The sequence below is a fragment of the Nomascus leucogenys genome, chromosome 16, assembly GCF_006542625.1.
Source record: "Nomascus leucogenys isolate Asia chromosome 16, Asia_NLE_v1, whole genome shotgun sequence".
In the NCBI taxonomy this organism is placed as follows: domain Eukaryota; kingdom Metazoa; phylum Chordata; class Mammalia; order Primates; family Hylobatidae; genus Nomascus; species Nomascus leucogenys.
The window spans coordinates 95,663,366-95,731,777 of record NC_044396.1 but is presented as its reverse complement, the minus strand read 5'-3'; the positions used below and the strand labels follow the sequence as shown (position 1 = coordinate 95,731,777).

General features: G+C 55.2%; 5 protein-coding genes across 10 annotated transcripts in view; 2 read left to right on the top strand and 3 right to left on the bottom strand.

Annotated features, from left to right (window-relative positions):
- Positions 1-3,606, top strand: part of LOC100606421 (protein FAM83H) — a 12,454-nt gene extending 8,848 nt beyond the window's left edge. The window contains exons 4-5 of the mRNA XM_030795148.1: positions 3-127; positions 370-3,606. Of these exons, the coding sequence (XP_030651008.1) occupies positions 3-127; positions 370-3,205 (2,961 nt within the window). The 3' untranslated portion in view covers positions 3,206-3,606. The remainder of the gene's footprint in view (positions 1-2; positions 128-369) is intronic.
- A 2,958-nt stretch (positions 3,607-6,564) lies between these two features.
- MAPK15 (mitogen-activated protein kinase 15) lies at positions 6,565-12,636 on the bottom strand. The gene is made up of 14 exons (XM_030795145.1): positions 12,538-12,636; positions 11,189-11,287; positions 10,906-10,935; positions 10,682-10,772; positions 10,090-10,220; positions 9,839-10,002; positions 9,512-9,651; positions 8,711-8,768; positions 8,160-8,297; positions 7,895-8,000; positions 7,591-7,771; positions 7,348-7,472; positions 7,142-7,270; positions 6,565-6,954 (listed from the first exon to the last, which is right to left on the bottom strand). Exons 1-14 carry the CDS (start codon positions 12,601-12,603, stop codon positions 6,778-6,780), a joined length of 1,635 nt encoding a protein of 544 aa, XP_030651005.1. The 5' UTR covers positions 12,604-12,636; the 3' UTR covers positions 6,565-6,777.
- Positions 12,637-20,814: 8,178 nt separating this feature from the next.
- CCDC166 (coiled-coil domain containing 166) lies at positions 20,815-22,230 on the top strand. The gene is made up of 2 exons (XM_003280770.4): positions 20,815-21,258; positions 21,355-22,230. The coding sequence occupies exons 1-2, from the start codon at positions 20,815-20,817 to the stop codon at positions 22,228-22,230; spliced, it is 1,320 nt and encodes a 439-aa protein (XP_003280818.1).
- Positions 22,231-33,337: 11,107 nt separating this feature from the next.
- ZNF707 (zinc finger protein 707) lies at positions 33,338-43,800 on the bottom strand. Of its 3 annotated transcripts, none has more exons than XM_030795147.1 (6): positions 43,711-43,784; positions 43,135-43,497; positions 37,844-37,910; positions 36,758-36,884; positions 36,193-36,306; positions 33,338-35,048 (listed from the first exon to the last, which is right to left on the bottom strand). In XM_030795147.1, the coding sequence occupies exons 3-6, from the start codon at positions 37,856-37,858 to the stop codon at positions 34,189-34,191; spliced, it is 1,116 nt and encodes a 371-aa protein (XP_030651007.1). In that variant the 5' UTR covers positions 37,859-37,910; positions 43,135-43,497; positions 43,711-43,784; the 3' UTR covers positions 33,338-34,188. The 3 variants fall into 3 exon arrangements, with proteins under 3 accessions (XP_030651007.1, XP_030651006.1, XP_003280814.1); XM_030795146.1 differs by having other exon boundaries at positions 43,303-43,497; XM_003280766.2 differs by lacking the exon at positions 43,135-43,497 and having other exon boundaries at positions 43,711-43,800.
- An 18,669-nt stretch (positions 43,801-62,469) lies between these two features.
- Positions 62,470-68,412, bottom strand: part of ZNF623 (zinc finger protein 623) — a 15,600-nt gene continuing 9,657 nt past the window's right edge. For all 4 annotated transcript variants that reach the window (XM_030795285.1, XM_030795286.1, XM_030795287.1 and 1 more), the window contains exon 2: positions 62,470-64,954. In XM_030795285.1, the coding sequence (XP_030651145.1) occupies positions 63,369-64,859 (1,491 nt within the window). In that variant the 5' untranslated portion in view covers positions 64,860-64,954 and the 3' untranslated portion in view covers positions 62,470-63,368. The remainder of the gene's footprint in view (positions 64,955-68,412) is intronic.

The window sequence follows — 68,412 nt, the reverse complement described above, 5'->3', positions numbered from 1 at the left end:
AGTTCCTGCGCGTACGGACTGTGGCGGGCCCCACCTACTACTGCCGCACTGGGAAGTCCTTCAAGGGCCATGTCAAGGAGAAGTTCCTGCTGGTGGACTGTGCCGTGGTGATGAGTGGGAGCTACAGGTGCGCCCGCGGGGTTCCCTCACCCCCTTCTCTGGGGCCTCCTCCTGTAGCCCCAGCACCCCCTTTCCACACCAGGGCCCTCCTCGCCAGGAGCCCTTGTCCTGTAGACCCCTGCACAGCCTAGCCGGGCCCAGGTCCTTGCAGACCTCACAACCCTGCATCCTCCCCGCCCCACCCGCTGCCCACGGGGCTGCAGTGCCCTCGCTCCAGCTCGGTTTGACTCTGGCCCTGACCCCCCACAGCTTCATGTGGTCCTTTGAGAAGATCCACCGCAGCCTGGCGCACGTGTTCCAAGGAGAGCTGGTCTCCAGCTTCGACGAGGAGTTCCGCATCCTCTTCGCGCAGTCCGAGCCGCTTGTGCCCTCGGCCGCGGCCCTGGCCCGCATGGACGCCTATGCCCTGGCTCCGTCTGCCGGGGCCGGGCCCCTCGTGGGCGTCCCTGGGGTCGGGGCGCCAACCCCCTTCTCCTTCCCTAAACGAGCGCACCTGCTGTTCCCGCCACCCCGGGAAGAGGGCCTGGGCTTCCCCTCCTTCCTCGACCCGGACCGCCACTTCCTGTCGGCCTTCCGCCGGGAGGAGCCGCCGAGGATGCCGGGGGGCGCGCTGGAACCGCACGCGGGGCTGCGGCCGCTCTCGCGGCGCCTGGAGGCCGAGGCCGGGCCGGCTGGGGAGCTCGCGGGCGCGCGGGGCTTCTTCCAGGCGCGGCACCTAGAGATGGACGCCTTCAAGCGGCACAGCTTCGCGACCGAGGGCGCGGGCGCCGTGGAGAACTTCGCGGCCGCGCGGCAGGTGTCGCGGCAGACGTTCCTCAGCCACGGCGACGACTTCCGCTTCCAGACCAGCCACTTCCACCGCGACCAGCTCTACCAGCAGCAGTACCAGTGGGACCCGCAGCTCGCGCCGGCGCGTCCGCAGGGCCTGTTCGAGAAGCTTCGCGGGGGCCGCGCGGGTTTCGCGGACCCGGATGACTTCACCCTGGGAGCCGGGCCGCGCTTCCCGGAGCTCGGACCCGACGGGCACCAGCGGCTGGACTACGTGCCGTCCAGCGCGTCCCGCGAGGTACGCCACGGCTCGGACCCCGCCTTCGGGCCCGGACCCCGCGGCCTGGAGCCCAGCGGAGCCCCGCGCCCCAACCTGACCCAGCGCTTCCCATGCCAGGCCGCGGCGAGGCCCGGCCCAGACCCCGCTCCCGAGGCGGAGCCGGAGCGCAGGGGCGGGCCCGAGGGGCGGGCCGGGCTGCGGCGCTGGCGCTTGGCCTCCTACTTGAGTGGCTGCCACGGCGAGGATGGGGGCGACGACGGCCTGCCGGCTCCCATGGAAGCGGAGGCTTACGAAGACGACGTGCTGGCCCCCGGGGGCCGGCCACCTGCCGGCGACCTGTTCCCCTCGGCCTTCCGCGTCCCTGCAGCCTTCCCCACCAAGGTCCCGGTGCCAGGCTCAGGCAGCGGCGGCAACGGCCCAGAGCGCGAGGGCCCGGAGGAGCCTGGCCTGGCCAAGCAGGACTCATTCCGCTCGCGCCTGAACCCTCTGGTCCAGCGCAGCTCCAGGCTGCGCTCCTCGCTCATCTTCAGCACGTCACAGGCCGAGGGCGCGGCCGGGGCTGCGGCGGCCACTGAGAAGGTACAGCTGCTGCACAAGGAGCAGACGGTCAGCGAGACGCTGGGGCCCGGCGGAGAGGCCGTACGCTCCGCGGCTTCCACCAAGGTGGCGGAGCTGCTGGAGAAGTACAAGGGCCCAGCCCGTGATCCCGGCGGCGGCGCGGGCGCCATCACCGTTGCCAGCCACAGCAAGGCCGTCGTGTCCCAGGCGTGGTGGGAAGAGGTGGCGGCCCCAGGTGGCGTGGGGGGCGAGCGCCGCAGCCTCGAGAGCTGCCTGCTGGACCTGCGCGACTCCTTTGCGCAGCAGCTGCACCAGGAGGCGGAGCGGCAGCCGGGAGCCGCGTCACTCACCGCGGCGCAGCTGCTCGACACGCTGGGCCGGAGCGGCTCTGACCGCCTGCCCTCCCGCTTCCTCTCTGCCCAGGGCCACTCAACCTCCCCGCAAGGGCTGGACAGTCCTCTGCCGCTGGAAGGGCCCGGGGCGCACCAGGTGCTCCATAATGAGCCAAAAGGGAGCCCCACCTCGGCTTACCCTGAGCGGAAGGGGAGCCCCACGCCTGGGTTTTCCACTCGAAGAGGAAGTCCAACTACAGGATTTATCGAGCAGAAGGGGAGCCCCACCTCAGCCTACCCCGAGCGCAGGGGCAGTCCGGTGCCCCCCGTGCCGGAGCGCAGGGGCAGTCCGGTGCCCCCTGTGCCAGAGCGCAAGAGCAGTCCGGTGCCCCCCGTGCCGGAGCGCAGGGGCAGCCTCACCCTTACCTTCTCCGGGGAGTCCCCGAAGGCCGGGCCCGCGGAGGAGGGGCCGAGCGGCCCCATGGAAGTCCTGCGCAAAAGCTCCCTGCGTCTTAGGCAGCTGCTGAGCCCCAAGGGCGAGCGGCGTATGGAGGATGAGGGTGGCTTCCCAGTGCCACAGGAGAACGGCCAACCCGAGAGCCCGCGGCGGCTGTCATTGGGCCGGGGTGACAGCACGGAGGCTGCCACAGAAGAGCGGAGTCAGCGGGCGCGCCTGTCCTCAGCCACGGCCAACGCCTTGTACAGCAGCAACCTTCGGGATGACACGAAGGCCATTCTGGAGCAGATCAGCGCCCACGGCCAGAAGCACCGCGCGGTCCCTGCCCCGAGCCCCGGTCCGACCCACAGCAGCCCCGAGCTAGGCCGTCCACCGGCTGCTGGCGTCCTGGCCCCAGATATGTCCGACAAGGACAAGTGTTCAGCCATCTTCCGCTCGGACAGCCTGGGGACCCAGGGCCGGCTGAGCCGCACGCTGCCAGCCAGCGCGGAGGAGCGTGATCGGCTGCTGCGCCGCATGGAGAGCATGCGCAAGGAGAAGCGCGTGTACAGCCGCTTCGAGGTCTTCTGCAAGAAAGAGGAGGCCAGCGGCCCTGGGGCAGGGGAAGGCCCCGCGGAGGAGGGCACCAGGGACAGCAAGGTGGGCAAGTTCGTGCCCAAGATCCTGGGCACATTCAAAGGCAAGAAGTGAGTCTTCTGGCCTAGCAGCCCAGCCCAGGCCAGGGTGTCCGCTTCACTGTCCCGGTCACCCGGAACCCCCACGGAACAGAGAGCCCTGCTCATGTGCTTGAGCGGCGGCTGTCAGGCCACGGCCGCTTGGGGCTTGGCTGAGTGCGCCAGACCTCGGCTCCACTGGACGCTCACCTGGCAGCTGCCGTCTCTGCCCCCTGGCCTCCCCAACGCTGGGGCTGCAGCCCCTCACCACCAGTGCCTTTCTCCCCTCAGCACCTTCATTTCTGCACCATCAGCCTTGCGTGGCGCAGCGTCTGGCTCCGCCATCTCTTTGTGCCTCAGTCCTCCCCCCCCCACTTTTTTTTTTTTTGAGACCTAGGGGTGGAGTGCAGTTGAGCTGTCTGGGCTCATGCAACCTCTGCCTCCCGGGTTCCAGCGATTCTCCTGCCTCAGCCTCCTGAGTAGCTGGGGTTACAGGTGTGTGCTACCACGCCCAGGTAGTTTTTGTATTTTTAGTAGAGACAGGGTTTCACTATGTTGGCCAGGCTGGTCTCCAACTCCTGGCCTCAAATGATCCGCCCGCTTCAGCCTCCCAAAGTGGGGGGGATTACAGGCGTGAGCCGTGCACCCCACTAAGTCCACTGTCCTCTTGCAAGGCTCTCGCCTCTGTGCCTCAACTCCCCATTCTCTGGGCCCTTTTCCTCCTCAGGGCCTCCTGTTCTCAGGGCCTCCCCGCTCCCTCCCTCCCTTCTCCCTCTCTCAGGGTCTCCTCCCTCCCTCTCCCCTCCCCGTCCAGGGTCTCCCCCGTCCTCAGGGCTTCACTTCCTTTCCTACTTGGATTCTCCGGCTCGCTGCCTCCCAGCATCTTTCTCGGAGGCCCGTCTCTTCTGTGGGGGAAGACTGGGCTGGCCACGGGCAGTTTGCAAGGGGTTGGGGGTGAAGCTGGACCAGAAGATGCCCCTTGGAGTGGCAAGGAAGCCGGACAGAGCAGGCCTCTGGGAACGGGACGCAGGGAAGCCCGAAGGGGCGCCTTGGTCAGGTCTGCCATCTCCTCCAGCGAGGCTCTGGCCGGCACTGGGTAAGAGTGGGGAGGAGGCACTGGGCTTTGCAGCACAATAAAACATGGTCCAGACAACCTGTGGCCCCAGCCTCATGAGCACCCCCTGCACAGGCCCAGCCCAAGCCAGGCGCTAGAAGGGCTGGTTGTGGAGTGCTTATCCTTGCCAGGTATGGGGCCAGGTGAGGGCAGGGGACAAGGTGCAGCTGAGGCCGAGCCCAGCTAGGTCCTGGGCACCCCTGCAGGTGGGAGTGGTCCTTGTCCTGGTATCCAGCAGACACCCCCTGCTCCCCACCAGCCCCGTTCTCAGGTCCTTTCCTCTTTAACACCAAGAATCTGTCCAGGGTTCCTGGCTTATCTTGTATCTCTTTTCACCCCTAGAGAGGAATTGCAGTTGACTCAGAATGACACATTTTGGCACCACGTGTGTAGAAAGCCCCCACTGTTAGACGCTAGCCTCTTGAAATTCATGTTTCTGTATTCTCCTATTTCTTTTCAAAAACTAACTTTTTTTTAGTGTAATAAATCTTAAGAGGGAACTGAGTTAAGAAACAAGGCAGCAGTTCTGCCTCCAGAGACTGGGAAAGGAAGGGAAGTGACCCCACTTTCACTGCTGGACAGCCCACGGGTCACTAAAGCCACCGCCCAAGTAGGGATGACAGCAGGGACTTCTGGCCAGGTGGAAAAGGTGCCTGGAAGCGGGATGCGCCTGAGCATCTCTTGGCCATGATGTTCTTGTGGGCACGTTTGTCTTGGTGCTGCCTGGGGTGTCGCTGAGCGGACAGGCTCTCCAGCTGGAGCCCATGGAGAGGCCAGAGGCTGGCAGCCCTGCCTGGGCCTTCGAAGCCTCCTGCCTGCACCCTCCACCTCTTCTAAACTATGATGTGGCACATTTCGGTGTTAATAAAACAACACACAAAATATTCTAGCACGTTCCCCAGTGTGTATAATCGCTCAGTTATATCCTGCAGCCTTTAACCATGTGGCCTCCCGGATTTCCCCTGTGGACCCACCACCCATCCCTGTGGGGGGCACTAAAGATCCCCCAGCTCCACTTCCAAGGCCCACCTGGCCCCTCCACCTTCACGCTGCTCTCCTGTCCCTGTCCCCGATGCCCCCTGTGCAGGCACACTCCTGGGTGCCCACCTGTGATTCCCCACTCAGCAGCCCCACCACACACTGCCCAGCCTGAGGCCAAGCCTCCAACCCCACAGCCCCCTGGCCTCTGCAGTGTCCTCTCCCACAGCCTCTCTGTCCTGCTTGTTCAGCACCCTGGGCCTGCGCCTTGGGCTGTTGAAGCTCAACAAGCAGCTCCCTGGGCAGCCCCCTCAGGAAACAAGCCCCAGGGCTGGGTCTCTGACTGGCTCACCACTTCTTCGGGCCCTCCTGCTCTCTCCTTCGCCTCCTCCAACCGTCTCCCAAGCCCAGCCTCCCTGTCTGAGTCTCTTGCAGGTGCCTGGCCCAGCACCAGGGCAGCGCCAGCTCCCACCTTCTGCTCAGCTCCCCCACCCACATCTTGTCCTTCCCCGCCCTCCCCCCTGGTGGCAATGGCTTCCACAACGCAGCAGCGCCCCTCTCCTGGCAGCCCAACCCCCCCACCGACAGCACAGGCCGCGCCCTTCAGACTGTGAGCTCCTCCAGCCTGTGAGCTTTCCAGCTGCCTCCCTGTGTTCCAACCGCAACCCATGGGCAGGTGCAGCTGAGGACACCTGGCACCCTAGGACACAGCTCTGTGCCCACAGGGCCCCTTTGATCTCTGCAGCCCTGCACAGCCCTGGCCTGAACTCACACCAGGGACTTTGCCTGGGGGTGACAAGAGGAGGTAACCCTGACCTCACAAGATGTCTGTCTTCCACCCTCACCTACGGAGACCCGAAGACAGATCAGGCGCAGTGGCTGTACTAGGGGGCGCAAGCTGCAGCCCTGACAGCAGGAGGAGGGGTGGGGCTTCCCCCTTTTCTCTCCCCTTCTCTCTCCCCTTCTCTCCTCTGGCTCAGAGTCACAAACATGGCCATGGGGTGACCCTAGGTCCCTAACCCACAGGACCAGCCTGGGGGGCAGCCTGGACCCTGAAGCCACAGCAGGTAGGGAAATGATGGACAAAGGACAAGAAGCTGCCCCGGGCAAACCTAGAGGGAAAAGCCCAGCGCTGGGTGTGCAGTGGGTGGGGGCCTCTAGGCGGGCGGCACTGGGCTCTGAGGTGGAGGTTTCAGGACGGGGGTGGTGGGGTCCTTAGAGAAGTGGAGGCTCCAGGAAAGGGGTTGGAGCCCCCAGCTAGTGGATGCTGTGACCTCAGAGGGGAGGTGAGGAACGATGGCTGCTTAGGTTTGGGGCAGACATGACTTTATTGGAGGAAGTCAGTGGGGCTGGGGCAGGGCCCTCATCTGCTCCCCCGAGGAGACCCAGGCAAGCTCCCTGGAACTTCAATGTGGCCAGGCAAAGCAGGGAGGGCTAAGGGGTGCAGGAGACTGGGGAGGGGTCTGGGGAAGGGGCTGGGGCAGGAACAGGGGTCCAAGTGAAGGGAGTAGGGCAGCTCACACGTGGTGCCTCTCCAGCAGGGGCAGGTGACCCAGTGCCGAGTGGCAGACAGTCCCGTAGGCTTGGGAGTAGCCTCCAAGCAAAGCCCTGGCGGCCCCCTGGGCACCCTGCAAGGCAGAGGTGCTGAACATCCTCCGGCCGGGCCGGGCCTCCGGAGGAAGCCGGGGAGGGACCTGTGTACAGTTGAGGGTTCCATAAAGGGGGTGTCAGAGGAGGTGCAGTGGAGGGGAGGCCTTGAGGTCCTTGAGAGATTTGAACTGGACATTGGAGGGACAATGGGAAGGATGGGGAAGGGAGGGAAAAGGAGAGGGAAAGGGGAAAGGAGGATGAGGGGAGGGGGGCAGACTGGGCCGGGCTCACCTGTTTTGCGCTGGCCACCCTCACCGCACCGCCCCCGTTCCAGTCACCCCGGATCAGGGCCTGGTTGGCCACCTGAGCCGCAGCCTGGGAGGTCAGGGAGGGCGCAGCTCCCCTCCCGCTTGGCTTCACCTGGGAAGGGCCATGTCACAGGGTCACTGAAAGGTGCAAGGAAGGGTCCCTCCTGTGCCCACTCCACCATGACTTACCAGCGAGAGTGTCAAGGGGGGCGCTTCCTTCGCCCCAGGGGGCCTTTCCCCATTCCCTAGGAGTGCAGTTTGGAGCAGGGGAGTGGAGTTCTGCCTGGGAATGTTCTTGGCTGCACGGGGGGACTCTGTGGGGTCAGAAGGTCAACCCCAGGGTCAGGAACCCAGTGCTGTGCATGGCTGGCAGCCACAGGCAGAAGGGGCCCGGGCCGTGCCCCGCGTGGGCAGCCAGCAAAGATCACACACCGTGCTCGGGGGGCTCATGGCCCAGGCTACTCTGCAGCCTGGGTCTGGGACCCTGCACAGGTGTCCCAGAAGGCAGCTGAGGGTCGGCTCTGGGTTTGTGCAGGTGTGCCTGGCACGGGGAGACACCCTCCGGGCCCAACTCTCTCGAGGTGCCGCTGCTGCCTCCACGCTCCAGGATCATCTGCGGGAGGGGAAGGGTGCTCAGAGGTCACAGCCTGGGCATGGGGCGTCTGGGGGTCTCTGACATAGGAGGCAGCCTCCAGGGTGCGGTAGACGGGATGATGGGGGTGGAGAGCCGGAGCACCTGATAGATGCGGCTGCGGTACTCAGGCGCAGAGAGCTGGACCCCTTCGCGTGCCCGGAGCCGCGCATCTCCCTTTCGTGCCCACTCATCGCTGGGGCAGTGGAACCTGCAGGGAGCCAGAGAGGTGGGGCCCAGGCTGCGGCCAAGGGAGCCCCTCAAGCTGTCATAGCAGGGTCCCTGCTGCGGGGGCTCTCCCTCGTGGGCTGGCTCTCTCCTGCCCCCACCTCGGTCCCTCAGCACTTGGGGGACTCTCTCCCACCCTCACCTCTGCACGTAGGGGTGCTGCAGTGCCTGGGTCGCGCTTAACCGCTTGTCCGGGGCGAACACCAGGAGTCTCCTAAGGAGGTCCAAGGCCTCTGGGGAGGTGTCTGGCGGTAGGAGGGCATCCAGCATCTGTCGTGGCCTGTGGGCTGCCGTGTGACATCTCCAGGGCCCGACCCAAGGGCCTCTCCTCAGATCCATGTTCATGGCTGGGGGCTCAGCTTCCAAACTGGGGCCCACCCTGCTGTCCTGTCTAGGTAGACGCCCCTGTGCCTGACCTGCAGGCAGTCTGGGCCCCTGCAGAGTGGAGAGACCCCTGCGGCCCCCTGGTGCCCTCCTCCCCACGCCCTGGCACAGCTCCTCTGGGCCACCCTCTAGGAGCACCAAGGGCTCCTGCTTTCAGAGTGGCCAACAGTTGTTGGGTTTGGGACTGCCATCTTGAAAACAGGCGGAATCTGAACTGGTACAAACTGGCCCCAGTAACCTTGCAGGAAGGTGGCCTGGCTCCCTTGAGACAGGCCACCCTCTCACCCTCACCGAAGTGCCCCTACTCACCGGGACCCCAGGTGGTGCAGCACAGAGGTACGGCAGCCTGAGCCGAGAGCCAGGAGGTCTGGGGCAGCAGAAGGTGGTGTGACCCAGGCAGGCCTGGTCGGCTGGGGCGGCTCAGGGCATCTGGGGCCAGCCATCTCTTCCAGCCCCAGGGAGCACAGCCTCTCTACAGGGTTTCTGCTGTCTGTCAGGGCTCAGACACCCCATCACCAGGGCGTGCCACCCAGCCTGTGCACGGGAGCACCCGCACACGACCCCTGCCCCACACTCTGGCACCTGGCCCTGGGGCGTGCTCACACAGGTGGATGCTGGCGCCCACCTCCACGGACCAGGAGGCTCCACCCAGACAATTAGGTGTGCCTGGCGGTGCAGCTCCCTCTTGCCCCCACCCTCAAGAGTGACCCCCATGGCCCCTCTACCACTGCCTTCCTCCACCGCTTCCCTCAGCACCTGAATCTCTCCTGCGCAGCTGTCTCTGCACACCCCAGCTCCCGGCACAGTGACAGTCCCTGCCCCTGCTACCCGAATCCCTTGGGGACCTTGTCCAGCCTGCTGGCCCCTTCATGGTCACTGCTTGGCTCTCATGGTGACTGTGCCAGGGGCTGCCTGACCACACCCGCCCCCAGCAGCTCCTCCTGGGCCTCCATCACCAGTTGGTCTTCCTGGGCTCCTGCCCCATCCTCATGATCCTCCTTCCCTGTCCCTCCTCTCAGCACAGTCCTAGCCTGTGAGCTGCTGTCTCCCCACAGCTGTGCTGTCTGACCCGCAGCATTCCCGGTGCCCAGCCCCAGCAGCTTGCCTCACCCTCCTCGGATGGTGGCGGGATGGTGTCCAGGATCAGCTCCAGCTGGTGGAGGGTGGACGTGCCTGGGAACAGGGGCCTCCCCCGCAGCATCTCCCCCAGGATACAGCCCAGACTCCACATGTCCACCCCAAGGGTGTATCTGGGGCAGGAAGGGGTGTAGGCATGGCGAGCCCCAGCGGCAGAGGTGGGGGTGGGGTTGCTAGGGGGGTGAATGGGGGAACACTTGTGGACCAAGGCAGGGTAGGAGTACAGGAGGCCTGGGAGCCCTGGCTGGGCGGGAGGGCAGCAGGGAGGTAGAGGGCAGGTTGGGGGTGTCTCGCTGTTACCGGTGCGAAGAGAGCAGCACCTCCGGAGCTCGGTACCAGCGTGTGGCCACGTACTCTGTCAAGGGCTGGTCCTCGGGCCCCTCGGGGAGGTCGCCCAGGGAGCGGGCCAGGCCAAAGTCACACAGCTTCACTATGCAGTTGGCATCCAGGAGCACATTGGACGGCTGCAGAGAGGAGGCAGGCTGAGGCCCCGGGGCTGGGTGGGGCCGGGAGCCGGACCACATGGCATAGCGGGGGCAGGGGAACCTCACCTTCTGGTCCCGGTGCACGACGTGCCCCGAGTGGAGGAACCGGGTGGCCCGCAGGAGCTGGTAAAAGATGGAGCGCACGTGGACGTCCTGCAGCAGCCCGCCCTTCCGGATGACTGCATTCAGGTCAGTGTCTGTGGAGAGGGTGGGCACTGCAGTCGGGGGTGTGGGGGTCGGGGGGACAACCTGGGGGGAGTGGGAGAGGGGCACCTGGCAGGTCTGTCCCAGTTTGAACCAGCCCATGACCTGGCCGCCCCGCTCCTCCATCCCGCGCACTGTCTGTGGGCACAGCCGTGGGGCCTGCGGGAGTTTTAACACTGTATTTCATGTTGCCTTTGTTTCATAAAATGAGAGGAAAAAGGAGAACGCAACTGCAAGCTGTGGTGGGAGCCGGAGCCTGGGGCAGGTGGGGCGAAGGGGGTTGCTGCTGGCTCTGGAGGCTGACACTGGTCAGCTGTCTGTCCCTGAGTCCAGGGTACACGGTGAGGGAGCAAGCCACGGTGGGCCGGCCGCAGAGGGACATGTAGAGGGACACGCAAAGGGCGTCAGGACAGGACAGAGGTGGGGCTGGGGCGCAGGCCGGGGCCTCACTCACCCATAAACTCAAACACCAGGTAAATGTCCCTGTCGTTCTCTGCCCAGATCACGTCAAAGAGGCTGATGATGTTGGGATGGACCCCAAACTCCTGGGGAGAGAGTCGGAGGCAGCTGGAAGGCCAGGAGGGGCTGTGCTCTGGGGGCCACGAAGCGGTTTCTCCCCTGTCTGGAGAGATCTGTACCTGGGGAAGGGGGTTGGGCTGGAGGGCCCAGGTCACTCACCTGGAGAAGCGTGATTTCCCGGAATGTTCTCTGAAGAGACAGAAACACAGGTGTGTGGGCGGGTGGAGCAAGAAGGAAGCCTGTGTCCTGAGAGGACCCAAAGGAGCTGATGTCTGTCACCCAGTGCCCACCAGACCAGGCGTGGCAAGGGGGCAGTGTTCCGAGACAGGCCAGAACATCTGCTGTGACTGGGCTCCAGCTCCCACCTGAGCTTCCAGGCACCAGGGCAAGGGGCTGCCCTCGCAGCCCCCATCCTCTCCCATGCTTCTCCCCACACACTCACCTGGGCATCTGTCTTATCCCTAAAAGCATCAAAGATTTTCTTGATGGCCACGACCTCACCAGTCCTCCGGTCCACTGCCTTCCACACAACGCCATAGGCCTGGGAAGGAGTGCCGTCACACAGGGCCAGCCCCTTTCCCCCCATCCCCTGCCCACCCAGATTGTCCCTACAGACATGAGGCTCCTCCTTCCCATCCTGGGTCCCGAGAGGGGATGGGAGTGTGGGCTCCTGCAACTGCAGGCTGCCCTAGACTCCGACATCTTTGGAGGAGGGGAGGTAGAGGGAAGGGAGGGTGAGAGCTGGCGAGGCCCTGGAGGAAAGGAGGCCACAGAGGGGAGCGTCTGGGCAGGAAATGAAGCTCGGGGATGCCCTACCATCCTTCCAGCTGCCCAGGCGCTCTCCCTCCCTTTCTCTCACACCCCATCCACCCCCAATCCCGTTGGCCCCACCTTCAGATTCCTCCAGAATCTAGCTCCTGCCACCGTCTCTTCTGCCCCCACCCTGGTCCCAGCCTCTGGCATCTCTTGTTGGGTGGCTACGCTAATCCCTTAACTCATCTCCCTCTGCCACTCCCGTGCACACCCACGGTGGGTCCTCAGCACACGGGTGGGCCTTGTAAAGTGACACCAGCAGCTGCTACGGCTACCAGCCTCAGCAACAGTAAAAGCCGAAGTCTTGGAAGTTCCCCAAAGCCCCCACACGACCGGACCCTCAGGACTCCCCTGTCTCTCTCCATCTCCTATCCAGTCGCACATACACCACCCTGCTGGGCCTACGCACTTACCGTCTGCACTGCCTGGAAGGCTCTTCCCCCCCTCCCCCATGGCACCCTCGAACACCCCCCCCGCCCACGCACACACATACACACACAGGCTCACATGCTCACACACGCACACAGATACACAAGCCTCTGGCCTTCACTCTGCGCCCACCCCATAACCGCTCAGGCTCTTCTCGGGCCTCGCCCCTGTGCTCCTCAGCCTGGGGTCCACCCTTCCTTTCAGTGACCCAGGCGCGGGCCCAGCCTCCCCAGAGCGTCGTGTGCACCCGGGCAGCGGGCGACTGTGGGCGCGTGGGGAGTGGGGCGCCAGGATCTCTCTGCCTGAGGCCGCTGGGGGCCCTGGCCGTCACCTGCCTCCAGGAGCCAGGTTTCTGGGAGTCAGGATCGTGTTACCCCATGAGGAAACTGAGGCACGAAGGGGCTCCCGACCACCCCTCCCGCCTACGGAGCAGGCAGGACGCCAGTGTGTGACGGAACAGGCCTCCGAGGGGACGGCCACGCCCGGCAGGTCCACTCTCCGCAGATCTGCGGCGCCCTTCGGAGGGCGGACGCACCCCCAGGCACTCACCCCCTGCCCGAGCTGCCGCCTGAGTACGTATCTCCGGAGGATGCGGGGGTCCACTGCGGTGCACATGGCGGCCAGGACGCCCGCGGGGCCTTACTGTTGAGTCGGTTGCCGTGGGAACCGACGGCGGCCCGGCCCCGCCCCTCGGGGCGCGCCTCCCAACCTCTCTCCGCCCGCGGCAGGCCCCGGCTCCGCCCCACAGTGGGCCCCCCAACCTCCCCGCAGGCCCCTCCCCTCAATGCGCCCCGCCCACGTCCCCACCGGCCCCAGCCCCGCCCCACAGTGCGCCCCGCCCGCCTCCTCGCAGGACCACGCCCAGCCCAGTTGACTAAAGTAGAAATAAGAACAATCTGTTGTGGACTCTATAACTTGTAGAAGTAAAATGCATGACACCAATAGCAACAAGCGAAGGGGGATAATGGAAATACACATTTATACTATTACAAAATAACATATGAGAATATATATTGTAAGGTTCTTAAGTTACATGTGAAGTATTAATAGTATATTATTATTAGGGCGGGGCGCGGTGGTTCACGCCTGTAATCCCAACACTTTGGGAGGCCGAGGAGGGCGGATCACCCGAGGTCAGGAGTTCAAGACCAGCCTGGCCAACGTGGTGAAACCCCGTCTCCACTCAAAATACAAAAATTAGCCGGGCGTGGCTAATGTACTCAGGAGTTGGAGACCAGCTTCAGCAACATAAAACTTCATTTCTATAAAAAAAAAAAAAGGAAAATTAGCTGGGTGTGGTGACATGAGCCTGTTGTCCCAGCTACTTGGGAGGCTGAGGTAGAAGGATCGCTTGAGCCGGGAGGCAGAGGTTGCAGTGAGCCTGGATTGAGCCACTGCACTCCAGCCTGGGCGACAGAGCCAGACCCTGTCTCAAACAACAACCACAACAAACTGATTGCTCAAAAAGAATTCAGAAAAAGAAGGAAAAGGAACAAAGAATAGATAAGACCAGTAGAAAACAAACAGCAGGGCCGGGCGCGGTGGCTCACACCTGTAATCCCAGCACTTTGGGAGGCCGAGGCGGGTGGATCACGAGATCAGGAGATCGAGACCATCCTGGCCAACATGGTGAAACCCCGTCTCTATTAAAAATACAAAAAAATTAGCTGGGCGTGGTGGTGGGTGCCTATAGTCCCAGCTACTTGGGAGGCTGAGGCAGGAGAATCACTTGAACCCAGGAAGTGGAGGTTGCAGTGAGCCGAGATCGTGCCACTGAACTCCAGCCTGGGAACAGAGCAAGACTCCTTCTCAAAAAAAAAAAAAAAAAAAAAAAAAAAAAAAAAAAAAAAAAGGCTGGGCGTGGTGGCTCACGCCTCTAACCCCAGCACTCAGCACTTTGGCAGGCCGAGGCAGATGGATCACCTGAAGTTGGGAGTTTGAGACCAGCCTGGCCAATATGGTGAAACCCCGTCTCTACTAAAAATACAAAAATTAGCTGGGCATGGTGGCGTGCACCTGTAATCCCAGCTACTAGGGAGGCTGAGGCAGGAGAATCGCTTGAACCCAGGAGGCAGAGGCTGCAGTGAGCCGAGATTGCGCCACTGCACTCCAGCCTGGGCGACAGACTGAGACTCCGTCTAAAAAAAAAAAAAAAAAAAAAAGCAAGATGGCTGACTTAAAACTTACCATTTTATTTTTTATTATTTTTAATTAAAAAGTAAACTTTAATGTCGAAAATGCAAACTTGGGGAAGACAGAAAAGATCACACACAAGGCTGTCATTTCACACTGGGAAGGTTGCATAGCGGCCGGGCGGAGGCGCTCCTCACTTCCCAGACGATGGGCAGCCAAAGTGCTGGGACTACAGGAGTGAGCCACCGCGCCCCGTCCTTTTTTTTTTTTTTTTTTTTTGAGATGGAGTCTTGCTCTGTCGCCCAGGCTGGAGTGCAGTGGCGCCATCTCGGCTCACTGCCAACTCCACCTCCCAGGTTCACGCCATTCTCCTGCCTCAGCCTCCCAAGTAGCTGGGACTACAGGCACCTGCCACCACGCCTGGCTAATTTTTTGTATTTTTAGTGGAGATGGGGTTTCACCGTGTGAGCCAGGATGGTCTCGATTTTCTGACCTCGTGATCCACCCACCTCGGCCTCCCAAAGTGCTGGGATTACAGGCATGAGCCACCACACCTGATCTAGTTGGATTTTTAAAAATCTGTTATTATGTAGTTTCTCTTGGGGGCACTATTTCACCCAAGTCCAACTTTCCCTTGTCCAGATATTCTTGCCGATATAAATTTTGTCGAGATTATTTTTTCTCATCACTTGTTAGTCAAATGTATTTGACAATAAGCCACAATAAGTTTTTTTATTATTTTATCTATTTATTTATTGAGATGGAGTCTTGCTCTGTCACCCAGGCTGGAGTGCAGTGATACAATCTCGGCTCACTGCAACCTCTGCCTCCTAGGTTCAAGTGATTCTCCTGCCTCAGCCTCCTGAGTAGCTGAGATTACAAATGCCTGCCACCACATCCTGCTAATTTTTGTATTTTCAGTAGAGACGGGGTTTCACCATGTTGGCCAGGCTGGTCTCGAACTCCTGACCTCATGTGATCCACCTGCCTCGGCCTCCCAAAGTGCTGGGATTACAGGCGTGAGCCACTGCGCCCGGGCTAAGTCACAATAAGTTTTGTTGCATGCGGTTGTAACTTTCAGCTTTATTTTGGGTGCATTATTGACCTGGACATTGCATTGAATTTTTAACCAATCCATGGGGAAATCATGGGTGAGGTCTGGGGAGAGGTTATCATCCAGAAGACCCAAAGTCACAAGGGTGGGGCCCAGATCACAGCCCCCGGTGAAACAGTGTGCCTGGAGCCTCCTACTTCACACACACCCAGCATTCCGTAACCCAGGAAACCAAACTCCCCTGGCCCCCACCTCCCAAGCTGTCACAGGCCCCATGCATGGCCCCCGCCCTCTCCCGTAAGGGCACCATCCGTGTGCTGTTGTATGGGCTGAGATCCTACCTTGCCTCTGAGTGTCACAGTCTGAGAAGGTATCCCCTCCTGTGTCACAGCCATGGCCCACCACCCAACCCATCTCATACACAGCCTCTCCCTGTCCTACTGGGGCTGCCTGGCGGACTCCAAAATGACCCTCTCCTCTCCCCTCTCCGGGTCTGGGCTGTAGACCCAGGTACCCCAGCTCTCCCCTCTCCTGCTCTGGGTGTGGGCTATAGACCCAGGTACTCCAGGCCCATCCACCCTGGTCACTCCAGTCACTTACTTGAGCCCCTTCGGTGGGGACACATGCCAGTTGCGGATGTGGCTGTCTCCGAGATCATGAATCTGGAGGCATGGACTCAGGAATGAGGGTCCCCAAGGAGGCGTGTCCTCAGCTGGGCACCCCTGATGGCTGCCTCTCAGGGATGTCTCTGGGGCTGGGTGCAGGTGTCATCACTGAAGCCTGTGTAGGGGCTCTGGACCCTGGGCACCCTCCTTTGGCCATCCTCTTCCTCACAGAGGTAGGTGACTCCCAAGGGGCCCCATGCAGGCCCAGCTGGACCACACCCCCACCCCCCCCTGCCCTGGTTAGGGATGATCAGGAATGACCTGGTCAGGGCCTGCTGGCTCGGGCCTCATGCTCATACCTGGAGAGGTGCGGCAGTGCAGCCGTGGCCCTCGTGGTCTGTGGACGGGGAGGGCAGAGCGCTTTCTCTGGGACAATCGTAGGTGTGGGAGCTGATGCATGTTACGGCCTGGGACTGGAGCTTCCATCCGGGGCTGACCGAGATCTTTGTGTGGATCTGGCCTGGATTCTGAGGTACCTGGCCATGGAGGCGGGGTCTTTGTCTCAAACACCCTTGCCTAAGCCAGCCCCAGTGGGTGGGGGTGCGGGGAGGCCCACCAGGGATACGGGGCAGAGGACAGTTCAGGTTGGACCCAGGGCGCCGAAACAAACAGGACTGGGGCCCCAGCACCTGACCCCAACCAGAGGATAGATAGGGTGAGCAGCTCCGCTGGGCCTCACTTGTGGTCCTGCCCGTTATCCCCTTTGCCCCCTTGGCCGTCACGACCAGCTCTGAGCTGCTGCACAAGGGACAAGGTGCACAGGGTGGAGCTGCCCCATGGGTCCTGGGCTCCCATGTGGGCTCAGCCCATCCTCACCTCCACAGGTGGAGCTGGCCTTGCCAGGTGGGCGGGCAGCCCTGGCGCATGGAAGGGTAGCAGCATTGGCCATGTCCTGGTCCCAGGGCACAGGGCAGCTTGGGGGAGGGGACCCCACCAGAGAGAGTGCAGAGAAGTGGGAGGAACCCCTCACAGGTCCAAGTCACAGCCCCAGCAGTTCCAGGGGGCTTTGGACAACTCACCTTGCCTCGGTTACTCCATCTGTGAAATGGGAACAGAGGGTGCTGGGAGGGCTACCCTCGTGTGCCAGGCACACAGCCCCACCCTTGTGGCTACGCTCGTGCAGGGCACACCCCAGTCTCAGGAGATGAATCAGGCAGGACATGCAAAGCAGCAGGGGCAGGAAGACAGGAGCATGGTGGGTGGGGGGCACCCAGAGAACCTGTGGGAGCCCACGAGCCCCAGGAGCAGACCCAAGGCGGCCCTGTGCTGCAGCCTTCAGGGTCCCCAGGAGGGCCCAGCATAAGGGGCTGGGGGGCAGGAGGGAGGCTTGCCTGGATGTGCAGGTGAGGGAGGCTGGCCTGGCTGCAGAGGGGCGGGAAGAGAGGCTGGCCTGGCTGTGGTGAGGGTGAGAGGAAGGAGGTTGGCCCAGCTGTGGTGGGAAGGAGGGAAGCTGGCCCGGCTTCAGGGCGGTGGGGAGGGCGGTGAAAGGAGGGAGGCTGGCCCGGCTGTGGGCGGGGAGGGCCTCACAGGGAGCAGACAGTGCCCCTCCTCCCAGGGCCTTTCCAGTTTGCCAGCCTGTGTCTGAGGGGGGTGAGACTGCAGGTCCTGGGAGGACAAAGACCACCACGCCACTTGCGGAGGGGGCCGAGAAGACCCCCGAGGGTGGGAGGTGTGTCACAGGAAGTGAGTTCTGTCCCCATGGACAGTGCAGGACCTGGTGAACCCCAGAGATCGCCTGCCTTCCTAACACAATGAGAGAAAAACCTGGGGGATCCTGGAGAGGCATCTGAGCCCACCCCCAAGGCCAGACTGTCCCCGCTTCCCCGCGAAGAATCGCCCCATGCAGTGCGGCCCCCCAGCAGAAACAAGGTCCCCTCCTGCCCCTCATCCCCGCAGGTCAGAGGCACAGCTGGGCAGCTGGCAGCCAGACCCAGGTCAGGGCAGAAGTTAAGGCGCTGGGCTGGGCAGAGGCCTGAGGGGGTGGGGCTGTGGTTGCAGGGACGGGGGGTGTCCGGACTAGACTAGGGCTGGGGTTGGGGCTCCCCCAACTATTCCATGGAGTTGGTGGGTGGGGCAGTGGTTGCAGAAGTGGGAATTACAGAATTGGGAAGAAGAAAGCCTCCAGGGTGCCTCGACAGAGGAGAGCAGGGGGCTCCCACATCCCTCTGTGAGGAGGCATTGGTGAAATGTAAAGCAAAGAAAAACCAAGAAACCCACAGGCAGGGATGACTTAAAACTTAAAAACCTTTTACCTCACCAGGGATTTAAAGGCCAAGAGCAACCAAGACCCTCCAGTGGCAGATGTACGGGGGCAGTGGGGCTGGGGGTAGGGGAAAGAGCAGTCCAGAGCCGGGACATGGCGTGGCCTGGGATGGTACGGGGTCTGAGACTGTGAGGGACCCGACTGGCCCATGTGAGCAGGCCTCTGCCTATTGCTGCGTCAGTTGCTCAATCTGTCGAATGGGGACAGTGACCCCACACAAGGCCTGAGGGCAGCGTGGTGGAGAGCACTGGGGTGTGGCCATGGCAAGGAACCAGAAGAGGCAACGCTGGGCATTAAGCACCCCTGCACATGAGCCTGCCCCCCACCCCGGATGAGTCCCTGCTGCAGCTGAGCCCCTGCTGCAGGGATGCAGGGATGCAGGGTTATGTTTTTTTCATGATTCTATGTGGTCTTTTCCCAATTTTCTGTGACAGGAGAGGCACCATTTTCATATTAAAAGCCCATATATTAAAGCCAACATTCAGATGCAGTTTAGGAGTTTATAAGTCAATGTCCTCTTACAATGTTAATGCTTTGTTTGGTAGTTTGTGTCCTCTTATTTTTACTTATAAAATACTTTTTTATTAATTTTTTTTTTTTTGAGACAGAGTCTCGCTCTGTCACCCAGACTGGAGTGCAGTGGCGCGATCTCGGCTCACTGCAAGCTCCGCCTCTCGGGTTCACGCCATTCTCCTGCCTCAGCCTCCCAGGTAGGTGGGACTACAGGTGCCCGCCACCATGCCCGGCTAATTTTTTGTATTTTTAGTAGAGACAGGGTTTCACCATGTTGGCCAGGATGGTCTGGATCTCCTGACGTGATCTGCCTGCCTCGGCCTCCCAAAGTGCTGGGATTACAGGCGTGAGCCACCGCACCCAGCCTAAAATACATTTTTTTACAAGGAGTAAAATGCCTCAATCGTGTTCCTAACTTTAAAAGGCTCTGCTGCACCTTTCAGGCAGGTTGGCTGATCAGAGCAAGCCCAGCCATGTCCATCAGCCACCAGACGATCTCCACCACAAACCTCTGTGCAAATGTGGTTTTCTAAACTGTGTCCCTCACAAAGATCCTCAGATCTGCCCACATCCCAGCAAAGGTGGACAAACTGGGCAGAAACTCAACTCTATGATGACAGGACACAAAATAGGGGTCGATTTAAGTTGTGTGTCAAAGGCTGCTGGACACACTGTTCCTGAAGCATCTAACAGAATGGGAGCTGGGGACCACTGGTCTAGACGGAGGCAAACCTTACAGGACCAACAGGTTGTGATGCCTGCTGTGCAGTAACGACCAATACATCGAGACAGCAGAGTTTGCAGCAGAGAAACAGTGTCATGATCCCTGGACACCGAGCGAGGAGATGGGAGGGACCTTCAAATCCATCTCCCTGAGTTCTGGGCTGGGGTTTTTAAAGGGATTGTGGTGGGTGATGGGCTGTAAAATGGGGTCATCAACTGGCCGGGGAAAGGGGATGAAGTCCTCAGGCTGTGGACCCTGCATTCTCTGGCGCATCAGCTCCTTGGGGTGGGTGCTTCAGACCAGCTGGGTCAGTCGCTTCGTGGGTATGCAGGACCTGTCAAATAGAAAACTTCACATTTTACAATGTTTCAGTTGTTGCCTATAGAGCAGTTATGAGGACCTCTCATCTTGTGACAGGGTCTGTGTGATTCTGGGGCCACAGGCACCAAACAGCTCTGAGGAAGGGGTTGGGAGGCAGGCTGACCTCACGATGAATGCTGAGCGCTGGGTTTGTTTTCCTTTCTCGCCTCCCTTCTTCCCTGATTAATATAAATGTTTATAGGGATGGTTTCAATAATGATGTTGTGTCCACAAAGTCAACAGAAAAGGAGAAAAAGCCAGTCCCTGTTCGATCCCTATGCCCTCCAGCCATCCGGGCACACAGGGAAGGGAAGCTACCCAGCTGCAGAGCCGCGGATGAGCTGAGCGGGTGCCGCATGAGCGCGCTTAGGACCTTCAGAGAGAAACGCTCTCCGGGCGCCCAGTGGACTCCGTACTTCAGGAACCCCAATTCCCACGGGGGCCTCACCGAAGGAATCACGAAATGCTCAAGGAAAGCAAGGGTCCCTGAAGAGGCGAATGCTCCAGGGAAGCGCTCCCTCCTGACAACACAGAGATTTCACTCGGGAAACGGGGGGGAACGTGGTGAAGTTCCTCTTCAAGTGGGGGACAACCCGGGAGAAGGCCCCACTGCTGAACCGAAGGTGAAGGGCGCTGCTGGGGTCTGTGAGATTCAGAAGCACGTCCGGAGTCCGTCTGAAGCCCGGTTTTGTCAGCTCAGGCCCTATCTCTGGGGGCGCATTCACAAGCAGTCACGGGCGACTTCGGATGAGCGAGTTGTGCGGAATGAAGGAGTCGGCCATATCGCCGGAGTAACGGGGTGGGGGTGGGAGAGGACGACTAAGTTCTGTCTCCATAGAGACCGTGCCCGCCGAGCAGCAACATTACTAATGCTCGGCGCACCCAGACGGACAGCAAAGGTCCAGCGGGAGCCCACGAGTGAAGGTTGGCAAAGCTGCCCTGATCCCCGACCCAAAGCCCCGATCTGCCTCCCCAAAAGCCTCGTGACCCTGAGACGCGTTCCACCTCTGGGCCTGGGGCCTAGAATATTTAGGCCAGGGAAGAGGAAGGGCTAAACTGGGGAAGGGGCCGGGATCGCTGCCCTCACCAGTCCTGGTGGTCCAGGCACCAACCCATGGCGCCCAAGAAAAAGCGCGGCCCGAGCGCAGGGAACCAGCCAGGTGGTGAGGCGGCCGCGGGTGCCGAGCAGCCGCTATCGGAGCGCGCGCAGTACCTGCAACGCGAACACGCGCTGCTCTCGGAGCAGCTGGACACCTGCGAGGAGCGCGTTGACCAGGTGCTGCGGGAGAACACCTTCCTGGACCGCGAGGCGCTGCGCCTGCGCGAGGAGAACCGGCTCTACGCCAGCTACGTGCGCGCGCGCGCCCAGCGCTGCGCCAACGCCATCGTCCGGCTGGACGAGCAGAACCGCGTGGACCTAGCGCAGATCCACTGGCAGCGGGCGGAACTGGCCTCGCTCTACCACGGGCGCGAGGACGGGGTGCGCGCGCAGCTGCTGGAAATGGAGGCGCGCGCGGCGCAGATGGCACGGCAGGTGCAGGAGCTGCAGCCCTACAAGGCCAGTGCGCCCGCCCGCGGCCGGGGTGAGGCGGGGCGGGGCTGGCGGCCGGGCCGGAGGCGGGGTGGGAGTGAGCTGATAGCGCCCCCGCCGCAGGTGCTGCAGCTGGAGCAGCTGGCCCGGATCCGGGCGCTGGAGCGCGAGCTGCTGCATATGCGCGTGGAGCACACGCAGCTGCTCCACCGCGTGAAGCGGCGCTTCCTGGAGGACAAGGCGGCCTTCGAGCGCGAGGCGCGTCAGCGTGTGCAGTCCTTGGCGCGGCGCGCGGAGCGGGAGGCGGCGCGCGCGCTTGTGGCGCACACGCAGGCCATCAAAGCGGACAACGGGCGCCTGCGGCAGGAGCTGCTGCTGCTGCTCCGCCAGACCCAGCTGCTGCACCACACGCGGCGCCAGCTGCTGGAACAGCGCGAGCAGCTGCACCGCGAGCACGAGGATACGCGGGACCTGGCGCGTGTGCACAGCTGGCTGCGCAGGGGCCCCGGAGCCCCGCCGCTCTGGCAGCCGCCAGCTTTCTCCCAGCCCACCTCGCGCCCTGGGTCATTAGCCGCCCCCATAGGCTCGTCGCGCGCGGCCTCCCAGACCCCGTCCGTGGTACCGTCGCGCGCGGCCTCCCGGGCCTCTTCCGTGGTCCCGTCGCGCGAGGCTTCCCGGGTCCCCTCGTTGGTGCTGTCGAGCATGGACTCCAGGGTCCCATCGCTGGCCACTTCAAAGGTGGGATCCCGGATCCCATCCCTGACCGCATCGCACGCAGGCTCCCGGGCCCTGTCGCTGGCGCAGTCACTCGAGGGCTCGCAGATCTCTTCGGGGTCCTCATTGAGGGTGTCCTCACAGGACACTCTCCGCTCTACGAAGTCTGGCCCCAAGCTTCGCTCTGGCCTGTCCCGGGATCGGGATCCGGCCCTTCTCCCCCCACAGTCGGAGGAGAGCGTGAACGCTGAAGCTGCGGCAGAAGCCTCCCCGGGGAGAGCCTGAACCTGCAGAGAGGGAGGCCCGGGAGGCCCTGGTGTGGGCGAGTCAGGCGCGCAGGACGCTTGCGGGGATAATGCAATGGTTAATAAAGGCGTGGCCCCCAGGCGGCTCTGACACCCTGGGGTGCATGCTCTAGCATTTCCGGCGGGGCACTCATTCGTGCGTCCAATTTCCAAGCTGCAAGAGAGCTCAGCTCCTGCTTTCCCTGAATGCCCTCTGGGACCCCGCGTCCCTGCCCTCAGCGGAGCCCCACCGCGAGCCGGCAGGCTCAGAGCAAGCCCGGGCACTGGCGGGCGCGGACGGGCGACGAAGCAGCAGCTGGCAGCTGGGCCGCCACGGGGAGGCCCGGTGGGGAGAGCGTAGGTTTTGTTCTCCGCGCCAAGGTGATGTCTTATGTTCAACCTACTGGGAGTTTTTCAGTGATTTTAAAACTTTGATGTACTTTCCAACTTAGAGAAAGTTGCAAGAATAGCACAGGGACCGCCACGGACCGTGTATCCGGATGCCCGGCCGCTGACGCTGCCCGTGAATTTGGTCCGTGTATATCGCTGTGCACGCGCGTCGCTTCGGAACCGTTTGAGATGCGGTTGGAGACGCTGGCCCCGGAGCCCCGAAGTACTTCCGTGTGTATTTCCTGAACAGAGGGATGTTCTCCTACGATGCTTTAGTGCAGTGATCAGAACCAGGACATTTACTGTGGAGGAATATTATCCCCATCATCGCTCACGTCACAACTTTGTCACCCGTCCCAAGTGTTTCTGTAGCTGTCCCCATCTTCCAGGGTGACCTGTTGCATTTAGTTGTCGCGTCTGGATGTGTACAGGCGGTTATTAAAATGCCCCTCCGTGGAGGGTCAGCTCTCTGGGCTGCGTGGGACGCCCGCACAGCTCGCGCTCAAGCTGCATCATGGCCGCGACCCGACCAGCGAGTGCCCGCGGCTAGAGCGGCGCCGCGCTTCCGGTCCAGGAGGCCTGGGTTCTGGGGGTGCGTGGAGGCCGCTGCGGCTCTGCAGGTTGGTGGTGGCCTCCTTTGCCCCTTGTCCCGCGGGCCGGCTCCTCCCTCTGAGCAGGCCTGTGGCGCTCAGCCCGGGCTTCCCTCTCCCTGGGGCCCTGAGCTCCCTTGTTGGGGTCTCAAATGGGTACCCCCAGTCCCCCCCAGCACCTCCCGCGGCCTGGCCCTGGTGCTCCTCCCGGGAGCTTGAGGACCCCCAGGGACCAAGGTGGGCCCACCTGAGCCATCTCTGACCCCTCACGAGGAGCTGCCAACGCTGGGGCTCTGCACCCAAGGCGGGCAGGCAGGAAGGTGGGTGCAGCTAATGTGAGGGGGGCAGCTTCCCCAGCTTGCAGGGCCCCGTGCACCTCCCTACACACAGGGTCTGTGTAGCTGGGTTGTCGCTGTGTGTGTAGCTTTTTGGAGCAAGGGTGTCTGGCCCTGGGGCAAGAACTGTGTTGGGGAGGGGGACAGCTGGGCCCTAGAAAAAGTAAAGGGAGCCCACTCACTCAGCCAGTCTGGAGGGTTGGTTCTTTGTGAATAAAGATGCAAACGTTAAAGTAAAACACACCTGTAAGTGGATAAATCTAGGACACTGACAACACCAAAGGCCGCCAAGGATGAGGAGCAACAGGAGCTCCCATTCATTGCTGGTGGGAAGGCAAAATGGCACAGCCCCTGGGGAAGACAGTTTGGCAGATTCTAAACATACTCTCACCATACCATTCACAATAGTGCGCCTTGGCATTCACCCAAAGGAGTTGAACATTTGTGTCCATATAAAAACCCACACATGGAGTTAGCCGGGTGTGGTGGTGCACACCTGTAATCCCAGCTATTAGGAAGGCTGAGGCACAAGAATTGCTTGAACCCGGGAAGCAGAGGTTGCAGTGAGCTGAGATCTGCCACTACACTTCAGCCTGGGCAACAGAGCAAGACTCTATCTCCAAAAAAACAAACAAAAATCCCACACATGGATGTTTCTAGAAGCTTTATTAATAATGGCCAAAACTCAAGCAGCCAGGATGCCCTTCAATAGGTGAATGGATAAACGCTGGTCCATCCAGACAATGGAATGTTATTCGGCACTGAAAAGAAACCAGCTGTCAAGCCATAAAAAGACACAGAGAAAACTTAAGTGCACATTGCTAAGTGAAAGAAGCCGGTCTGAAAAGGCAGCACACTGTATGATTCCAACTGTGACATTCTGGAAAAGGCAAAACTGGGGGGACAATAAAAGGACCAGCGGTTGCCAGGGGTTGGGGGAGGATGGGGTGAAAAGGTGAAGCAAGGAGTATTTTTAGGGCAGCGAAACTACCCCGTACAATACTACAATTGTGCGAACGTGGTTCTTCCAAGCCATGAGATCTACAACACCAAGAGTGAAGCCCTAATGTGAACCGTGGGCTTTAGTTAAAAGTCACATATCAGTATTGCCGTCAGTCACAGAAGACAAGCCACACTAAGGCAAGATGTTAATAATAGGGGAAGGTGGCCAGGTGCGGTGGTTCATGCCTGTAATCCCAGCACTTCGGGAGGCCGAGGTGGGCGGATCACCTGAGGTCAGGAGTTCAAGACCAGTCTGGCCAACATGGTGAAACCCCATCTCTATTAAAAATCAAAAAATTAGCCGGGCATGTTGGTGGGCACCTGTAATCTCAGCTACTCGGGAGGCGGAGGCAGGAGAATCGCTTGAAGCCAGAGGCGGAGGTTGCAATGAGCCAAGATCGCACCACTGCCCCCCAGCCTGGGTGACAGAGTGAGACTCCGTCTCAAAATAATAATAATAATAATAATAATAGGGGAAGTGCCTATGAAGGGGTATTATGGGATCTCTGTACTCTATGATCAATTTTTCAGTAAACCTAAAACTGCCCTAAAGATACAGTCTGTTAACTTTTTTTAAAAGCAAAAACATTAAGTATTGGAAGTAAATTTGGAAATAATTTGAAGACATGGAAAGCATTTTTTAAAAAAGAAAACCCAAGGCCAGGCATGGTGGCTCACGCCTGTAATCCCAGCACTTTGGGAGGCCAAGGAGGGCGTATTACTTGAGGCCAGGAGTTCAAAACCAGCCTGGCCAACATGGCAAAACTCCATCTCTATTTAAAAAAAAAAAAAAAAAATGTTATCTGGGTGTGGTGGCACATGCCTGTAATCCCAGCTGTAATTGAGAGGCTGAGACAGGAGAATCGCTTGAACCCAGGAGGTGGAGTTTGCACTGAGCCAAGATCACGCCACTGTACTCTAGCCTGGGAGACAGAGTGAGACACTGTCTCAAAATAAAATAAAATTTAAAAATAGAAAAGAAAACTCAGAAGCATAAAAGATTTTCTGTGAAGACAGGAAATCAGTGGGAAAAACTTATGGTAAACTACACCATAAATTGGAAGACAAACGACAATCTTGGCAAAAATGTTTACAACAAATAAAACAGACGAAGGATAACTCTGTAAGGAGCTATACGAAAAGACCCAACAACCAACCAGAAAACACAGGAAACAACCTGAACACCAAAGAAGTACAAATGCCGATGCACGTCTGAAGAGAGCCATGCTGCCCAGGAAACGGGGACGGGCAAGTCAAGCCAGTGCCAGGATGAGGAAGACCCAGAGTAAGGGGCTGTGGAGGGCACCCGTGTCATTGCGGAGCCTGGGAGTGTGGAACGCTCCTGATTTTGTTGGCTGTCTGCTGCTGTTAAATCTGAAACAGCCCTGCCCTTTGACTCAACAGATCAACCTCTAGGAATCCATTGTGTACCTTCGTTGCGGGTTGCAGAGTCCCCTAAAATATTTATGTTCAAGCCCTAACCCCCAGTACCTCAGAACATGACTGTATTTGGAGATAAGGTTGTTGCAGATGTCATTAGCTGGGGTCATGAGGGTAGGCCCTAATCCAATGTAACTGTGTCCTTATGAGAAGCTGGTCACATGAAGACAGAGACACAGGGAGAACGCGTGCGCCAACACAGGCAGAGATTGGAGTGATTTTCTACATGCCAAGAACTGCCAGTAACTGCTGGCAGCACTCAAAACTGGAAGAAGCAAGGGAGGATCCTTCCCCTACAGGTTTCAGAGGGAGCACAGCCCTGCTGATGCCTTGATTTTGGACATCAGGCCCCCAGAACCATGAGAGAATTCGTTTCTGTTGTCTGAGGCCACCTGGTCTGGGGTGCTCTGTTACAGCAGCTCCAGGAGCCTGGCAAGGCTCAGGTGCACACAGACTCAAGAGCGGGGATATGGGCACATATGCACACAGATGTAAGAGCAAAGACGTTCACTGCGGCAGAATTCACACCACCAAAATGCTGGGATTGCAGGCTGTGTCCTTCCACGTACACATTCATGGGACAGCATGCGGTTGCTAGAAAGAGTGCACACAGACGGAATGACAGAAGACATGCAGGGCGTGGGACAACTCCACACGACGAGGAGCACACACGTGCAGGTTGTGCCTACACACAAACCTACACAGGTGTTGGACAAGTATTTGCTGTCAACCTAAAAAGAAAAGAGACAAGCTCTCCAAATAAGCGAGTTGATTTGAGAATGGCAGAGAATTGCAGTTCGGGGTATTTGGCAGGCTGTAGGTGTATCCAGGGGAGTTGGGGAAAAGGGGAATCCTAAAAACAAAAAGGGCCAGGCACAGTGGCTCATGCCTGTAATCCCAGCACTTTGGGAGGCCGAAGCGGGTGGATCACCTGAGGTCAGGAGTTCAAGACCAACCTGGCCAATATGGAGAAACCCAGTCACTACTAAAAATACAAAAATTAGCCGGGTGTGGTGGCTTGCGCCTGTAATCCCAGGTACTTGGGAGGCTGGGGCAAGAGAATCGCTTGAATTCAGGAGGCGGAGGTTGCAGTGGGCCGAGATTGCACCACTGCACTCCAGCCTGGGAGACAGAGCTAGATTCCGTCTCAAAAACAACAACAACAAAAACAAGAACAAAAAAGAAGCCCACATAAGCTGTTTTCAAAGCCAAGGGTCTTTTACAGGAGCTGGAATTAGTGCGTGGGCTGCGACAGTCACTGCTGGGCAAGCGTCTGTCTGGAGTAGGCAACCCTGAGGGCGCCCTGTGGGTCCTGGAACCGTCTCCGCGCAGGAGTGTCTTGGGCTGCGTCCTGTCACAGGCCTCTGTGTCTGAGGACTTCAGGGCTCCCCCGACTCCATGTTGGTAGCAGCAGCTTTCACAGTGGACACACTCGACCATCAAGAGAGCTCATTCCACAGGAGTAGGGGCAGTAAGGGGGCCTTACCCTTTGTGCTGTATTTCCCAGAGAGCAGAAGGCCTGTGTGAATTGTAACTCGGAATAAACTTCACTAAAGTAACGTGCACTTAGCTCTCTTTTGTAGACAAAAGTTGCCTGATGTATTGGCCAAGGGAACCCCAACTGCATTCCACCCCTTCTGGCCAGAGAACATCTCTCTTCACATCAGACCAATCAGACCCCCGGGATCCACGGCGAGGGGATTTGGCTGTGTATGAAGGACAGGACAGGGCAGTACCCGAGCAAGGAAGAGGACGTTTGCCTGGGTGCTCTGGGCCCCAAGTGGAAGGTCTGATCTGCTGTGCTGTGGGCCAGACACCCAGGGCCGACCCCGGGCCACTCAGCAGGGGTTTGCCATGGGGAGCTTGTGCAGAGAGAGGCGAGTTCCGTGCAGGCGTGGCAGGGCTTGTGTGGGGGTCTGCCGCTGGATGGTCCTTGAGAGAGAAGCCACAGGGCAGGCGTTAGCACCCCTCTATCTACTAGTTCCTGGATGTGGCCCCAGGAAGGGGCGTAACCTTGGAACAAACATCTACGTCAGCCAAAGTCAAAGCAAAGGTGGTGGCCCCTGAGGGCTGTGGCCAGCAACACTCAGCAGCTGCCAGGAGGGGCGGCCCAAGGGGGATTGGAGAAGTGCATTCTCAGCCTCCCGAGTAGCTGGGACAACAGGCGTCCACCACCACCTCCGGCTAATTTTTGTATTTTTAGTAGAGACGGCGTTTTACCATGTTTGCCAGGCTGGTCTGGAGCTCCTGACCTCAAGTGATCCGCTTGCCTCAGCCTCCCAAAGTGCTGGGATTACAGGCGTGAGACACCACGCCCGGCCTAGGGCTGGATTTTATCTATGGGATTAAAGGGAAAAATGGAATCAGGAAGAGTAGGGCTAGGTCTGCCTCTGCACACTGAATAGATCCGGCCAGGAGGGCCTGCCCTGAAGAACAGGGCAGAAGCCGTTAGTTTCGTTGAGTTGCCACAAAAGACTTGGTGTCTGGCCGGGCGCGGTGGCTCTCGCTTGTAATCCCAGCACTTTGGGAGGCCGAGGCGGGCGGATCACGAGGTCAGGAGATCGAGACCACGGTGAAACCCTGTCTCTACTAAAAATACAAAAAATTAGCCGGGCATGGTGGCGGGCGCCTGTAGTCCCAGCTACTCGGCAAGGCTGAGGCAGGAGAATGGCGTGAACCCGGGAGGCGGAGCTTGCAGTGAGCTGAGATTGCGTCACTGCACTCCAGCCTGGGCGACAGAGCGAGACTCCGTCTCAAAAAAAAAAAAAAAAAAAAAGACTTGGTGTCCTTCCCCTCAGACATCTCTCCTCTCCCAACCTGTAAGTCATCTGAGAGGGCCACTCGCTGTCTCTCAAGTTACGTGTCCAGGTGACAGACCTCAGGCCCCTTTAGGAAATCCTTAGATGCTCAGGCGTGCGGCTCCAGGGCCGCGGCCAGCCGAGTTGCTGAGTAAACCCCAAGGAAGGTGATGGGCGATGCAGAGCGTGTCCTACTGCTCAGCGGCCGCCGTACAGCCCACCACAACCCCCCGGCCGCTGGGTCCACCCAACATCTGTCCAGCAGTGTCCAAATACTGAAATTTTAACTAGCCACTCACTTTCCTTATTCCTTTTCAAATAAATTGTTCCTGCCCTTTCCCCTCTGCATCATGGTTTTGTCATGTCCCACATCCGGAGTTGCAAAAATGCCCTGAGGCTGCCGGGCACAGTAGCTCATCCCTGTAATCGCAGCACTTTGAGAGGCCGAGATGGGTGGATCACGAGGTCAGGAGTTTGAGACTAGCCTGGCTGAGATAGTGAAACCCCGTCTCTACAAAAGATACAAAAATTAGCTGGGCGTGGTGGCGGGTGCCTGTAATCCCAGCTACTCGGGAGGCTGAGGCAGAGAATTGCTTGAACCTGGGAGGCGGAGGTTGCAGCAAGCCGAGATCGCGCCACTGCACTCCAGGCTGGGTGACAGAGCAAACCTCCGTCTAAAAAAAAAAAAAACCCCGCGAGGCTGTGACGAACATGCTGAGCAGCCGGCACGCAGGGACAGGGGGCCCACAGCAACTCATGGACATGGTGGCCGTGGTCCCCAATGGAGACATTGCAGCTGGCGGTGGGGTGAGTGGACTGAGCACCTTTGAAGTAGTGTGACTAGACAACGAGGCTGGCCGACCCCTCTGTGGAAAGGACACAGCCCTCCAGCTGTGGCAATGGGTGTGCAGGCCACAGGCTCACCTGTCCTAAGGCGGGGCTGCTCTGCGTTTGCTTGGATTGTGTGTGGTATCATGGTTCTCCTGCAATCAGGCTGCCACACGTCCTAAGTGTGCACGTGTGGGAGGGGAGGAGTGGGGAGTGTGAGTGATTCTGGGTGCTCAGGTGCATGACAGCTGGTCTCCCCTCATGGAGTTCCCACTGTAATCGGACTCCAGGCTTCCACCATCAGCCCTCGAATTTTACACAGGATGGTTGGCCCCAGGTAAAGGAGCCTCTGAAGTTTTAAAATCCAATATGGCTCCAACATTAAGCTCACACTGGGGACCAGCTCAAAACCACCCATTTCACATTCCCCAAAATGTTTCATTTGGTGGGCCCGTGATTTAGCTCCCAAGAGGTCACAGATACAATAAAGCAAGCTATTAGGGCTGAAGGTGCACTCAGTGACGCAGCTGTCCCTCCACCCTGGCCCGGGTCAGGTTCTGCCAACTCCACGCACACACTCTTCGTTTGAGGGTCCCGATGGGTCTGAGGACCTGTAAGACTGGCACGCACGGCAGACCCCAAGAACACCCAGAAAGACAGTGAGTAGAGTTTATGATGCGTTGTAACTAGAATGACCCCAAGTATCTTTATTTACTTGGCATTGTACTTCCCAAAGAATATTGCAGCCACTGGGCCTCCCTTCAGAGTGCAGAGAGGCAGCTCCAGGAGCTGAGCCTGCTGGGATGCAACTCCTCCTCCTAGCACCACGGACTCCTTCATCTTTCAGTCAAGGCTGCCAGTGGCCACCACGTGGCCCTTCCGTTCCTGGAGCTCTCAGTTGCATCTGCCATCTGCTCTCTCAATGGACTTTTTTTTTTGAGACAGGGTCCCACTCTGTCGCCCAGGCTGGAGTGCAGTGGCACGATCTTGGCTCACTGCAACCTCTGCCTCCCGGGTTCAAGCGATTCTGCTGCCTCAGACTCCTGAGAAGCTGGGATTACAGGCGGCCGCTACCATGCCCTGCTAATCTCGGTGGACTTTACACTGGACACGTGTGCTGAGCGCTGACACAAATGCCAGGCAAGTGTCCCCTGGAGACAGAGGGGTGGAAGGCTAGGTCACAGGCATGGCTGTCAACGGACCCTGCTGTGCACCCATTCCGGCCACAAAGTAGCTTCATGCATCCTCTGCCCAAGATAAATGCAGAGAAAACTCAGCTCTACAGGCCCACAGGGAGTGACGGCAGCTGGCCCCAGCTCCTTACGAGACACTTGCTGTGAGCCCCTCCTGTCACCTCACCCCCGCCTGGGTGGGGAGGAGGCCAACAAGCCAAGATACAGAGACTCCAGGCCCCCCACGGCCACCTCACCACCCCCACAGCCTCCTCACCACCCCCACGGCCTCCTCACCACCCCCACGGCCTCCTCACCACCCCCACGGCCTCCTCACCACCCCCACGGCCTCCTCACCACCCCCACGGCCTCCTCACCACCATTCTCTCCCCAGGCCTCTTCTGTGGGCCTGACCTTCTCCAGCAACCCGGGAGGCAGGAAGGGAAGCCTGAGTGTTAGAAGGAAAGACAGCTAAGAGCAGCAGCCTGACCGCAGCTGAGCATGGTCGTGCTCCTCCCTGGGGAAATGCCAAGGGAGGGACCCCCTGCTCTACCCGGAGCCCTGGAGCCCTGCTGAGCAGGGTGGAAAGCCTGCAGCCCGGGGCACCGAGACTGTGGCCCAACCATCCAGTGTGTGAGCCCTGGATGACGGGGCCACCAGGAGTCAAGGCAGCCCGCTTGGACAACTGACCATCATCCGACGAGGCAGGGCATCACCCACGTCTCTGCTGTTCACATTTAATCCCGCACAAGCGCGTCACAAAGTGACAGCATCGTGAGGGACTAACGACCAGGCACAGGTGACCCTGGATGTGGCCAGTGGCTTCCTGTAGGGCACTCAAAACCCAAATCTTTTTTTTTTTTTGAGACGGAGTCTCGCTCTGTCGCCCAGGCTGGAGTGCAGTGGCGCGATCTCGGCTCACTGCAAGCTCCGCCTCCCGGGTTCATGCCATTCTCCTGCCTCGGCCTCTCCAAGTAGCTGGGACTACAGGCGCCCGCCACCACGCCCGGCTAATTTTTTTGTATTTTTAGTAGAGACGGGGTTTCACCGTGGTCTCGATCTCCTGACCTCGTGATCCGCCCGCCTCGGCCTCCCAAAGTGCTGGGATTACAAGCGTGAGCCACCGCGCCCGGCCAAACCCAAGTCTTTATGATCCGTCGCATCTACTGCCGAGACACCAGCTGCTCCGTCCCCACCTGCGCTCAAGCACCTGAAGGCCCTTCCAATGGCACCCACTGGGCAGGGGACAAACCAGACACGAAACACACATGCGCTTTTACCAGCCTGGACTCTGTAAGAGAAAGGCACCCCCATATCCCCCTGGGGAGATTTCCACTTATCCTGCAGGGCCTGTCCTCCAGGGGGAAGTGCTTTTCCTGCACAGGGTCTGTGGGCCAGGACAGACCCAGAGGAGCTTCCACTACGGGCTGAATCGTCACTCTGAAATTCCCATGTGGAAGCCCTAGGCCCGATGAGATCTCTAGGTGATTTGGCTTCGATGGGGTCATAGGGGTGGGCCCTGCCCATGGGATCCGGGCCCTCACAAGGCAAGGTGACACCAAAGCCCCTCCCAACATGAGGACGCCTCTGAACCAGGAGGTGCTCGCCGGAAACAGACCCTGTTGGCACCTCTACCTTGGACTTCCAGCCTGCAGAGCTGGAGAGAATAAACCTGTGTTTTCTGTGCTGCCACCTGTGATGTCCTGGTAAGGCAGCCTTGTGACTCCATGACCGACAGCTGCTCTCTACAATCTTCAGTGAGCACGAAGAAACTCATACTCATGCTGCAAATAAAAGATTTGGGGAACTTTCAAACACACCAACCTCCCAGCTTCAACAGCTGTCAACATTCCGCCAATACTGTTGTGTCTTTCTCCTCTTTATTAGAATTATTGTAAATCACATCCCAGGCGCCACGTCATTTCCCCACAAAGACGTCCAAATGCATCTGAGTGAGGATTCCTCCGTAACCCTGTGTCACCGTCACCGCTAGCAGCCAATTCCTCACCCCCACCCGAGTCACGGCCCACCCACCCGACTCAGTGCACCCACGCAACTCACGGCCCACCCACGCAACTCACGGCCCACCCACGCAACTCACGGCCCACCCACCCGACTCACAGCCCATGCCCACATTTCCATGATTGTCTCAAAAGTGACTTCGCACTTGGTTTGCTCCTATCAGGGTCACGCACAGCCCCCTCGGCCTTTCTGCGTGCCCGTCTTCCCACGGAAAGGTCGCCATCTGGTGGCATCTCCAGCCGGATCTGGCTCGGGGCTTCCTCTCGGTGTGTTCAACCTTCTCCTCGTCCCCCTATTTCTTGTAAACTCGTTTCTGATTCCAACATTACATGTGCATCTGTTGGCCGGAATTCTTTTCTTTTGAGACGGAGTTTCACTCTTACTGCCCAGGCTGGAGTGCAATGGCGCAACCTTGGCTCACCACAACCTCCACCTCCCGGTTTCAAACGATTCTCCTGCCTCAGCCTCCCGAGTAGCTGGGCATGCCTGGCCTGGCTGCAATTCTTAAAGATAAACAGGCAAAAGCAAAAATAATCGGCTAACCTGAAACACGGCAGTGTCCCGATCCATTCCCACGGGGGTCTTCCCTTGGGAACACCACTGGCAGATTTTTATTTCTGGCTAGGTAAGCAGACACCTTAAGTTTAAAACAAAGAGGTCACCTCTTCCCCCACGAAATGCCCTGTGGTGAACATGGCCACCTCACTGCCCTGAGACCCAACTTGATCTCCCAATTCCAGGTGCGTGACCCAGGCTCTGACCAACAGAGCTGGGTGGAGGCCGTTCCTGCAACACTGGGGGTGGCCCTGACCTAACCACCACTCCCTAATCCTTGAATAAGGTTCAGTATTACAAAGGCTCTTGTTTCTATGGCCCAGCGCAGAGGCTGCAGAAGGGTCTTTGCCTCTGTGCAATGCTCACAGCTGCCTCACCCAAGACAGAGACAAGAAAGGACGCCATACTGGGCAGCGAGCATGGGGTGCAAAGCCAGGAAGGAAAGGCCCAGCAGACGGCGACTCGGGGCCAGGGTGGAGTCCCTGAGCCAGACAGCTGTGGGCACCGGGCAGGCTTCTCCACCTCTGAGCCTGGCCTGGCATGTGGCTCCGGGGTCGCGCACGCTCTCAGCACATCCCCAGGGTACCCAGCGCTGAGGCAAGCCCCCGCCATCTCCAGAGCCCCGGCCATCTCCGGCGTACCCATGGATCCGCTTCTCCCACCTGGCAGTTTCCCAGTAAAACTTCTCGGGGGACTAGGGAGCTCTGAGGACTGAGAAGGCTTCTTTTCAGGTTGACTTTCCAGGCTGAAGAGCAACTTCTCACTGCAGCTCTCCCTCAGGGCCCAGTACTCCCGCAGAGGCGCGGCACCCTACGCTTCAGGCGCCCCTACACCTCCCCGTGCCTGTGAGTTCTCTGATGCCGCGTGAAGAACCCCAGGTGGCGGAAGCCTTTCCCGCAGTGGCCGCACTCGTAGAACCTCTTTGTCAGGTGCAGCCTCCGGTGGATGCTGAAGCCCTTGGGCCACCGGAAGGACTTGCCACACTCGGCGCAGGTGTAGGGCTTCTCCCCGCTGTGGACCCTCTGGTGGTGGCTGAGGTTCTCCTTGGTCCGGAAGGCTTTGCCGCAGTCCGCGCAGTAGAACGGCCGCTCCCCGGTGTGCACCAGCTGGTGTCTGAGAAGGTTGGACTTCTGCTTGAAGGCTTTCCCACAGTCGCCGCACGAGTAGGGCCTGTGCTCGGTGTGGACCTTGCGGTGCTGAGCCAGGCGGTCCTTCAGGCTGAACGCCTGCCCGCACGCCTCGCAGCAGAAGGGCTTCTCGCGCGTGTGGTTCTTCTGGTGTCGCTGCAGGTTTGAAGCCCACCGGAAGGTCTGGCCGCACTCGGGGCACTCGAAGGCCTTGGTCCCCGTGTGCACCGTCTGGTGAGCGAGCAGCCGGCTGTGGCAGCTGAGCGCCTTCCCGCACGTGCCGCAGATGAACGACAGCTCTACCGCGCGCTGCTTCCGGCGCTCTCTGCGGCCCGGCCTCCGCCCACAACACTGCGTGAGCATCTGACACGGGAAAGCCGTGGGCTTGGCGTCTGTCCTTTCTGAAGCAGCTCTGGGAAGCTGCCCGTCATCCGTGTCCAGCCTGAAGCCCTTCCTAAAGCTGCTTCCTTCCCTGGCTCTTTCTCGCCGCACGTGGGCTTTCTTCTGAGCCCAAGCTGGATGATCACAGCGTCTCTTGGGGTCTGCAGACTTCCTTGCCCCTGTGGAAGGAACAGACACCCTTACACAGAGCCAGTGGCCCACGGCCAGGCAGTGCCTCCAGCAAAGCCCAGAGGACCCTCCTGCTGCATGCGTGGACTGGCTTCCATCTACTCAGCTCATTCCACATGGCTACGACTGATCAGGAAAACTCGTTCAAAGAAACACAGATGAGCCACAGATATCAACAGCTGAAACCAAGATGAGTTCAGATGCTTCCCCAGCCCCGGTGGCACGCAGGCCACCTGGCACTGCTGACGTGAGGGAGCGCCGACAGATGCCTGCCATCCAACAGAAGCAACTGGGCCAAGAGAATGTCCTTTCACCCTGTCCACGCCCACAGGCCCCACTCATGCGAGTGGAGGTGGTGCCAGGATGTCGTCTGGAAGACGGGTAGCCCACATGATTCTCAACCACTCAGCCTCGGAGCCATGGCTCCCTCCAGCCGGGGGCTCCACACACCCAGGGACCCGACACCTCCCCAGCCGGGGGCTCCACACACCCAGGGACCTGACACTCCCCAGCCGGGGGCTCCACACACCCAGGGATCCGACACTCCCCAGTCGGGGACTCCACGCACTCAGGGACCTCCTAGGGTTTGCTCCATCCCACTCTGAAAATCTAAGTAAAAAGCAAAACCCCTCTGACCACTGCCCCAAGAGCACCCCTCACCTAATGGAGGAAAGCATGGCCACTGTCCCAGTTTTGCAAACAGGGACGTGGAGCAAACTCCTACCCAGAGCCACATACCTGGAGACCCTCACGTGCAGTCAGTACCAGGCCTGGGACCCCACGTGGCCATCACAGGGAGATCAGACACCCACACCAATGGCCTCCGCCAGAGAGCATCTGGGTAGCTAGGTGCAGCCTTCAAGTGTCACTCGGGCCTCAGGCCCCTCCCGAGCTGCAACCGTATGTCATCCTGCACCACCATGCCTTGCAAGCCCCGCCCCCGGCCAGTGTCCATCAGGGCAGGAGCGTGGCTGCCCCTACGTCTCTAATGCCTGTCTAATTTAGAGAGCGGCTGTGTGTCCGCTCTCCCATGGGAAGGACACACCCTCGGTCACTGCAGCATGCTGAGCACTCACCCAGCAGCTGTGGGCCACAGGGACGGGGCCAGCTGAGCCCAGACAGCCCAGCACTCACCTGGCCGGGGCCCCCTCTGCACTGCCTGGAGCTCAGGTCTCTCCCGGTCTTCAACCCACGGCTCCTCCCACTGTTCCAGGCGAGAGACGAGGTCTGGTCTGGGGCTGCAAAATCCTTCTCAAAGGAGAGAAAAGGTTCTCTTTTACTTGTACTGAGGACAAAGTGAGGATCGAGGCTCAGAGCAGTTCCGCATCAGCCTAAGAGGCCAGGCCAGCCCTCGGGAGGCCCTGGAGAAGCCACCCAGAAGCAGAGATGACAGGAAGGGAGGGGCCTGGACAGCAAGGCCCACGGAAGGCCCTGGCAAGGTCAGAGGAAGGAAGATGAGGCTGCCTCCAGGGAGCCCGAGAGAAACGCTGAGTGGGCCCGTCTACACAGGCCAATAACTTCCAGCTCCTGAGCCCCCTCGGCTGGGAGGCCCCACTACCGTCCTGGACCAGGAAGGCACAGAGGCAGCGACAGAGCTCACCCCGCGCTCACCCCGTGCTCACGCAGCGCTCAGCTCACGCTCATGCAGCGCTCAGCCCACGCTCACGCAGTGCTCATGCAGTGCTCAGCCCGTGCTCACCCAGAGCAGCCACACTGCTGAAGTTGTCCAGCATCACGTCCCGGTAGAGGGCCCTCTGGCTGGGTTCCAGACACGCCCACTCCTCCCTTGAGAAGTAGATGGCCACGTCCCTGAAGGTCACCGGCTCCTGCAACACACACAGCTCCCGAAGTGGCCATTCCCAAGAAAAAGAAGGCTCAGCCCACAGGTCTGGGTAGGAAGGGGGAATGGGGGTGGCCCTGCTGTGGACTGATGGTTTGTGTCCCCTAAATCCATTCACTGAAGCCTGGAGCCCCGAGCGGCTGTGTCTGGAGCTGGGCCTCTGTAGAAGAGATTAAGGTTAAGTGAGGTCAGAAGGGAGGGGCCCTGACCCATGGGCCTGGTCCTCACAGGAAAGTCCAGAGAGCCCCCCGGCTCCCTCCCCACACACGCGTGAACACAGCACGACAGCGGCCCCTGCCAGAAACCAGATCTGCAGCACTCTGATCTTGGACGTCAGCCTTCAGAACAGAGGAAGCGCACGTATGTAAACCGCCCACTGTGTCATATTTGGTTACAGCAGCTCTAGTGGACTAAGAGAATCTAGTCTATTTTCCTACAACAGCCACTACTCTTCTAGTGTCAATGAATCCAAGTTTCTTTTCTTTCTTTTTTTTTTCTTTTTTGAGATGGAGTCTTGCTCTGTCACCAGGCTGGAGTGGTGGCACGATCTTGGGTCACTGCAACCTCCGCCTCCCAGGTTCAAGTGATTCTCCTGCCTCAGCCTTCCGAGTAGCTGGGCCTAAAGGTGCGCACGACCGTGCCCAGCTAATTTTTTGTATTTTTAGTAGAGACGGGGTTTCACCGTGTTAGCCAGGATGGTCTTGATCTCCTGACCTCGTGATCCACCCACCTCGGCCTCCCAAAGTGCTGGGATTACAGGCGTGAGGCATTGCACCCGGCCCCAATTTTCTTTTCTCTTTCCCCGCCCCTTAAGAGAGGAAAAAAGGCAGACACGGGCACAGTGCCTGGGAAGCCGCTGCCACAGACCCTCCCCGTGTGTGTGCTGGGGTCTCAGGCAGCCGGCAGGGCAGAAGGGAGGCTGCGCTCGGCAGCAGCAGGGCTCACCTGGGCCACATCCATGGGAACAGCGAGGCCGCCCCTCTGGGGAAGCACAGTGCCAAGGAGGGCAGATCTGGGAAGACAAGAAATGTAAGCGGGTGTAGCTGTCCCGGGAGTGCCCACCCCACCTGACCCCAGGAGCCCCCCACTCAGCAAATCAAGGGGAATTCAGGAAAAATGAATGATGCACACACAGGGTCTGCTCTGCAACTACCAACAGCCACCAGGTGCGGGGAAACTTGGCGGTGGTGAGGGGCCAACATATCTTTAAGGGACAGCTGGGTGTGGTGTGCCACCTCCACACACAAGAACTCTGAAATACCAGACAGCAAGCAAGGCCTGTCACCAGAGGAGGACAGAGGCCAGCCATTGCTGGCTGAAAGCCAACAGCTTAGCTGCAAACACATGGCTGGAGAGTCTAACCGCATCTGAGGCAGCTGGGGCTCCTCCTCAGGAGACAGGCGGGCAGCCCGTTCCCGTGGCGCTATGCCCGGAGGATGCTCTCGGGTACGCTACAAGGAGGCCACCTCGCAGCCTCCCCCCAAGTGAAAACCTGGTGCAGCCCCGAGAAACCCCATTAGTCTTCACTGAGTCTCCAGGCCACAGGCTCCCCTAAACCTTAGGGCCCTGGCCCGCTGAGATCCAGCTTCTACCCCCAGGTCTGTAGAGAACCCCGCTGGCATCCCACTGCCCTCCTGCCACAGTGGGTCCTGCCTCCTTCCTGAGTAACGCTCAGAGCCCCAAGATGCAGAAGAGGCCAGCCCCACAGGCGCCCCTGAGAAGAGACAGAACCAGCTGGAGGAAGATGGCCCACGCCTGGTTACCTTGTCAGGGGAGGGGAGGGGAGGGAATGTCACTCCAGACCCTACAGACACGGAAGTATCATAAAGGGCCGTCAGGAGCAACTCATGCAAACAGGTTCAGCAACGGAGATGAAACGGACAAACTCGATGAAAAACACAGTATTATGAAACTGACAAAAGAAAGGGAAGCCTTCCATCTGATAAGGCAATTGAAAATGTAACTTGAACCCTTCCCACACAGAAAATTCCACACCCAGCTGGATTCCCTGGTGAACTCCACCAAAGCCTACGGAAGCACAGTACTGATCTTAGAAGCTATTTAGTGAACAGAGGAAGAGCAGACGCTATCCAGTCTGTCTTAATGAGGCCAGCAAAACCCAAACCGACAACCTGATAGAGATATTACAAGGGGCCAAGCACAGTGGCTCACGCCTGTAATCCCAACACTCTAGGAGGCTGAGGCAGGAGGACTGTTCGAGCCCAGCAGTTGCCCAGCCTGTCTCTATAAAAAATACAGTAATTAGCAGGGCGTGGCAGTGCACATATGCAGTCCCGGCTACTCAGGAGGCTGAGGTGGGGGGACTGCTTGAATACGGGAGGTGGAGGTTGCGGTGAGCTGAGATCATGCCACTGCACTCCAGCCTGGGTGTTAGACTGAGACCCTGTCTGAAAAAAGATATTACAAAAAAATTACCTACCAAACTCTCATAAACACAAATTCTCAAAAAATATTAGGAAGCCAAATCCAGCAGTTTATAAAAAGAATTCTCTGTCGTGACCAAGTGACGTGGACCCTAAGAGTACACAGCTGGTTTGATCCCCATTAGCTGCAGCTGGTGCCCAGGAGGCTCCCTCCACCACCTGCACTCAACATTCACTGCATGGGGCGGCTCCCTCGGCGTTCACCCCTGACACCTCGTCCCTCCTACCTCCAGCACAGCAGGTACACAGACATTCCCTTTCTCCTTCTGACACTCACGAGTGGTTACACTAACTGCTACATGTTTTCATGAATATGCTTTTCTTTTCTTTTTTTTTGAGACAGAGTCTTGCTCTTTCGCCCAGGCTGGAGTGCAGTGGCGCGATCTCGGCTCACTGCAAGCTCCACCTCCTGGGTTCATGTCATTCTCCTGCCTCAGCCTCCCGAGTAGCTGGGACTACAGGCACCCACCACTGCACTCGGCTAATTTTTGTATTTTTTTAGTAGAGACGGGGTTTCACCATGTTAGCCAAGATGGTCTCTATCTCCTGACCTCGTGATCCACCTTCCTTGGCCTCCCAAAGTGCTGGGATTACAGGCGTGAGCCACCACGCCCGGCCTGTGAATATGCTTTTCAACCTGAGATTTTTTTTTTTCACTCTTTCAACAGCATGGCATCAACTTTAATCACAATGTTAATCCCCAACATTTGCCATCATTTGAAAATGACATAACTCCATCCTGGCTAACACGGTGAAGCCCCATTTCTACTAAAAATACAAAAAATTAGCCGGGCGTGGTGGCACGCACCTGCAGTCCCAGCTACTTGGGAAGTTGAGGCAGGAGAATGGCACGAACCCAGGAGGTAGAGCGTGCAGTGAGCCAAGATCGCACCACTGCACTCCAGCCTGGGCAACAGAGTGAGACTCTATCTCAAAAAAAAAAAAAAAAAGAAAGAAAATTACATAACTAACCACATTAACAGAATAAAGGAGAAAACCATATAACAGCTATTATCTCAATAGATGCAGAAAAAGCATTTGTTAAAATTCAACACCTAATCCCAACAAAAACTCTCAGCAGACAAGGAACAGAAGAGAGCTTCCTCAACCTGGCAGACCTGCAACCAACATCCTGCTTCATGGGCCACTACGGAGCTCTTTCCCTCTGAGACCAGGGACAACTGTCTGCCCACTGCTTCTCTTTGTCACCTTATTGGAGGCCTGAGTCAGTGCAAGGAGGTAGAAAAAACACATAAAGCCATAAGATTACAAAGAAAGAAGTAGGTCGGGCGTGGTGGCTCATGCCTAGAATCCCAGCACTTTGGGAGGCTGAGGCGGGTGGATCACCTGAGGTGGGGAGTTTGAGACCAGCCTGGCCAATATGGCAAAACCCTGTCTCTACTAAAAATACAAAAATTAGCCAGGCGTGGTGGCAGGCACCTGTCATCCCAGCTACTCGGGAGGCTGAGGCAGGAGAATCGCTTGAACCCGGGAGGTGGAAGTTGCGGTGAGCCGAAATCTCACCGTTGCACCCCAGCCTGGGCGACAAAAGCAAAACTCCGTCTCAAAAACAAAAACAAACAAACAAACAAAAAACACAAATTGGAGGTAGAGGTTGTAGTGAGCCAAGATTGTGCCACTGCACTCCAGCCTGGGTGACAGAGACCATCTTCACAACATTGGGATAGACAAACATTTCTTTCATGGATCCCCAAAAGCACTTTAAAAAAATTACAAATTCAGGCCAGGTGCAGTGGCTCATGCCTGTAATCCCAGCACTTTGGGAGGCCGAGGTGGGCAGATCACCTGAGGTCAGGAGTTTGAGACCAGCCCGGCCAACATAGAGAAACCCCGTCTCTACTAAAAATACAAAATTAGCCAGGTGTGGTGGTGCTTGCCTGTCATCCCAGCTACTCGGGAGGCTGAGGCAGGAGACTCACTTGAACCCAGGAGGCAGAAGTTGCAATAAGGCTGATATCGTGCCATTGTACTCCAGCCTGCGCAACAAAAGCAAAACTCCATCTCAAAAAAAAAAAAAAAAAAATCACAAATTGGATTTATCAGAATTAAAAGTTTTTGTTTACCAAGGCAGTTAAGAAAAAAAAAAAAAAAAAGGAGACTGGGTGCAGTGGCTCACGCCTGTAATCCCAGCACTTTGGGAGGCTAAGGCAGGGGGATTGCTTGAGGCCAGAGTTTGAGACCAGCCTGGGCAACATAGGGAGACCTCTATCTCTATTGCTTAATTTAATTTTTTTAAAAAAAGAGACACAAAGGTAAGCCACAGACTAAGAGAAAATATTCCCAATACATGTATCTGACAAAGGACTTATATAAAGATTGTAACTCCTACAAATCAATAAAAAAGAGAAATAAAATTTAAATTGGGAAAAATATTAGAACAGACACTTCAACCAAAGTTATACAACGGTCTATAAAAACATGAAAAGGCACACTGAGTACATGGGTCATGGGTGGTGGTTTCCAATCAAAACACCTTGCTGAGTTCCTCTAGCAAGTAGCAATGACCACAGTGATAAAAACAACAGCTCCCAGCCATTCGCGGTGGCTCACGCCTGTAATCCCAGCACTTTGGGAGGCCGAGGCAGGTGGATCACCTGAGGTCAGGAGTTCAAGACCAGCCTGGCTAACATGGTGAAACCCCGTCTCTACTACAAATGCAAAAAATTAGCCAGGCTACTCGGGAGGCTGAAGCAGGAGAACTGCTTGAACCCGGGAGGCGGAGGTTGCAGTGAGCCGAGATTATGCCACTGCACTTCAGCCTGGGTGACAAAGCGAGACTGTCTCAACAAAAAAAAAAACCCACTCCCCTCAGCTCAACAGCTGTGTTTGCACTACAACCTGGGCTGGGCTTCCCAGCCTGGAAAGCAGAGTCAGGAAGAACCGTGAGATAGGCCAGGAAAGAGGCTAAGGCCAGATTCCTCAAGGCATCCTGAGCCATGGTTTCATGTGTAATGCAACAAAGTTTAATACAGGAGAACAGAAGGATATTGTCATAGCTACTTTTTTTCCCCCAGGCAAATTAACACAGGATTTTTTTTTCTCTGAGGCAGGGTCTTGCTCTGTCACCCAGGCTGGAGTGCAGTAGTGCAATCACAGCTCACTGCAGCCTCCACCTCCTGGGCTCAAGTGATCTTCCTACCTCAGTCTCCCCAGTAGCTGGGACCAAAAGCGCATGTGCCACCATGCCCTGCAATTGTTTTAAGTTTTTTGCAGAGATGGGGTCTCACTATGTTGCCCAGACTGATCTCAAACTCCTGGCCTCAAGAGATCCTCTGGCCTCAGCCTCCCAAAGTGCTGGGGTTACAGGTGTCAGCCACAGCATCTAGTCTAAGCTACCTTTTTTTTTTTTTTTTTTTTTAGTAAGATGGAGTCTCGCTCTGTTGCCCAGGCTGTAGTGCAGTGGCGTGATCTCTGCTGACTGCAACCTCTGCCTCTTCTTGGGTTCAAACGATTCTCTTGCCTCAGCCTCCCCAGAGTAACTGGGATTACAGGCGCGCACCACCACGCCCGGCTAATTTTTGTATTTTTTGTGGAGACAGGGTTTCACCATGCTGGCCAAGCTGGTCTAGAACTCCTGGACTCAAGTGATTCACCTGCCTCGGCCTCCCAAGAGCTGAGATTACAGGCGGGAGCCACCTCGCCTGGCTAAGCTATATTTTTAAAAAGATCCTCTATGATGAACAAATAAGAAAGCAGCAAAACCGGATGGGGTGGGGAGAAGACAGGGAGGCGTTCAGGTGAGAGAGGAAGATGGCCAGGATTGGGACTTACAGGGTGGGAATAGCAAGGAGGTAAATGGTTCAGTTATGGAGCTAATGCACCAGTGACTGTGTGGCTGGGCGTGGGCAGGAAAGGGGAAGAAGTGAATCTCGGGTTTCTGCCTCCTCCCCTTCGCGGTGGAATGCCTGGGAGGACCAGAGGGTGGGGTGTGGAGATTACAGGAGCTCAGCCTGGGGCCGGGGAGCTTTGGGTGTTATGAACCAAGTCTACGCGCTTGGGTCTCATCGGAGCGGTGCGGGCTGGAGACACAGGTGTGGAAAGTGTCTATGAGGGATAACTGAGGTCACGATCGTGGACGGGGTCAGCCAGGGAGAAACCAGCTTCAAGAGGATACGCAACCGGGTCCTGACAAACCTGCAAGTATAAGGAGCGAGGAGAGAAGAGGAGGCTGAGCCGGAAGAAGCTGAAGAACAGCCCCCGAAGAGCCGAGGGCACCGGCAGCCTCCCCGGTCTGTCCCAGCAGCCGCGGCGCTGGGTCTCACAGCCCTGGGGCGGCCGCAGAATTAGAAGGTTTGACAGCCCACGACCCAGGGACGGAGGGGCGGCGGGGGGCACGGGCGCACTCACCAGCGGGGCGTCCTTAACTAGGATGCTGCATCCACTACGCCGCGCCGGTAGCCCAGACTTTCACAAACTTCCCGAGCGGAAGTTGTTATCCGAAAGCTTCCGGCCCCTCTAGGAGCCCACGTCTCGGTGGTGCGCGCTGGCCTTCCAGGCCGTCCAGGCCGCTCGCCTCGCCCCGCACCGCTGTGGTTCCGCCCCAGTGGGCAGGCCCCGCCCCGGTCGCAGCCAGGCGCCACGACGCCCGGCTGATTTTTTTTGTAATTTTAGTAGAGCCAGGGGTTTCACCATGTTGGTCAGGCTGGTTTTGAACTCCTGACCCCAGGTGATCCACCTGCCTTGGCCTCCCAAAGTGCTGGGGTTACAGGCGTGAGCCACCGAGCCCGGCCGTCTTAACCTAAAGTCGGCCTAAAGGTTTATCCTACAAAGTGAACTGTAACCTAACTGGAGGTGTGAACAGACTCACTTGCTCTCATACCAGTCACCCAGTTCCAGCCAATCCAGGGTGCAGGGTCCAGCCCTATGGGGCTAAGCGGGTGTTCTCCCTGTGTGCGGAGACGAGAGATTGTAATAAATAAAGACACAAGACAAAGAGATAAAGAGAAAACAGCTGGGCCCAGGGGACCACTACCATCAAGACGCAGAGACCGGTAGTGGCCCCGAAGGGCTGGGCGCGCTGATATTTATTGCGTACAAGACAAGGGGGCAGGGTAAAGAGAGTGAATCTTCTAAGTAATTGACAAGGCGAAGCAAGTCACGTGATTACAGGAGAGGGGGGCCTTCCCTTTTAGGTAGCGGAAGCAGAGAGAGAAGGCAGCATAAGTTAGCATTAATCAAAGACCTTAAGACTTTCACTGTTTCTTCTACCGCTATCTACTACAAACTTCAAAGAGGAACCAGGAGTACGGGAGGAGCATGAAAGTGGACAAGGAGCGAGACCACTGAAGCACCACAGGGAGGGGTTTAGGCCTCCGGATGAGGTCTGGATAATAGCCAGCCTCCCACAAGAACCTGGTGGAGCAGAGTGGTCCCTGACTCCTCGGAGGAAAGGAGACTTCCTTTCACGGTCTGCTAAGTAACGGGTGCCTTCCCAGACACTGGCGTTACCGCTTGACCAAAGAGCCCTCAAGCGGCCCTTATGCAGGCGTGACAGAGGGCTCACCTCTTGCCTTCTAGGTCACTTCTCACAATGTCCCTTCAGTACCTGACCCTATACCCACCGGTTATTCCTAGGTTATGTTAGTAATGCAACAAAGAGTAATATTAAAAGCTAATGATTAATAATGTTTATAATAATGATTGATAATTGTCCATGGTCATCTCTATATCTAATTTGTATTATGACTATTCTTATTCTAACTATTTTCTTTATTATACTGAAACAGTTTGTGCCTTCAGTCTCTTGCCTCGGCACCTATGTAATCCCCTGCCCACACAAGGGCGGCCAACTGTTCAAACCCAGACACACCTTTCTATAGATTCCAAGTCTTTAGGTAATCACTTAACTTATTCAACCAATTGCCAATCAGAAAATCTTTGAATCCACCTGTGACCTGAAAGCACCCAAAATATGGCCAAGAAATATATTTAAGAGTAAAACAGGCCGGGCATGGTGGCTCCCGCCTGTAATCTCAGCACTTTGGGAGGCCGAGGCGGGTGGATCACGAAGTCAGGAGATCGAGACCATCCTGGCTAACACAGTGAAATCCGTCTCTACTAAAAATACAAAAAATTAGCCAGGCGTGGTGGCGGGTGCCTGTAGTCCCAGCTACTTGGGAGGCTGAGGCAGGAGAATGGCGCAAACCCCAGAGGTGGAGCTTGCAGTGAGCCGAGATCGCACCACTCCATTCCAGCCTGGGCGATAGAGCAAGACTCTGTCTCAAAAAAAAAAAGAAGAAAAAAAGAGTAAAATATTTTGATTTCCTTTATCTGTCATGTGTAGTCATGCCAGAGTCAGGTTGGAAACTAAGCCAATTATATAGGGTTAAATAAAACCCATCTGATGAGATTTTATGGCTTGTAGGGCAGACTCCCCAGGCCCTTTAGATAAGAACTTGAGCAAGAGAGAAAAAGATCAGAGTTTAGTCCTCATTGGTAAAAGAGTTGCGACAGGAGGCAGGCAGCCAAATGCCCAGCCAAGTGGGGGCAGGTCCCCAGTGAAACCTCCACCTCCAAGCTGAAAACAGCTTAAAGCCTGAAAGCCAAGCTGCAAGTTAAATCCTCAGACTGGATTGAGAGCCTGTCTTCCTGTCTGGCACACTTTCCTCTGATTGGTCCCCACCCTTCACCTATTTTACATATACCTACCCTTTCCTAATTAGCTTTCTACACTGTCATGCCTACCTTTCAGTGGTGCCTTTGCTTTAACCTTTTTTGCATTACTCACAAACCAATCAGCATGCCCTCCCCATTCTGAGTCCCTAACACGGGGAACTTTCCTGCCTTCACGTGGGGGGACGCCCCATGTCCCCTCTCCACTGAAAGCTGTCCTGTCACCCAGTGAAACTCCCCGCCTTGCTCACTCTTCAATTGTCAGAGCCTCCTCATTCTTCTTGGCCATGGACAAGCACTCGGGAGCTCGGGGGAGTTGGCAGGCTGTCTCCTGCAGCAGGTAGTGTGGTCAAGCGAGGCCCGGGTGGGGCGTCACTGGCCAGAGGTCCCTGGCTTGCAGAATGACTGAGAAGAACATCCTGTGTCAATAGGAATGTCTTCAAAATTGTTAGTTACATATAATTTAATACTTGTTGATTTGCTGTTACTTACGTTTTTCGTTTTGAGCCTCTGGAATCGGGGCTGGACAAGTGGCCATGGTGAGGTCTGGGGATAAGTTCTCAGTGCCTAGACCAGCGGCTCCCAAGCAGAATCCAGCCCCATGTGGTCCCCGTTTCCCAGCATTGCCTCCTGGCTATTCTGGGAGAGGTTGGATCCTCCAGGCATCACCTTCACAGCTCTGTCTTCTGTCCTGAGCTCTAACCGAGGATGTAACTTCGGGCCTCAGACAGTGAGGACTCAGACAGCCTTGACAGCCTTCCTGGGTGCCACATGGCTACTTGAGACCCAGGAGGACTGGGAAAGACTGTAGGGAGGGCACCTGTGTCATAGCTTCAGTGGCCAGAAGAGAGAGCAGCACCCTTCTGCAGAAGTAAATTTGCCTTGCTGAGAAGGCAAATTTATGAGCACTCAAAAAAATGCCAGTGGAAGTTTTTGTTTGTTTGTTTTTTGAGACGGAGTTTTGCTCTTGTTGCCCAGTGCAGTAACACAAGCTTGGCTCACTGCAACCTCTGCCTCCCAGGTTCAAGTGATTCTCCTGGCTCAGCCTCCTGAGTAGCTGGGATTACAGGTGTCTACCACCAGCCCTGGCTAATTTTTTTGTGTGTTTTTAGTATTTGAGTGCTCATTTTCTTTTTTCTTCCTTTTTTTTTTTTGAGATGGAGTCTCGCTCTGTTGTCCAGGCTGGAGTGCAGTGGTGCGATCTCAGGTCACTGCAAGCTCTGTCTCCTGGGTTCACGCCATTCTCCTGTCTCAGCCTCTGGGGTAACTGGGACTACAGGTGCCTGCCACCTCACCCGGCTAATTTTTTGTATTTTTTTTTTAGTAGAGATGGGGTTTCACCATGTTTGCCAGGATGGTCTAGATCTCCTGACCTCGTGATCTGCCCGCCTCGGCCTCCCAAAGTGCTGGGATTACAGGTGTGAGCCACCGCTGGCCTTGAGTGCTCATTTTCTTTGCAAGTCCAAGCTCTTATTTTCAACACATTTGAGAGGAAGCTGTCCATGTGCAGTCTCAGCTGTGTGATTGTGTGGGCCAGCTGTGCAACATGTCAAGTTACTTTACCTTTCTGCATCAGGGCCCAATCAATCAGCAGACAGAAACTGCACAGTCATTTGGGCAAGGAAAGTTCAATATAAAGGATTATTTACTATAATGGAATTATCTATATAGGACTAAAGAGAATGCAAAAGAATACTCTGGGGCTGAGAGAGAGTTCCCAAGGAAGGAGAAAATGTGAAAGATGGCCTCCTCCCCAAGGTTGGGGCTCAAATCTTGGAAAAGGTGTGGTTGCAGAGCTGCTGTGAGGTGCAATATGGATGATGGAGAGGTTCTCTGGTTTTTCCCTAGCCACAGCTGGTCCACAGTCAATGGACAATCACTCCTGCAGGTGTAGAGGGGTTGAAGGTGGCAGGTAGGGAGCCCTGGCCAGGACTGGCAAGAAGGAAACACCTCTCTGGGGCAGGCTGAGGCTGGATGCTGACCAATGGAGCACCTGCAAGACTCACTGGGATCTACCTGCGGCACTGCAAGTGAAGTCGGCTAGGGGTGAGCAACACTGGGTGTGCTGGCAGCCACAAGGCAGGAACAAGAAGAAGAAAACAGGAGAAAGTGCAGAACAGGAAGAGAAGAACTTTCCTCCTGCAGGGTCTCTCTAGTGCCCTCTACTTACAAAGCTTAACATCATACCTGCTTTCAAGGAGAAACAGTTTAGGGCCCAACTCCATTTTCACCAAGCAGGTGATAAAGTATGTATTTGAAGCTGAAAGACAACAAATGGAGAATTGGCAGTTTCAAGCCTCAGTTGGGCCCTTGGTTTTCTCAGTACTCACTCTGTGCCTCCCAACAACTAGTCTTCTTTCTGATTCTCCAAGTAGCTCTTTCAACACTCCGTGAAAACCCTATCCCACCATCTTTCTTCCCACTGGGAAGACAACCTTGTCTTTTTTTTTTTTCTGGCAGGGTCTCATCTGTCATTCATGCTGGAGTGCAGTGGTGCAATCTTGGCTCGCTGCAACCTCATCCTCCTGGGCTCAAGCCATCCTCCCACCTCAGCTGCTTCAGTAGCTGAGACCAGAAGTGCATGCCACCATGTCTGGCTAATTTTTGTATTTTTTCTGGACACGAGATTTTGCCATGTTGGCCAGGCTAGTGTCAAACTCCTGGGCATGTGCCTGCCTCAGCCTTCCAAAGTGCCAGGATTACAGGCCTGAGCCACCATGCCTGGCTCTTGTCTCTTATTTTACAGGGAAAATACATAATAATGCATGTTTGATTAAAACTGAATGATGCAGGCTTTGGGAAATCTACCTGTTATGGGTTGAATTGTTTCCCCCCAAAATTCAAATGCTGAACCTAACCCCTGGTACCTCAGAATGTGATTGGATTTGGAGATAGGGCCTCTAAAGAGGTAGTAAAGTTAAAATGGGGCCTTTGGGTGGGCCCTAACCTGATCCGACTAGGGTCCTTCTAAGAGGGGGAAATCTGGATGCACAGAGAGACATGGGATGTGTGTTTGCATGGAGGGAGGGAGGGCCTCGCGGGGACATAGCATGGGATGTGTGTGCACGAGGAAGGAGGACCACGCGGGGACACAGCATGGAATGTATGTACACATGAAGGAGGGAGGGCCTCGCAGGGACACAGCATGGGATGTGTGTGCACACGGTGGGAGGAAGGGCCTCTTGGGGACACAGGATGGGATGTGTGTGCACACAGAGGGACCGAGGGCCTCACGGGGACACAGCATGGGATGTACGTGCACACGGAGGAAGGAGGGAGGGCCACGTGGGGACACAGGATGGGATGTGTGTGCACACGGAGGGAGGGAGGCCACACATGGACACAGCACAGGAAGTACGTGCACACAGAGGAGGGAGGGTCACGCGAGGTCACAGCATGAGATGTATGTGCACACAGAGGGAGGGAGGGCCATGCATGAATACAGCATGGGATGTATGTGCACATGGAGGAGGGAGGGTCACACGGGGACACAGGATGGGATGTGTGTGCACACAGAGGGAGGGAGGGCCTCGTGGGGACACAGGATAGGATGTGTGTGCACACGGAGGGAGGGAAGCCACACATGGACACAGCATGGGATGTACATGCACATGGAGGAGGGAGGGAGGCTACATGGGGATACAGCATGGGATGTGTGTGCACATGGAGGAGGGAGGGTCACACGGGGACACAGCATGGGATGTATGTGCACACGGAGGGAGGGAGGGCCTCGTGGGGATACAGCATGGGATGTGTGTGCACACGGAGGAGGCAGGGAGGCCACGCAAGGACACAGCAAGAAGGCGGCCATTGGCAAGCCAAGGAGAGGAGCCTCTGGTGAAACCCAACCTGTGACACTTTGGTCTCTTCTGGCTTCCGGAACTGTGAGAGAATAATTAATTTCTGTTGTTAAGTCACCCACTGTGCAGTATTTTCAATGGCACCCGGTGTAACTAACACACTACTGGTGTTGGAGTGTTTTATAACTTGTGGAGGCCATGGAAGCATCCCCCGCGCTGTCAGGGAGGCGGAGTGTCCTGTGAAAGGAACAAAATCACTTTGGACACACCTAGCGACTAGGCAAACCCTCAACTGGTTCCTTGATCAATAGAGTGAGTCTTGTAGTGGGAAAATCAAAGTGGAAGCTCCTGAAACTCTACCCTCTGTGGAGAATGGCAGGCATTAGGGCCACCTGTGAAGACATAAAAGATCCACACTCGCCTTGCTCCCATCCCCCTCGTCCCCAGGCCCCTCATCCCAGTGCCCCTTGTCCCTGTGCTCCTCGTCCCCACCCACCTTCTTCCTGTCCCCCTTGTCCCCACCCACCTCATCCCCATCCCCCTTGTTTCTGTCCCCCTCATCCCCACCCACCTTATCCCCATCCCTCTCATCCCCATCCCCCTTGTCCTCATCCTTCTTGTCCCCGTCCCCTTATCCACCTTGTTCCTGTCCCCTTAATTCACATCCCCCTTTACCCTGCCCCCTTTGTCCCCATCCCCCTTATCCCTGTCCCTCTTGTCCCCACCCACCTTGTTCCCATCCCTCTCATCCCCATCCCCCTCATCCATGTCGCCCTTGTCCCCGTACCCCCCCTTGTCCCTGTCCCTCTTGTTCTTGTCCCCCTTGTCCCCATCTGCCTGTCCCCACCCACCTTACAATCTGGAAACCCAACCCCTGCGGAAGCTGCATGACCGTGGTGGACAGCAGTGGACCACCACAGGCTTAAACAGTAGTAGCTGAGGCATGCTTGTGGCCATCCATATGGTCTTTCCAGAAGAGACTGATGTGGCCATGTGCATGTGGTTTTCAGCTAATGATCTGATAAACACATCATTTCCAAAACCTGTTTGGAAGGGGAATCAGAGCAGTTCCTGCCCGTGTGGGGCAAACAGTGGCACACAGTTATGGTCGCTCCAGAACCGAGTGGGGTGCCTCGTCCCAACGTGGCCCAAAGGCCTGACCCACTGGATGGTCCACGAGCAAAGGTTGGCCCATTCAGTGGATGCCTTAATGCACACTGGACTCAAGCAGAGATAGCAGGTGCGCTGATGGCCTCAGAAAAACGCGGGCGCTATGGAGGGCGGGAGGTAGACTCCGTACACTTCAGAGACCTGCCTCATGAGCAATGTTCTCAGGGTGCCATGGCCTGCAGGGTGCTGGGGCAGGCCCAATGCCTCTTTGGGCTTGAAGGCAATATGTTCTGCCCTCGGCAGCGGAGAGGGAAAGCCCTCGGCTCTGAGTGGGGCCTGGAGCCTGGAGCAAGGAAAGGGGCTGAGGCAGGCCCAGGCTGGGTGACAGGCAGTCCTGCCATGGGGGTCATGTGGCCGTGAAGTTCCCACAGGCTTCACATGTATAGCAAAGACACGAGTGGCTCCTGTGACGAGCCTCAGTGCAGGATGTGCAGCCCAGGCCCAAGGGTGCCAGCGCAGGGCCCCGGCATGTTCAGGGGACTCCACCAGCTGGTAGGTGGTGCTAGGCAAGTGTTCGGTCCCTGACCGTGGAGGCCAAGGTGTTTATGAGACTGGCGCTGCCCATCGTGACTGGGTGCAGTCGGAGCTACCAGTCGCACATCCAAGGGGCCAGCAGGAGTTTACTGGGAGATGGAAGTGGAGTCCAAGATTGGGCTTGGGCAGGTCCAGAAGGCACGAGGATGGCCCAGGTCCCCGTGCCACCCTCTATTCTCCACCGGGCCTCTCCCCAAGCCCATGACTGTGGCTCCATAGGGAGGTCCCTGAGCCCTGCTGCAGGAGACGGGTAGTCTCGTACCTGGCTTACGGAGGGGCCCAGTGTGCTCTCTGGCCCTCCAGTCAGAGCAGGGCTCCTGCAGTGAGGCAGTCGGTGAAATGCAGCTCCAGCCCACCTCACAGTGGCCCAGTGGGTCCCCGAACCCAAAAGCCAACACTAGAGCTCCAGAGCCTAGAAGCCACGCACCGCAGCGCACCGTCTTCACCCTTCCTTGGAAGCCACGCACCGCAGTGCACCGTCTTCACCCTTCCTTGGAAGCCACGCGCCGCAGCGCACCGTCTTCACTTTTCCTTGGTTATGAGCTCTTCCAGGCAGCACAAAGCACAGGGAAACGCCCCAGGGTGACGATGTGACTCTTTGCAGCCTGCTTTCAAAAAGAACGCCAGGGACACAGGCAGGAAAGGCCGGCAGGACAGAGAATGAGACTGACAGCCACCAGGTAGCTGACTCCAAATTAATAGGATTGTCAACTCCTTACCAATTTATATTTACCGGTTACATAAAAAATGGTACGGTGACCTCCCCTTCCAGCCATGATTGAATAACAAGTATTGGACTTGCCCTCCTGCCCTAAACTAGAAAGCTGGACAAAATCCATGCAACAGCTGCTGTTAGATGTTGGAGGGTGCAGTGCTGTGACCTGCCCAGGAGGATGGAGATGGGGGGGCACCTCCCATGATGCCAGCTCTCTGCCTGGTGGCATTTTCTAGAATACAGCATACGAAGGGGAAACACAGGCATGGTATCAACTTACTAAGTTGAGGAGGCAGAGGTTGGGCTCTGGGGAGGTACAGAAGGCTCGCATTTATGGGGTCCAGTGCGAGGAAGAAACTGGGACCCACGAAGAGGAAGTCCCCAGTGCCACCATGAGTGTTTGGATGAACGTTAAGCTGCACACACCCTGGGGCCACAAGCCATGGGGAGCTGACAGCAGACAATCCCCAAATAGCTTGCAGGCCTGGGAGGTGCTCAAAGTGTGATGAGCCAGAGTGGTGGGCCTTGCTGCCCAGTGGCGGCACTCAGTGAGAACTGCGAAGGGTCCAGCCCCACCAGGAGCACGGCCAACCTGGAGTAAAGGCCGCTGTAGACCAGCCTCAGCCAAGCTCAGAAACAAGCCTCAGAGGACCAAGCTGATCTACCGTCATTAAGCTGCCTGCAAAAAAATTTCAACAATTTTGAAAGGAAGACAACAAATTTCAGACCCTCAACAATGTAACATTCACAATATCTATCAAAAAAATTACTAAACACGCAGAGGTGAAAATGTCACTCATAGCCAAGAGAAACATCCACCAACTGAAGAACATCCAGGCCAGGCGTGGCGGCTCACGCCTGTCATCCCAGCACTTCGGGAGGCCGGGCGTGCAGATCACTTGAGGTCAGGAATTTGAGGCCAGCCTGGTCAACATGACAAAACCCTGTCTCTACTAAAAATACAAAAATTAGCCGGGCGTGGTGGCGTGCATTTGTAGTCCAAGCTACTCGGGAGGCTTAGGCAGGAGAATTGCTTGAACCTGGGAGGCGGAGGTTGCAGTGAGCTGAGATCGCACCACTGCACTCCAGCCTGGGCGACAGAGTAAGACTCCATCTCAAACAAAACAAAACAAAACCCTGAAGAACATCCAGACATGATAAAGACGGTGGAATTGGCAGATAAGAACTTTTAAAAAGCCATATGAGTAATTTCACAGGTTTAAAGGAAAACGTGGTAATGAGGAAAGGAATGAAAGGTATAAAAAAGAATCCAGTAGAACTTCTACAACTGAAAAACCTAGATCTGAAATGAAAAAATCAACGGTGGAATGAACATGAGACCACAAAGGCTTCTGAACCCAAGGTGACCTTTTAGAAATAAAAACAAAACAAAATAAACAAAAAAGACCTCAAAGGCAAAAGAAAAGGTCAATGGACTTGAAGACAAACCCACAGAACATGCCCACATTGCAGCACAGCCAGTGAAGGAGCAGGAAGGCACCAGCAAACAGGGCCACAGTGCCCCAAAGGCGAGTGAAGAAGCAGGAAGGCACCAGCAAACAGGGCCACAGTGCCCCTAGGACGAGTGAAGGAGCAGGAAGGCACCAGCAAACAGGGCCACAGTGCCCCGAAGGCGAGTGAAGGGGCAGGAAGGCACCAGCAAACAGGGCCACAGGGCCCCGAAGGCGAGTGAAGGCGCAGGAAGGCACCAGCAAACAGGGCCACAGTGCCCCGAAGGCGAGTGAAGGGGCAGGAAGGCACCAGCAAACAGGGCCACAGTGCCCCGAAGGCGAGTGAAGGGCAGGAAGGCACCAGCAAACAGGGCCACAGTGCCCCGAAGGCGAGTGAAGAAGCAGGAAGGCACCAGCAAACAGGGCCACAGTGCCCCAGGACGAGTGAAGGAGCAGGAAGGCACCAGCAAACAGGGCCACAGTGCCCCGAAGGCGAGTGAAGGGGCAGGAAGGCACCAGCAAACAGGGCCACAGTGCCCCGAAGGCGAGTGAAGGGGCAGGAAGGCACCAGCAGACAGGGCCACAGTGCCCCTAGGATGAGTGAAGGGGCAGGAAGGCACCAGCAAACAGGGCCACAGTGCCCCGAGGGCCAGTGAAGAGGCAGGAAGGCACCAGCAAACAGGGCCACAGTGCCCCGAGGGCGAGGGAAGGGGCAGGAAGGCATCAGCAAACAGAACCACAGTGCCCCAAAGGCCAGTGAAGAGGCAGGAAGGCACCAGCAAACAGGGCCACAGTACCCCAAGGGCCAGTGAAGGGGCAGGAAGGCATCAGCAAACAGAACCACAGTGCCCCAAAGGCCAGTGAAGAGGCAGGAAGGCACCAGCAAACAGGGCCACAGTGCCCCGAGGGCGAGGGAAGGGGCAGGAAGGCATCAGCAAACAGAACCACAGTGCCCCAAAGGCCAGTGAAGAAGCAGGAAGGCACCAGCAAACAGGGCCACAGTACCCCAAGGGCCAGTGAAGGGGCAGGAAGGCATCAGCAAACAGGGCCACAGTGCCCTGAGGGCAACAGGAAGCAAATTTCACCTAAAATTGCAATTCCTGGCTAGGAGCGATGGCTCACGCCTGTCATCCCAGAACTTGGGGAGCCGAGGTGGGTGGATCACCTGAGGTCAGAAGTTTGAGACCAGCCTGGCCAACATGGTGAAACCCCATCTCTATTAAAAATACAAAAATTAGCCGGGCGTGGTGGTGGACACCTGTAGTCCCAGCTACTCGGGAGGCTGAGGCAGGAAGATCAACTTGAGCCCAGAGGTTTGAGGTTACAGTGAGCCATGGTGGCATCATTACCCTCTAGCCTGGGCAGCAGAGTGAGATTCTGTCAAACAAACAGATAAATAATCCAGTTGCAGGTATTCTGTTGTAGGCAACAGAAAACGGACGAAGACAGAAAATTGGTACTGAGTGGGGTGCTGCTAATAAAAAATAACCAAAAATGTAGAAGCGGCTTTGAAACTGAGTAATGGGCAGAAGCTGGAAGAATTTGGGGGAGCAGGCTAGAAAAGGCCTAGATTCTGGTGAGGGCTTAGAAGACAAGGCTAGGGAAAGACGGGGCCTCCTTAGAGATCCATTAAGTGGTCACAACCAGAATGCAGATAGAAATATGAACTATAAAGGCCATTCTGATGAAGTTTCAGATGGAACAGAGAGGAACAAGGTGTTGGACAGTGAAGTAAAGGTCATCCTTAATATAAATTGGCAATGAGCTTCGCTGAATTGTGGCCATGTCTCGGGCTTTGTGGAAGGTCAAACTCGAGAGTGATGAACTAGGACATCTGGAAGAAAAAAAGAGAAGGAGCTGCTGGTGGCCGGGCGTGGTGGCTCATACCTGTAACCCCAACAGTTTGGGAGGCCAAGGCGGGCAGATCACCTGAGGTCGGGAGTTCGAGACCAGCCTGGCCAACATGGAGAAACCCCATCTCTACTAAAAATACAAAATTAGCTGGGTGTGGTGGCTCATGCCTGTAATCCCAGCTACTCGAGAGGCTGAGGCAGGAAAATCGCTTGAACCCGGGAGGCAGAGGTTGTGGTGAGCCGAGATCGCACCATTGCACTCCAGTCTGGGCAACAACAGCAAAACTTTGTCTTAAGAAAAAAAAAAAAAAGGAGGAGGAGCTGCTGGTTACTTCTGGCCTCTTATGCTGAGCTTTGAGAACAAAGGAATAGTTTAAAAACAGAATTTATAAATTAAAAGGAAGCAGAGTGGAAAGATTTGGAAAACAGCCCGGCCAGGTAGAGTAAAAGTATGTTCAGGAGAGGAAACCAAGGGTATAGCCCAGTCAAGTTTGTGAAAGAAATTAGCTTGGGTAGAAGGGAGCCAGGTGCAATTCTCCCAAGACAATGAAACTAAGTCCCAGCAGGCATTTCAGATTATCGAGGCTGCCTCTCCCATCAGAGGCTCAGAGGCCTAGGAAGGCAGAATGCTTTCAGGGGACAGACCCCGGGAGCCCTCCGCAAGCTCGCCCAGGGCCACCTTAGGACTCTGCTTCGGGCACCACAGCGTAGTGCTCCGTGGTCACCCAGCCATCGTTCAAGCAGCCCTAGATGTGAATTCCTCACTCCAGAAGGCACAAGCCCTAAACCTTGGTGGCATCCATGTGATGCTAATTCTGCTGGCTTAGGGAAAGCCAGAGCTGTGACGGCTTGGCAGCCTCCATCCAGATTGCACAGGATACCATTGAAAGCCTAGGGGCCAGGCAGAGACTGGTAGCAGGGGTGGAGCCACTACAGAGAACCCCCACTAAAGCAATGCTGAATGGAAATGAGGAGTTGGAGCTGCTGGAGAGTCCCCACCAGGGTAATGTCTAGCGAGCCATGGGAGTGGGACCAGCACTGGGACCCAAGAACTGTGGAGTCACTGGCAGCATGCATGCTTGCCTGGAGAAGCTTCAGGCACCAGACTCTAACCCATAGGAGGTAGAGCAAAGCCATAGAGTGGCATTGCCTGAGGCCTTGGGGACCCAACCCTCACCCTGGGGTGTCCAGGAAGTGGCACATGGAGTCAAGAGATGATTCTCCAGCTTCAGGATTTAATGCCTTCCCTGCAGGGTTTCGGACTAGCTTGGGACCTGCTAACCCTTTCTTATTGCTTACCCCTCCCTGATGGAGTGGGAATGTCTGTCTTTTGCCTGTACACCATCATTGTATCTCAGAAGTAGATAACTTTTTTGATTTCACAGGCTCACAGATGAGACTCTGGACTCTGGACTTTTGATCCAGTGCTGGAATAAAATCTGGGGACTACGGGATTGCAACACATCTGTTTGTTTGAGAAGGATACGAGTTTTGGACAGAATGCTGAGTATCTACCCCTCCAAAACTCATGTAGAAATTTCATCCCCAATATGGCAGTACTGAGAGGTGGCGTCTTAAGAGGTGATTGGATCATGAGGGTGAAGCTTTCATAAATGAATTAATCTACTCTGGCTGGGCACGGTGGCTCATGCCTTACTGTAATCCCAGCACTTTGGGAGGCCGAGGCAGGCGAATCACGAGGTCAAGGGTTTGAGGCCTGCCTGGCCAACATGGTAAAACCCCGTCTTTACTAAAAATACAAAAAATTAGCTTGGCGTAGTGGCGGGCGCCTGTAATCCCAGCTACGCAGGAGGCTGAGGCAGAATTGCTTGAACCCAGGAGGCAGAGGTTGCAGCGAGCCGAGATCTCACCACTGTGCTCCAGCTCGGGCGACAGAGTGAGCCACTGTGCCCAGAGGACATTCTTGTAAGTATAATTAAAATAGAATGTCAAATAAAATGTAATGGAATGTTTTGAACTTTATGCCAATAATTCACTGTTTTACATGAAATGAATAATTCTTTGAGAGATAAAAGTTACCAAACTTGGCACAAGAAGAAATAGAAAAACCTGAACTGTTATAGCTGTTTAAAAAAATTGAATTTATGACTGGGCATAGTGGCTCACTCCTGTAATCCCAACATTTTGGGAGGCCAAGGTGGGCAGATCACGAGGCCAGGAGTTCAAGACCAGCCTGTGCAACATGGTGAAACCCCGTCTCTACTAAAAATACAAACACCTGGGTGTGGTGGCATGCACCTGTAGTTCCAGCTACTTGGGATGCTGAGGTGGGAGAATCACTTAAACCTGGGAGACAGAGGTTGCAGTGAGCCAAGACCACGCCACTGTATTCCAGCCTGGGTGATGGAGTGAGACTGGGTCTCAAAAAAAAAAGGAAAGGAAAGAAAAGAAAAAAAAAAGAGAGAAGGAGGGAGGGAAGGAAGGAAAGAAGGGAAGAAAACATTTAAGGAAGAAATAATAGTATCAGTATAAACAACTTCAGAGAACAGATGTGGATAGAATAATTCACCATTCTTTAGGAGTAACGGTATCCTGATATCAAAACAAGGACATACTCTTACCAATTCTGAGGAAGGCGGAGCAAGATGTCCTAGTCAGCACAGTAAGAAAAAGGAACAAAGTCCATATACATTGGAAAAGTAAAATACTTTATTCACAGATGACATGATTATCTACATAGAAAATGCTAAAGAATCTAGAAAAAAGCTACTAGAACTAATAAGTTAACTGATCTAAGTTGCTTGATACAAGATCAATGTACAAGTCTAATGCATTTCTATATACTAGCAATAAGAACTAGAAAATAGCTTTTTAAAAACCTTACCACTTGCAATAGCATGCAGAAATATTAAATACATGAATTTAACAAAATGTGTGAGAGCTGCAAACTGACAGAAATTGAGAGATCTAAATAAATGGGGCAGTACACCACGTTCAACAATTGGAAAACTCAGAATTGTTAAAACGTCATTTCTCCCTAAATTGATCTATAAATGCTAGACGACTTTCTTTTTGTAGACGTTGATAAAAGTTGTTTTTTGAGACAGTTTCGCTCTTGGTTGCCCAGGCTGGAGTGCAATGCCACGATCTCAGCTCACTGAAACCTCCACCTCCCAGGTTCAAGCAATTCTCCTGCCTCAGCCTCCCAAGTAGCTGGGATTCTACAGGCGCCCGCCACCACGCCTGGCTAATTTTTTTGTACTTTTAGTAGAGATGGGGTTTCCCCATGTTGGCCAGGCTGGTTTTGAACTCCTGACCTCAAGTGATCTGCCTGCCTTGGCCTCCCAAAGTGCTAGGATTACACAGGCATGAGCCATGGGCCTGGCCTGAAGTTGATAAAAGTTGACTCCAAATTTTATATGAAAATGCAAAGGATCTAGAAGTCAAAAAAAAAAATGGGAAAAGAACAAAACGGAAGCTCTTCCAATACCTGAGTTCGACTACAGTTGGCCAGGAGTGGTGGCTCACACCTGTAATCCCTTTGGGAGGCTGAGGCAGGAGGATCCCTTGAGGCCAGGAGTTCAAGACCAGCCTGGTCAACATAGTGAGACCCCATCACTACAAAAAAATATAAAAAATTAGCAAGATGTGGTGATGCATGTCTACAGTCCCAACTACTTGGGAGGCTAAGGAAAGAGGTTCACTTGAACCCAGATGTTCGAGGTTACATTAGCTGTGATTGTGCCACTACACTCCAGCCTGGGCAACAGAATGAGATTCTGCCTCAAATAAAACTACAGTAATCAATATAGTGTCATATTGGTGTAAAGTTATACACACAAGAAGAATGGTGTCCAGAACAGACCACTTCTATGTCACTGAAGTTTTACAAACCTGTGAAGACTTGGTCATTGGGAAAGTACAGTCTCAACAAATAGAACCGAAACAACCAACCACACAGATAAAAAAGTGAATCTTGATCCTTATCGCATATGGTACACAAAAATGAACTCAAAATGGATCACAGACTTACATGTAAAAGGTAAAACTATAAAAGTTCCATAAATAAAAAACATAGGAAAAAATCATGTCCTTTGAATAGGCAAATTTCTTTTTTTTTTTTTTTTTTTTTTTTTTTTTGAGACGGAGTCTCGCTCTGTTGCCCAGGCTGGAGTGCAGTGGCGCAATCTCGGCTCACTGCAAGCTCCACCTCCCGGGTTCACGCCATTCTCCTGCCTCAGCCTCTCCGAGTAGCTGGGACTACAGGCGCCTGCCACCACGCCTGGCTAATTTTTTGTATTTTTAGTAGAGACGGGGTTTCACCGTGGTCTCAATCTCCTGACCTCGTGATCCGCCCGCCTCAGCCTCCCAAAGTGCTGGGATTACAAGCGTGAGCCACCCTGCCCGGCCTTGAATAGGCAAATTTCTTAAACTCAATTATAAAATCTCATAAATCATTATTATCTTGGTTTACTGCAACCTCTGCCTCCTGGGTTCAAGTGATTCTCCTGCCTCAGCCTCCCGAGTAGCTGGGACTACAGGGGCGTGCCACCCACCCAGATAATTTTTGTATTCTCAGTAGAGACAGGGTTTCACCACGTTGGCCAGGCTGGTCTCAAACTTCTGGCCTCAGGTGATCTGCCCACCTTGGCCTCCCAAAGTGCTGGGATTACAGACATGAGCCACCACACCCAAATCTTTGATAAATTAGACTTAATAAAAAATATTCAAAAGACACCATTAATAAAATGAACAGGCAAACCAAACATGAAAATATTCACAATATTTGTCACAAATGGAGACAAAGAATTATACATATTACATAGGTTTTTCATCCAGAATATGTAAAGAACTTGAGTCAACAATAAGCATCCCAACTTAAAAACAGGCAAAAGGTACAAACAGACACATCACAAAAGACGAAACGGAAAAGCAAGCAGATGACATCATAGACATACATTATTCAGTGGGCAAATACAAATTAAAATCATAAGGAGGCTAGAGTGGATTAAATTTTAAGAGACTGACAATGCCGAGTGTTAGCAAAGACATGGAGCAACTGGAATCTTCCCATAATGTAGTAGTAGTGTAAAATGATTCAACCACTACGGAGGGCTGTGTGACAATTTCTTAGCAAGTTAGAAACACTTATTGCAATGGACTGAATGTTTACATCCTTGCACAATTCATGTCAAATTCCTAACCTGTAAGATGATATGAGGTGGGGTCTTAGGGAGGGGACAGCATCACAAGGGGAAGAGCCCTCACAAATGGGGTAAGCTTCCTAGTCCCTTTCCACCACGTGCAGTCACAGTGAGAGGACATCTACTTAAAAGGAAGCAGGCCCTCACTAGACACCAAATGTTGACACCTTCCTCTTGGACTTCCCAGCCTCCAGAACTGTAAAACATAAATTTCTGTTGTTTATAAGTTTCCCAGTTGATGGTATTTTGTTATGGCAGCCTGAATGGACTAAGACACTTATAACACAGCAATTAAAGTCCTAGGTACTTACCCAAGAGAAATAAAAACACATGTGCAAATACCTACTTTTACACAAATGCTCATAGTTTTAAGAGCCGAGACTGGAAACCCATTAACACGTGGATGAATAAACAAATGATGGCTTATCCATACAATGGAATACCACTCAGCAAGGAGAACTACTGAAACATCAAACAGCTTGGATGGGTCTAAAAACACACCAAAGTGAAAGATATCAGACGCAAAAGAACACATACTAAATGAATCCATTTGTATGAGGCTCTAAACCAAGCAACACTAATCTATGTGGCTAGAAAGTGGTTATCTGGGGCTGGAGTGGGCTTAACTAGGAAAAGGCAAAAGGGAACTTTTTTGGGTGATAGAAACGTGTTCTTGGTTCTGGCGGTGGTGGTTACACAGGTGTATGTATTTTTCAAAACTTTGTACACTTAAATAGGTGTTTTACTATATGAAAACTGAATCTCAATAAAGTTGATTAAAATAGTCTGGTAAAATCTACATTTGAAGCATCTCTAGTAATGCTGATTTTTCAGAAAATGTAGATCTCTTTTTTGAATTATTTGTCTTGAGGCTTTCAGGGTTGGTAGTATTTAAGAACTCAGAATATGGCCTCATGAGAAAAAAATTGTATCGTTACAAAACTGGACTTTGGGGTTCATGTTCAGATGAAATTCAGAGGTAAAGACTAACAGTTCGGTGAGGTGGTTGTCCACTGTCCACTTACCTTGCCTGCTTTTGAACAGTCCTAGCCAAAGAGCCATCTCTCATGACTCCACATTTCTGCAGATTCCCTCTCCTGGATCCTATTTTCTTCTTTAGCTGATCTCTACTGATCTCTGGCCCAGCTGAAACGTCACCTCTTCTGTAACGCCTTCCCATCTCTGTGCCACATCAGGCACCCCCTCACCTGTGCTCCTTCACAACTGAGAGCACATACTTAACTCATCCTACTGTGATCTCTGTCTTCCCCACTACACTGTGGATGACTTCAGGGTAGTGGGTTGCTCATCTGTTTTCCCAACATTTAGGACTATTCCTTATAGATATCAATACATTTTGAAATGACAAAATGAGCCAGAGAGCATGGAAAATGACAAGAGCTCAGTTCAACCTTATAACTGCTAAAACAGAAGAGTTACGTAGTACATTGAGACTGTGCCTTTCAAGTGAGACAGAAAGATAGAGACAAGTGAAGACCTTCTCTTGAGACCTGCCTCCTCCTGTCCCCACTGTTCCAGCTGAGCCAAGTGTCAATGCCCTCCAGATCAAGTGGACAGTTCTGCATGAGCTGTAAGGTGGCACACATGAGGGCGTGGATGTGCACAGGCTATTGCCTGCAACTTCTAAGTAGAAGCAGCAGACAGTAGCAGGGCTGAGAATATACTTCTAACAGAATCATAGATTATACTGATACAAAATGAACAAACAACAACAATAAAAAACAGCCAACAGCTGAAAATTTTTAGAATGGCAGTATAGAAAGGACAAAGCAAGAGAGATGCCAATTACGCGTAGATTTAGGGGTGTACTTTTTATTGCCCTGTGCTAGACAGTGGACACATGGAAATCAATCAGATATGATCACTGTCCTCAGGAACTCAAGAGCATAATGACAGAGATAGTCTATCAAGTCATTCTGACATATGCAAGTAAATAACAGTAATAGCAGTAATCACTGAGCCACAGAAGTGTGCAGAGCACTGCCAACTAAGCCTGAGGGAAAACATCCTTGACATGATGCCTGAAGCATGTCTTGAACCATGATTCAGAGTTAATTAGCTGAGAAGAGACCCTTCAACAAGAACAAAGGCGAGAGAGGTAGGAAGCCGCATGGAGCACAGGGAAGATGAAGCAGTCGGTGTTGCTGCAGCATTAACTGTTGTGGCAGGAAGTCAGGCAGTGGGAGGCAACGCTCCAGGACTCAGGAGGCCTTAGGGCACACGATGGGAGGCCTGAAGTTCCTCCTCAGGACAACAGGGAAATGGCTCGGGGTTTGTATAGAGTTACCTTTCTTCAACTTAACAGATCAAAATTTCCTAGTTAACATTCTCCTAAGTAATAAGATTAGATACACAGTTCTGCTCTAAAAGGGATTTAACTCAGGGATGGACTGTTTAACTGGGGATAAAATTTTTTAAAAACCTTTTCTTCAGACCTGTCTTCTCCCTGCCCCTACTGTTCCAGCTCAGAGTCAGGTGTCAAGCCCTGTGACTCTCCTGAGGACAGTGCTCACAGCTGAGAAGGGCTGAGCCTAGTAGTGCTGCACAGTGGCAGGTGGCACCCACTCCAAAAGCAGCCCCATCCATGACTCACAAAATTCTGACATGTCCAAATCTTAGAAACCACATGAATCCTAATTCCACGCATTTCCAAACATCACTCATTGAGCGGGAGAATAATTATTTTATAAGTTATCTGTGTGTTCCCCCTTATCTACAGACCTCTCACCCAAATGTATGGGGGCCTTACTCAGGGAGAGTCCCTCTTGGTGAACACTTTGATTATTTTTAAAGTTTGTAGTTGAGTTAAAATCTCTCCCATACTGACTACGTTCATAGAGCTTCTCTTCAGTATGAATTTTCTGGTGTTGAAGGAAGTTTGACCTCTGAATAAAGCCTTTCCCACAATAACTGCACACATAGGGCTTTTCTCCAGTGTGAATAATCTGGTGCAGAAGCAGCTTGGAGCTCTGGATGAAGGCTTTCCCACAGTCTTTACATTCGAAGGGCCTGTCCCCAGAGTGGATCTTCTGGTGCTCAGTGAGATGGGCTTTCTGGAGAAACGCTTTCCCACATTCCTTACATTCGTACACTCTCTCTCCAGTGTGGATTTTCTGGTGTCGAATAAGGTATGAACTCAGAAAGAAAGCTTTCCCACACTCATTACATTCATAGAGTTTCTCTCCAGTGTGAATTCTCTGATGCTGGGTGAAGTTTGACGTCTGGCTGAAGCGCTTCCCACACTCATTGCATACGTAAGGCCTCTCCCCAGTATGGATCCTCTGATGCTGAATGAGCTTTGAACTCCGAATAAAGGCTTTCCCACACTCATTGCATTCAAAGGGTCTCTCTCCGGTGTGAATTCTCTGGTGCTCAATAAGGTCTGAGCGATGACGGAATGCCTTCCCACATTCTTTGCATTCATACTGTTTCACTTCTGTGTGGATCTGATAATGGCGAATGAGGCTCGAGCTCCTTATGAAGGATTTCCCACATTCATTGCACTCATAGGGCCTTTCTCCCGTGTGAATCCTCTGATGACGAATAAGTAAGGAGCTCTGACTGAAGCCTTTCCCACACTCTTTGCATTCAAAAGGTCTCTCTCTGGTGTGAACTCTCTGGTGCCTAATCAGGTCTGAACTGTGACAAAACGCCTTCCCACACTGCGCACATTTGAAGGGCTTTTCTCCTGAATGAACACGCTGATGCTCAATGAGACCTGCATAGTGAATGAAGTCTTTCCCACACACATTACAGACGTAGAGTCTCTCTCCAGTGTGAATTCTCTGATGCTCCATAAGGTGTGAGCTCTGGCCAAAGCCTTTCCCACAATGATCGCACGTGTAAGGTTTCTCCCCAGCATGCGAAATCCGATGCCTAACTAGGTCTGAATTAAAAGTGAAGGTTTTGTCACAGATATCACAAGGATTGGCTTCCCCCTCTATGAGCTCTCTCTGAAGCAGAAGAAGGTCTGAGTTCAAAATACGGTTTCTTCCTGACTTGGTGCACACTTGAGCTGTCTCTCCTGTCTGGATCTTCCAATGGGTCACTGTCACCTGCCTGCAGCCCCTGTCCCGAGAGGGGGAACTCCCCAGGCTCTGACCTTCTGGATTTCCCAAGAGCTCCCCTAATCTGGGCTCGTGGACTTCCTCAGACTCGGGGGAGGGGAGCTCCATCACTGTGAGTTTGTCTGACGTCGTCCTATGTGAGTTTTCATCCTCAGAAATCCAGGCTTCAGTCACCTTCTTCTCACCAGTTCCTACATTAGAATCTGAAACGAAAGACAACAAAATCATCTTTCCCCTTACTTAACAGATGGGGATCTCCTGAATCAGGGCAGGATAAAATTCATATCCAAGAGGTGGGAAGCGCTTCCTCTGCCCCTCATCCTGACCCAATGTGCTGCTACCCACAGCTCTGGTCTCGCACCCAAGCCTGTCCCATGTAAGATGGCTTCTTTGTGGCTCCACTTTTAACATCCAACACCAGGACAGACTGGTCTGTGGTGCACAACACTCCTCTGAACATTAGTGAATCCTGGATGAGTTGCAGAAGGGTGGGGATATGCTTGAACTCCATTAAAAAACCAAGACAGATATTTTAAACAAACGTATAAACACATCAGCCCTACCACCTCTTCACTGTTCCTCATTCCTTCCTTCATGTCCTCTTCCCCCCTCCATACCTAGCTTAGACCCCATGGTCTGGGACACTGTGCTCACTGTAAGTTACATGAGAATCACCCTCCTGCACAGAATCGGGCTCCCCTGCCCTTTTCTCCCTCCATCATACTTGGATGGGAAAGCCCAAGCTTTGGTTAAAACGAGGCTGTGTCCTGATTTGCGCCTGCACCCTTGCTATTTTTCATTTGTTTTTGTTTTTGTTTTTTTAGATGGAGTCTCACTCTGTCGCCCAGACTGGAGTGCAGTGCCGCAATCTCGGCTCACTGCAAGCTCTGCCTCCAGAGTTCACACCATTCTCCTGCCTCAGCCTCCCAAGCAGCTGGGACTACAGGCGCCTGCCACCACGCCCAGCTAATTTTTTTGTATTTTTAGTAGAGACGGGGTTTCACCATGTTAGCCAGGATGGTCTCGATCTCCTGACCTCATGATCCGCCCACCTCGGCCTCCCAAACTGCTGGGATTACAGGTATGAGCCACCACGCCCAGCCAGCTGACTGAGTTCTTTAAATTCAGAGCTGCTTGCCTAATGGGGCCTGAGAGCTGCCAGCAACTCCTACCCTTCCCACTCCCCACAGGACCTTCCACTTCTCCTGTCTTCTTACAGACCCAGCACTCCCTCCTCCCTCCCCACTGGTGACCTTGCTTCTTGTTTCAACGAGAAAACAGAAGAAATCAGGCAAGTACATCCACTGCCTCCCACATCTCCTGCCAGCCTGTATCTCCACCTATCCTCTGCCAGGCTTGTTACCTGGGTTAAACTGCCCTTGTTCTGACTTAAAGTCAACACTTCCACTTGTGCGTGAGCTCCCTTTTCCTCTCACACTTGCAGGGACAGCATCTGAGCACCCACCCCTCTCCTCCATCCGGAAGTCCTTGCCCTCCAAGCCCACCACTCCCCTCAGCATGAAGAAGTGCACCAATTCCCAGCCACCTGAAAAATGCACGTCATGGGCCCCATGTCCCACCAATTACTACCCCATGACTCTCCTCCTCTGCAGCCACATTCAAAGAGCCCCCACCCCACGCTTGATTTCTCCCTTTCCTCCTTCCCCTGAGCCTACTACAGTAGGGCTCTCACCCCAAACATCCACGTCACCAGATCAGGGGTCAGCTATGGCCACACTTCCAACTCAACCTGGGGCGGCACTGACACAGCCTCGCTCCTTCAGAAGGCACTCTCCTTATGTGAATCTGGGACAGCCTTTCTCTGTTCCCTACCTGCCTCACTGATAGCTCCTCCCACTGTCCCCTGATGCCTCAAAGCCCTGGCGTGTCTAGGGCTCAGCCCCCGTCTTTGTCCATTACAGAGGTGAGTGCACTCATTATCAGACACCAACGCCATCTATGCTGAAGACTCACATGCCTGCCTCCAACCTGGCCTTTTTTCCAGCCCCCACACCTGAGCAGCTCCTCACCCAACACCTTCATTTGGATGCTCTCAGAAGTTTTTCAGCCCTAATGCGTCCAGCCTCACTTCTGATTTTCCTCCTTCTATAGTTTTCTCCATTATCTCATTTGTTCAGGCCACAAATGCTGCAATAACCCTTGAATCCTTTTCCCTTTGTTCACACTCCACATCTGTTCAAAACCATGCCCAGCACCAGATGCCCACAGCCTACAGGGCTGCCATCTGCACCATTGCCTTTCACCGTGAAGTGCGACCGCCTCCCACCTTCTTACTTCTCCCTTTCTCCAGCTCTTTTCTACACAGCCAGCAGAATTACACTTTAAAATCATAAATCAGATGTCACTCTTCTACTCAAAACTTACAAGGGTTTCCCATCCCCTACTCAGGCCCCACAAGGGCCACCGGGCCCGGACTCCTGTTGCTCACCCTGCCCTCCCCTTCCCTCTTCTTTGGTCACACTGGCCCCTGCAGTCCCTGCCCCCTCGGGGCCTTTGCACTTTAGTAGAAAGACTCCAAAGATATTTGCAGGGTTCACTCCTAGATGTCCTTCAGGTGTCTGTGTTGATGTCACCTAATCAGAGTCCTTCCTAGTCACACTATAAAACAGCAAGGCACCCCCACCCTCAGCATGCCCTCTCTCCTGCCTCTGCTTCCTCTGCACAGTTCTGACCACTTAACCAATCATAAGTCACCCAATCAAAGCAGCCATCGATTGTGAGATGTGACACGATTTTATGAACCATGAAGGAAAATTAAAGTACCAATTTAAATGAAAACACTCCATCAAGCGAGGCACAGTGGCTCACTCCTGTAATACTAAGACTTTGGGAGGCAGAGGTGGGAGGGTCACTTGAGATCATGAGTTCAACGTCTGCCTGGGCAAGGTAGAGAGATCCCATCTCTACAAAAAACATTTTTAAAAACAGCCAGGCGAGGTAGCACACCTGTGGTCCCAGCTACATGGGAGACTGAGGCAGGAGAATCACTTGAGCCCAGGAAGTTGAGACTGCAGTGAGCCGTGCTTGTGCCATTGCATTCCAGCCTGGGTGACAGAGTAAAACCCTGTCTCAAACAACAACAAAAAACACTCCATCAATTCTAACAGGCAACTCAATTTCAGAGATATTAAAATATGGAGAAAGCGTGTCTTAGAATCAATGAATTGTGATATATACATGCATGCACACACACACACACGCACACACACCCCACAGGCAACAAACTATGTGTCCTGCTGTCTCCGCAAGTATGTAAGTGCTGTGTGGGCAGGAACTTTGTTCTGTTCTTTATTCTCAGCAACCCAAACAATTCCTGGCATAAAGTAATACATTTCATCAATATCTGTTGTATGAATGAATGTTCTAATCATGCATACATAATACACTCAATACAAGGTAATAAGCCAGGTACAGTGGCTCATGCCTATAATCCCAGCATTTCCAGTGGCCAAAGCAGGAGGACTACTTGAGGCCAGGAGTCTAAGACCAGCCTGGGCAACATAGCAAGACTCCATCTCTAAAAAAAAATCTTTTTAATTAGCTGGCTGTGATGTTGCATACCTGTGGTCCCAGCTACTTGGGAGGCTAAGGCAGGAGGATCACTTGAGCCCAGAGGTTTGGGGCTGTAGTAAGCCATGAC

Coding starts and splice junctions, on each gene's coding strand:
- ZNF707 (XM_003280766.2), bottom strand. Junction 36,307..36,757: donor CAGCAGTGTGGCTGCTCTGG/GTGAGCACGGGC, acceptor TCCTTTGAGAAG/GATTTTGCAGCCCCAGACCA. Junction 35,049..36,192: donor GCAGAGGGGGCCCCGGCCAG/GTGAGTGCTGGG, acceptor TTCCTTCCACAG/GGGCAAGGAAGTCTGCAGAC.
- MAPK15 (XM_030795145.1), bottom strand. CDS start 12,603: ATGTGCACCGCAGTGGACCCCCGCATCCTCCGGAGATACGTACTCAGG. Junction 10,773..10,905: donor GGGAAATCACGCTTCTCCAG/GTGAGTGACCTG, acceptor CTCTCTCCCCAG/GAGTTTGGGGTCCATCCCAA. Junction 7,772..7,894: donor ACCGCAGCCGCATCTATCAG/GTGCTCCGGCTC, acceptor CCCCTCCCGCAG/ATGATCCTGGAGCGTGGAGG.
- CCDC166 (XM_003280770.4), top strand. CDS start 20,815: ATGGCGCCCAAGAAAAAGCGCGGCCCGAGCGCAGGGAACCAGCCAGGT. Junction 21,259..21,354: donor AGGAGCTGCAGCCCTACAAG/GCCAGTGCGCCC, acceptor CCCCCGCCGCAG/GTGCTGCAGCTGGAGCAGCT.